This window comes from Pimephales promelas, chromosome 1 (genome assembly GCF_988280905.1).
Source record: "Pimephales promelas chromosome 1, fPimPro1.hap1.1, whole genome shotgun sequence".
NCBI lineage: Eukaryota > Metazoa > Chordata > Actinopteri > Cypriniformes > Leuciscidae > Pimephales > Pimephales promelas.
The window spans coordinates 39881832-39952261 of NC_142769.1; the positions used below are offsets into that span (position 1 = coordinate 39881832).

The following is a 70430-nucleotide window of genomic DNA, read 5'->3' on the forward strand; positions in this document are numbered from 1 at the left end:
GGCTAGAGCCTCCATTTTTGCACTCAGGTCTAAGTCTCATGGCCCTCTATCAGAATCCAGAGTTTTGGGAAGATTGGAGAAACTTAATTTTTCGCCGAAAAAAAAAAAAACGTAAGGGGTACCACTGTCGTTTTTTTTTCGGGCCGAATTTTTGAGTTTCGATATCTCATCTCTGGAAGGGGCTAGAGCCTCCATTTTTGCACTCAGGTCTAAGTCTCATGGCCCTCTATCAGAATCCAGAGTTTTGGGAAGTTTGGAGAAACTTAATTTTTCGCCCAAAAAAAAAAACGTAAGGGGTACCACTGTCGTTTTTTTTTTCGGGCCGAATTTTTGAGTTTCGATATCTCAGCTCTGGAAGGGGCTAGAGCCTCCATTTTTGCACTCAGGTCTAAGTCTCATGGCCCTCTATCAGAATCCAGAGTTTTGGGAAGATTGGAGAAACTTAATTTTTCGCCCAAAAAAAAAACGTAAGGGGTACCACTGTCGTTTTTTTTCGGGCCGAATTTTTGAGTTTCGATATCTCAGCTCTGGAAGGGGCTAGAGCCTCCATTTTTGCACTCAGGTCTAAGTCTCATGGCCCTCTATCAGAATCCAGAGTTTTGGGAAGATTGGAGAAACTTAATTTTTCGCCAAAAAAAAAAAACGTAAGGGGTACCACTGTCGTTTTTTTTTCGGGCCGAATTTTTGAGTTTCTATATCTCAGCTCTGGAATGGGCTAGAGCCTCCATTTTTGCACTCAGGTCTAAGTCTCATGGCCCTCTATCAGAATCCAGAGTTTTGGGAAGATTGGAGAAACTTAATTTTTCGCCCCAAAAAAAAAAAACCGTAAGGGGTACCACTGTCGTTTTTTTTTCGGGCTGAATTTTTGAGTTTCGATATCTCAGCTCTGGAAGGGGCTAGAGCCTCCATTTTTGCACTCAGGTCTAAGTCTCATGGCCCTCTATCAGAATCCAGAGTTTTGGGAAGATTGGAGAAACTTAATTTTTCGCTGAAAAAAAAAAAAAACGTAAGGGGTACCACTGTCGTTTTTTTTTTCGGGCCGAATTTTTGAGTTTCGATATCTCAGCTCTGGAAGGGGCTAGAGCCTCCATTTTTGCACTCAGGTCTAAGTCTCATGGCCCTCTATCAGAATCCAGAGTTTTGGGAAGATTGGAGAAACTTAATTTTTCGCCCAAAAAAAAAAAACGTAAGGGGTACCACTGTCGTTTTTTTTTCGGGCCGAATTTTTTGAGTTTCGATATCTCAGCTCTGGAAGGGGCTAGAACCTCCATTTTTGCACTCAGGTCTAAGTCTCATGGCCCTCTATCAGAATCCAGAGTTTTGGGAAGATTGGAGAAACTTAATTTTTCGCCCAAAAAAAAACCGTAAGGGGTACCACTGTCGTTTTTTTTTCGGGCCGAATTTTTGAGTTTCGATATCTCATCTCTGGAAGGGGCTAGAGCCTCCATTTTTGCACTCAGGTCTAAGTCTCATGGCCCTCTATCAGAATCCAGAGTTTTGGGAAGTTTGGAGAAACTTAATTTTTCGCCCAAAAAAAAAAAAACGTAAGGGGTACCACTGTCGTTTTTTTTTCGGGCCGAATTTTTGAGTTTCGATATCTCAGCTCTGGAAGGGGCTAGAGCCTCCATTTTTGGACTCAGGTCTAAGTCTCATGGTCCTCTATCAGAATCCAGAGTTTTGGGAAGATTGGAGAAACTTAATTTTTCGCCCAAAAAAAAAAACGTAAGGGGTACCACTGTCGTTTATTTTTCGGGCCGAATTTTTTGAGTTTCGATATCTCAGCTCTGGAAGGGGCTAGAGCCTCCATTTTTGCACTCAGGTCTAAGTCTCATGGCCCTCTATCAGAATCCAGAGTTTTGGGAAGATTGGAGAAACTTAATTTTTCGCCCAAAAAAAAAACCGTAAGGGGTACCACTGTCGTTTTTTTTTTCGGGCCGAATTTTTGAGTTTCGATATCTCAGCTCTGGAAGGGGCTAGAGCCTCCATTTTTGCACTCAGGTCTAAGTCTCATGGCCCTCTATCAGAATCCAGAGTTTTGGGAAGATTGGAGAAACTTAATTTTTCGCCCAAAAAAAAAAAACGTAAGGGGTACCACTGTCGTTTTTTTTTTCGGGCCGAATTTTTGAGTTTCGATATTTCAGCTCTGGAAGGGGCTAGAGCCTCCATTTTTGCACTCAGGTGTAAGTCTCATGGCCCTCTATCAGAATCCAGAGTTTTGGGAAGATTGGAGAAACTTAATTTTTCCCTCAAAAAAAAAAACGTAAGGGGTACCACTGTCGTTTATTTTTCGGGCCGAATTTTTTGAGTTTCGATATCTCAGCTCTGGAAGGGGCTAGAGCCTCCATTTTTGCACTCAGGTCTAATTCTGATGGTCCTCTATCAGAATCCAGAGTTTTGGGAAGATTGGAGAAACTTAATTTTTCGCCCAAAAAAAAAAAACGTAAGGGGTACCACTGTCGTTTTTTTTTCGGGCCGAATTTTTGAGTTTCGATATCTCAGCTCTGGAAGGGGCTAGAGCCTCCATTTTTGCACTCAGGTCTAAGTCTCATGGCCCTCTATCAGAATCCAGAGTTTTGGGAAGATTGGAGAAACTTAATTTTTCGCCCAAAAAAAAAAACGTAAGGGGTACCACTGTCGTTTTTTTTTCGGGCCGAATTTTTGAGTTTCGATATCTCAGCTCTGGAAGGGGCTAGAGCCTCCATTTTTGCACTCAGGTCTAAGTCTCATGGCCCTCTATCAGAATCCAGAGTTTTGGGAAGATTGGAGAAACTTAATTTTTCGCCCAAAAAAAAAAAACGTAAGGGGTACCACTGTCGTTTTTTTTTCGGGCCGAATTTTTGAGTTTCGATATCTCAGCTCTGGAAGGGGCTAGAGCCTCCATTTTTGCACTCAGGTCTAAGTCTCATGGCCCTCTATCAGAATCCAGAGTTTTGGGAAGATTGGAGAAACTTAATTTTTCGCCCAAAAAAAAAAACACGTAAGGGGTACCACTGTCGTTTTTTTTTCGGGCCGAATTTTTTGAGTTTCGATATCTCAGCTCTGGAAGGGGCTAGAGCCTCCATTTTTGCACTCAGGTCTAAGTCTCATGGCCCTCTATCAGAATCCAGAGTTTTGGGAAGATTGGAGAAACTTAATTTTTCGCCCAAAAAAAAAAAAACGTAAGGGGTACCACTGTCGTTTTTTTTTCGGGCTGAATTTTTGAGTTTCGATATCTCAGCTCTGGAAGGGGCTAGAGCCTCCATTTTTGCACTCAGGTCTAAGTCTCATGGCCCTCTATCAGAATCCAGAGTTTTGGGAAGATTGGAGAAACTTAATTTTTCGCCGAAAAAAAAAAAAACGTAAGGGGTACCACTGTCGTTTTTTTTTCGGGCCGAATTTTTGAGTTTCGATATCTCATCTCTGGAAGGGGCTAGAGCCTCCATTTTTGCACTCAGGTCTAAGTCTCATGGCCCTCTATCAGAATCCAGAGTTTTGGGAAGTTTGGAGAAACTTAATTTTTCGCCCAAAAAAAAAAACGTAAGGGGTACCACTGTTGTTTTTTTTTTCGGGCCGAATTTTTGAGTTTCGTTATCTCAGCTCTGGAAGGGGCTAGAGCCTCCATTTTTGCACTCAGGTCTAAGTCTCATGGCCCTCTATCAGAATCCAGAGTTTTGGGAAGATTGGAGAAACTTAATTTTTCGCCCAAAAAAAAAAACGTAAGGGGTACCACTGTCGTTTTTTTTCGGGCCGAATTTTTGAGTTTCGATATCTCAGCTCTGGAAGGGGCTAGAGCCTCCATTTTTGCACTCAGGTCTAAGTCTCATGGCCCTCTATCAGAATCCAGAGTTTTGGGAAGATTGGAGAAACTTAATTTTTCGCCAAAAAAAAAAAACGTAAGGGGTACCACTGTCGTTTTTTTTTCGGGCCGAATTTTTGAGTTTCTATATCTCAGCTCTGGAATGGGCTAGAGCCTCCATTTTTGCACTCAGGTCTAAGTCTCATGGCCCTCTATCAGAATCCAGAGTTTTGGGAAGATTGGAGAAACTTAATTTTTCGCCCAAAAAAAAAAAAACCGTAAGGGGTACCACTGTCGTTTTTTTTTCGGGCTGAATTTTTGAGTTTCGATATCTCAGCTCTGGAAGGGGCTAGAGCCTCCATTTTTGCACTCAGGTCTAAGTCTCATGGCCCTCTATCAGAATCCAGAGTTTTGGGAAGATTGGAGAAACTTAATTTTTCGCCGAAAAAAAAAAAAACGTAAGGGGTACCACTGTCGTTTTTTTTTCGGGCCGAATTTTTGAGTTTCGATATCTCATCTCTGGAAGGGGCTAGAGCCTCCATTTTTGCACTCAGGTCTAAGTCTCATGGCCCTCTATCAGAATCCAGAGTTTTGGGAAGTTTGGAGAAACTTAATTTTTCGCCCAAAAAAAAAAACGTAAGGGGTACCACTGTCGTTTTTTTTTTCGGGCCGAATTTTTGAGTTTCGATATCTCAGCTCTGGAAGGGGCTAGAGCCTCCATTTTTGCACTCAGGTCTAAGTCTCATGGCCCTCTATCAGAATCCAGAGTTTTGGGAAGATTGGAGAAACTTAATTTTTCGCCCAAAAAAAAAACGTAAGGGGTACCACTGTCGTTTTTTTTCGGGCCGAATTTTTGAGTTTCGATATCTCAGCTCTGGAAGGGGCTAGAGCCTCCATTTTTGCACTCAGGTCTAAGTCTCATGGCCCTCTATCAGAATCCAGAGTTTTGGGAAGATTGGAGAAACTTAATTTTTCGCCAAAAAAAAAAAACGTAAGGGGTACCACTGTCGTTTTTTTTTCGGGCCGAATTTTTGAGTTTCTATATCTCAGCTCTGGAATGGGCTAGAGCCTCCATTTTTGCACTCAGGTCTAAGTCTCATGGCCCTCTATCAGAATCCAGAGTTTTGGGAAGATTGGAGAAACTTAATTTTTCGCCCCAAAAAAAAAAAACCGTAAGGGGTACCACTGTCGTTTTTTTTTCGGGCTGAATTTTTGAGTTTCGATATCTCAGCTCTGGAAGGGGCTAGAGCCTCCATTTTTGCACTCAGGTCTAAGTCTCATGGCCCTCTATCAGAATCCAGAGTTTTGGGAAGATTGGAGAAACTTAATTTTTCGCTGAAAAAAAAAAAAACGTAAGGGGTACCACTGTCGTTTTTTTTTTCGGGCCGAATTTTTGAGTTTCGATATCTCAGCTCTGGAAGGGGCTAGAGCCTCCATTTTTGCACTCAGGTCTAAGTCTCATGGCCCTCTATCAGAATCCAGAGTTTTGGGAAGATTGGAGAAACTTAATTTTTCGCCCAAAAAAAAAAAACGTAAGGGGTACCACTGTCGTTTTTTTTTCGGGCCGAATTTTTTGAGTTTCGATATCTCAGCTCTGGAAGGGGCTAGAACCTCCATTTTTGCACTCAGGTCTAAGTCTCATGGCCCTCTATCAGAATCCAGAGTTTTGGGAAGATTGGAGAAACTTAATTTTTCGCCCAAAAAAAAACCGTAAGGGGTACCACTGTCGTTTTTTTTTCGGGCCGAATTTTTGAGTTTCGATATCTCATCTCTGGAAGGGGCTAGAGCCTCCATTTTTGCACTCAGGTCTAAGTCTCATGGCCCTCTATCAGAATCCAGAGTTTTGGGAAGTTTGGAGAAACTTAATTTTTCGCCCAAAAAAAAAAAAACGTAAGGGGTACCACTGTCGTTTTTTTTTCGGGCCGAATTTTTGAGTTTCGATATCTCAGCTCTGGAAGGGGCTAGAGCCTCCATTTTTGGACTCAGGTCTAAGTCTCATGGTCCTCTATCAGAATCCAGAGTTTTGGGAAGATTGGAGAAACTTAATTTTTCGCCCAAAAAAAAAAACGTAAGGGGTACCACTGTCGTTTATTTTTCGGGCCGAATTTTTTGAGTTTCGATATCTCAGCTCTGGAAGGGGCTAGAGCCTCCATTTTTGCACTCAGGTCTAAGTCTCATGGCCCTCTATCAGAATCCAGAGTTTTGGGAAGATTGGAGAAACTTAATTTTTCGCCCAAAAAAAAAACCGTAAGGGGTACCACTGTCGTTTTTTTTTTCGGGCCGAATTTTTGAGTTTCGATATCTCAGCTCTGGAAGGGGCTAGAGCCTCCATTTTTGCACTCAGGTCTAAGTCTCATGGCCCTCTATCAGAATCCAGAGTTTTGGGAAGATTGGAGAAACTTAATTTTTCGCCCAAAAAAAAAAAACGTAAGGGGTACCACTGTCGTTTTTTTTTTCGGGCCGAATTTTTGAGTTTCGATATTTCAGCTCTGGAAGGGGCTAGAGCCTCCATTTTTGCACTCAGGTGTAAGTCTCATGGCCCTCTATCAGAATCCAGAGTTTTGGGAAGATTGGAGAAACTTAATTTTTCCCTCAAAAAAAAAAACGTAAGGGGTACCACTGTCGTTTATTTTTCGGGCCGAATTTTTTGAGTTTCGATATCTCAGCTCTGGAAGGGGCTAGAGCCTCCATTTTTGCACTCAGGTCTAATTCTGATGGTCCTCTATCAGAATCCAGAGTTTTGGGAAGATTGGAGAAACTTAATTTTTCGCCCAAAAAAAAAAAACGTAAGGGGTACCACTGTCGTTTTTTTTTCGGGCCGAATTTTTGAGTTTCGATATCTCAGCTCTGGAAGGGGCTAGAGCCTCCATTTTTGCACTCAGGTCTAAGTCTCATGGCCCTCTATCAGAATCCAGAGTTTTGGGAAGATTGGAGAAACTTAATTTTTCGCCCAAAAAAAAAAACGTAAGGGGTACCACTGTCGTTTTTTTTTCGGGCCGAATTTTTGAGTTTCGATATCTCAGCTCTGGAAGGGGCTAGAGCCTCCATTTTTGCACTCAGGTCTAAGTCTCATGGCCCTCTATCAGAATCCAGAGTTTTGGGAAGATTGGAGAAACTTAATTTTTCGCCCAAAAAAAAAAAACGTAAGGGGTACCACTGTCGTTTTTTTTTCGGGCCGAATTTTTGAGTTTCGATATCTCAGCTCTGGAAGGGGCTAGAGCCTCCATTTTTGCACTCAGGTCTAAGTCTCATGGCCCTCTATCAGAATCCAGAGTTTTGGGAAGATTGGAGAAACTTAATTTTTCGCCCAAAAAAAAAAACACGTAAGGGGTACCACTGTCGTTTTTTTTTCGGGCCGAATTTTTTGAGTTTCGATATCTCAGCTCTGGAAGGGGCTAGAGCCTCCATTTTTGCACTCAGGTCTAAGTCTCATGGCCCTCTATCAGAATCCAGAGTTTTGGGAAGATTGGAGAAACTTAATTTTTCGCCCAAAAAAAAAAAAACGTAAGGGGTACCACTGTCGTTTTTTTTTCGGGCTGAATTTTTGAGTTTCGATATCTCAGCTCTGGAAGGGGCTAGAGCCTCCATTTTTGCACTCAGGTCTAAGTCTCATGGCCCTCTATCAGAATCCAGAGTTTTGGGAAGATTGGAGAAACTTAATTTTTCGCCGAAAAAAAAAAAACGTAAGGGGTACCACTGTCGTTTTTTTTTCGGGCCGAATTTTTGAGTTTCGATATCTCATCTCTGGAAGGGGCTAGAGCCTCCATTTTTGCACTCAGGTCTAAGTCTCATGGCCCTCTATCAGAATCCAGAGTTTTGGGAAGTTTGGAGAAACATAATTTTTCGCCCAAAAAAAAAAACGTAAGGGGTACCACTGTCGTTTTTTTTTCGGGCCGAATTTTTGAGTTTCGATATCTCAGCTCTGGAAGGGGCTAGAGCCTCCATTTTTGCACTCAGGTCTAAGTCTCATGGTCCTCTATCAGAATCCAGAGTTTTGGGAAGATTGGAGAAACTTAATTTTTCACCCAAAAAAAAAAACGTAAGGGGTACCACTGTCGTTTTTTTTTCGGGCCGAATTTTTTGAGTTTCGATATCTCAGCTCTGGAAGGGGCTAGAGCCTCCATTTTTGCACTCAGGTCTAAGTCTCATGGCCCTCTATCAGAATCCAGAGTTTTGGGAAGATTGGAGAAACTTAATTTTTCGCCCAAAAAAAAAAACGTAAGGGGTACCACTGTCGTTTTTTTTTCGGGCCGAATTTTTGAGTTTCGATATTTCAGCTCTGGAAGGGGCTAGAGCCTCCATTTTTGCACTCAGGTCTAAGTCTCATGGCCCTCTATCAGAATCCAGAGTTTTGGGAAGATTGGAGAAACTTAATTTTTCGCCCAAAAAAAAAAACGTAAGGGGTACCACTGTCGTTTTTTTTTCGGGCCGAATTTTTGAGTTTCGATATCTCAGCTCTGGAAGGGGCTAGAGCCTCCATTTTTGCACTCAGGTCTAAGTCTCATGGCCCTCTATCAGAATCCAGAGTTTTGGGAAGATTGGAGAAACTTAATTTTTCGCCCAAAAAAAAAAAACGTAAGGGGTACCACTGTCGTTTTTTTTTCGGGCCGAATTTTTGAGTTTCGATATCTCAGCTCTGGAAGGGGCTAGAGCCTCCATTTTTGCACTCAGGTCTAAGTCTCATGGCCCTCTATCAGAATCCAGAGTTTTGGGAAGTTTGGAGAAACTTAATTTTTCGCCCAAAAAAAAAAAACGTAAGGGGTACCACTGTCGTTTTTTTTTCGGGCCGAATTTTTGAGTTTCGATATCTCAGCTCTGGAAGGGGCTAGAGCCTCCATTTTTGGACTCAGGTCTAAGTCTCATGGTCCTCTATCAGAATCCAGAGTTTTGGGAAGATTGGAGAAACTTAATTTTTCGCCCAAAAAAAAAACGTAAGGGGTACCACTGTCGTTTTTTTTTCGGGCCGAATTTTTTGAGTTTCGATATCTCAGCTCTGGAAGGGGCTAGAACCTCCATTTTTGCACTCAGGTCTAAGTCTCATGGCCCTCTATCAGAATCCAGAGTTTTGGGAAGATTGGAGAAACTTAATTTTTCGCCCAAAAAAAAAAACGTAAGGGGTACCACTGTCGATTTTTTTCGGGTCCGAATTTTTGAGTTTCGATATCTCAGCTCTGGAAGGGGCTAGAGCCTCCATTTTTGCACTCAGGTCTAAGTCTCATGGCCCTCTATCAGAATCCAGAGTTTTGGGAAGATTGGAGAAACTTAATTTTTCGCCCAAAAAAAAAAAAACGTAAGGGGTACCACTGTCGTTTTTTTTTCGGGCCGAATTTTTTGAGTTTCGATATCTCAGCTCTGGAAGGGGCTAGAACCTCCATTTTTGCACTCAGGTCTAAGTCTCATGGCCCTCTATCAGAATCCAGAGTTTTGGGAAGATTGGAGAAACTTAATTTTTCGCCCAAAAAAAAAACCGTAAGGGGTACCACTGTCGTTTTTTTTTCGGGCCGAATTTTTGAGTTTCGATATCTCATCTCTGGAAGGGGCTAGAGCCTCCATTTTTGCACTCAGGTCTAAGTCTCATGGCCCTCTATCAGAATCCAGAGTTTTGGGAAGTTTGGAGAAACTTAATTTTTCGCCCAAAAAAAAAAAAAACGTAAGGGGTACCACTGTCGTTTTTTTTTCGGGCCGAATTTTTGAGTTTCGATATCTCAGCTCTGGAAGGGGCTAGAGCCTCCATTTTTGGACTCAGGTCTAAGTCTCATGGTCCTCTATCAGAATCCAGAGTTTTGGGAAGATTGGAGAAACTTAATTTTTCGCCCAAAAAAAAAAAACGTAAGGGGTACCACTGTCGTTTATTTTTCGGGCCGAATTTTTTGAGTTTCGATATCTCAGCTCTGGAAGGGGCTAGAGCCTCCATTTTTGCACTCAGGTCTAAGTCTCATGGCCCTCTATCAGAATCCAGAGTTTTGGGAAGATTGGAGAAACTTAATTTTTCGCCCAAAAAAAAAACCGTAAGGGGTACCACTGTCGTTTTTTTTTTCGGGCCGAATTTTTGAGTTTCGATATCTCAGCTCTGGAAGGGGCTAGAGCCTCCATTTTTGCACTCAGGTCTAAGTCTCATGGCCCTCTATCAGAATCCAGAGTTTTGGGAAGATTGGAGAAACTTAATTTTTCGCCCAAAAAAAAAAACGTAAGGGGTACCACTGTCGTTTTTTTTTTCGGGCCGAATTTTTGAGTTTCGATATTTCAGCTCTGGAAGGGGCTAGAGCCTCCATTTTTGCACTCAGGTGTAAGTCTCATGGCCCTCTATCAGAATCCAGAGTTTTGGGAAGATTGGAGAAACTTAATTTTTCCCTCAAAAAAAAAACGTAAGGGGTACCACTGTCGTTTATTTTTCGGGCCGAATTTTTTGAGTTTCGATATCTCAGCTCTGGAAGGGGCTAGAGCCTCCATTTTTGCACTCAGGTCTAATTCTGATGGTCCTCTATCAGAATCCAGAGTTTTGGGAAGATTGGAGAAACTTAATTTTTCGCCCAAAAAAAAAAAACGTAAGGGGTACCACTGTCGTTTTTTTTTCGGGCCGAATTTTTGAGTTTCGATATCTCAGCTCTGGAAGGGGCTAGAGCCTCCATTTTTGCACTCAGGTCTAAGTCTCATGGCCCTCTATCAGAATCCAGAGTTTTGGGAAGATTGGAGAAACTTAATTTTTCGCCCAAAAAAAAAAACGTAAGGGGTACCACTGTCGTTTTTTTTTCGGGCCGAATTTTTGAGTTTCGATATCTCAGCTCTGGAAGGGGCTAGAGCCTCCATTTTTGCACTCAGGTCTAAGTCTCATGGCCCTCTATCAGAATCCAGAGTTTTGGGAAGATTGGAGAAACTTAATTTTTCGCCCAAAAAAAAAAAACGTAAGGGGTACCACTGTCGGTTTTTTTTCGGGCTGAATTTTTGAGTTTCGATATCTCAGCTCTGGAAGGGGCTAGAGCCTCCATTTTTGCACTCAGGTCTAAGTCTCATGGCCCTCTATCAGAATCCAGAGTTTTGGGAAGATTGGAGAAACTTAATTTTTCGCCGAAAAAAAAAAAACGTAAGGGGTACCACTGTCGTTTTTTTTTCGGGCCGAATTTTTTGAGTTTCGATATCTCAGCTCTGGAAGGGGCTAGAGCCTCCATTTTTGCACTCAGGTCTAAGTCTCATGGCCCTCTATCAGAATCCAGAGTTTTGGGAAGATTGGAGAAACTTAATTTTTCGCCCAAAAAAAAAAAAACGTAAGGGGTACCACTGTCGGTTTTTTTTCGGGCTGAATTTTTGAGTTTCGATATCTCAGCTCTGGAAGGGGCTAGAGCCTCCATTTTTGCACTCAGGTCTAAGTCTCATGGCCCTCTATCAGAATCCAGAGTTTTGGGAAGATTGGAGAAACTTAATTTTTCGCCGAAAAAAAAAAAACGTAAGGGGTACCACTGTCGTTTTTTTTTCGGGCCGAATTTTTGAGTTTCGATATCTCATCTCTGGAAGGGGCTAGAGCCTCCATTTTTGCACTCAGGTCTAAGTCTCATGGCCCTCTATCAGAATCCAGAGTTTTGGGAAGTTTGGAGAAACGTAATTTTTCGCCCAAAAAAAAAAACGTAAGGGGTACCACTGTCGTTTTTTTTTCGGGCCGAATTTTTGAGTTTCGATATCTCAGCTCTGGAAGGGGCTAGAGCCTCCATTTTTGCACTCAGGTCTAAGTCTCATGGTCCTCTATCAGAATCCAGAGTTTTGGGAAGATTGGAGAAACTTAATTTTTCACCCAAAAAAAAAAACGTAAGGGGTACCACTGTCGTTTTTTTTTCGGGCCGAATTTTTTGAGTTTCGATATCTCAGCTCTGGAAGGGGCTAGAGCCTCCATTTTTGCACTCAGGTCTAAGTCTCATGGCCCTCTATCAGAATCCAGAGTTTTGGGAAGATTGGAGAAACTTAATTTTTCGCCCAAAAAAAAAAACGTAAGGGGTACCACTGTCGTTTTTTTTTCGGGCCGAATTTTTGAGTTTCGATATTTCAGCTCTGGAAGGGGCTAGAGCCTCCATTTTTGCACTCAGGTCTAAGTCTCATGGCCCTCTATCAGAATCCAGAGTTTTGGGAAGATTGGAGAAACTTAATTTTTCGCCGAAAAAAAAAAAACGTAAGGGGTACCACTGTCGTTTTTTTTTCGGGCCGAATTTTTGAGTTTCGATATCTCATCTCTGGAAGGGGCTAGAGCCTCCATTTTTGCACTCAGGTCTAAGTCTCATGGCCCTCTATCAGAATCCAGAGTTTTGGGAAGTTTGGAGAAACTTAATTTTTCGCCCAAAAAAAAAAAACGTAAGGGGTACCACTGTCGTTTTTTTTTCGGGCCGAATTTTTGAGTTTCGATATCTCAGCTCTGGAAGGGGCTAGAGCCTCCATTTTTGCACTCAGGTCTAAGTCTCATGGTCCTCTATCAGAATCCAGAGTTTTGGGAAGATTGGAGAAACTTAATTTTTCACCCAAAAAAAAAAACGTAAGGGGTACCACTGTCGTTTTTTTTTTCGGGCCGAATTTTTGAGTTTCGATATCTCAGCTCTGGAAGGGGCTATAGCCTCCATTTTTGCACTCAGGTCTAAGTCTCATGGCCCTCTATCAGAATCCAGAGTTTTGGGAAGATTGGAGAAACTTAATTTTTCGCCCAAAAAAAAAAACGTAAGGGGTACCACTGTCGTTTTTTTTTCGGGCCGAATTTTTGAGTTTCGATATTTCAGCTCTGGAAGGGGCTAGAGCCTCCATTTTTGCACTCAGGTGTAAGTCTCATGGCCCTCTATCAGAATCCAGAGTTTTGGGAAGATTGGAGAAACTTAATTTTTCGCCCAAAAAAAAAAACGTAAGGGGTACCACTGTCGTTTATTTTTCGGGCCGAATTTTTTGAGTTTCGATATCTCAGCTCTGGAAGGGGCTAGAGCCTCCATTTTTGCACTCAGGTCTAAGTCTCATGGTCCTCTATCAGAATCCAGAGTTTTGGGAAGATTGGAGAAACTTAATTTTTCACCCAAAAAAAAAAACGTAAGGGGTACCACTGTCGTTTTTTTTTCGGGCCGAATTTTTGAGTTTCGATATCTCAGCTCTGGAAGGGGCTAGAGCCTCCATTTTTGCACTCAGGTCTAAGTCTCATGGCCCTCTATCAGAATCCAGAGTTTTGGGAAGATTGGAGAAACTTAATTTTTCGCCCAAAAAAAAAAACGTAAGGGGTACCACTGTCGTTTTTTTTCGGGCCGAATTTTTGAGTTTCGATATCTCAGCTCTGGAAGGGGCTAGAGCCTCCATTTTTGCACTCAGGTCTAAGTCTCATGGCCCTCTATCAGAATCCAGAGTTTTGGGAAGATTGGAGAAACTTAATTTTTCGCCAAAAAAAAAAAAACGTAAGGGGTACCACTGTCGTTTTTTTTTCGGGCCGAATTTTTGAGTTTCTATATCTCAGCTCTGGAATGGGCTAGAGCCTCCATTTTTGCACTCAGGTCTAAGTCTCATGGCCCTCTATCAGAATCCAGAGTTTTGGGAAGATTGGAGAAACTTAATTTTTCGCCCAAAAAAAAAAAAACCGTAAGGGGTACCACTGTCGTTTTTTTTTCGGGCTGAATTTTTGAGTTTCGATATCTCAGCTCTGGAAGGGGCTAGAGCCTCCATTTTTGCACTCAGGTCTAAGTCTCATGGCCCTCTATCAGAATCCAGAGTTTTGGGAAGATTGGAGAAACTTAATTTTTCGCCGAAAAAAAAAAAAACGTAAGGGGTACCACTGTCGTTTTTTTTTCGGGCCGAATTTTTGAGTTTCGATATCTCATCTCTGGAAGGGGCTAGAGCCTCCATTTTTGCACTCAGGTCTAAGTCTCATGGCCCTCTATCAGAATCCAGAGTTTTGGGAAGTTTGGAGAAACTTAATTTTTCGCCCAAAAAAAAAAACGTAAGGGGTACCACTGTCGTTTTTTTTTTCGGGCCGAATTTTTGAGTTTCGATATCTCAGCTCTGGAAGGGGCTAGAGCCTCCATTTTTGCACTCAGGTCTAAGTCTCATGGCCCTCTATCAGAATCCAGAGTTTTGGGAAGATTGGAGAAACTTAATTTTTCGCCCAAAAAAAAAAACGTAAGGGGTACCACTGTCGTTTTTTTTCGGGCCGAATTTTTGAGTTTCGATATCTCAGCTCTGGAAGGGGCTAGAGCCTCCATTTTTGCACTCAGGTCTAAGTCTCATGGCCCTCTATCAGAATCCAGAGTTTTGGGAAGATTGGAGAAACTTAATTTTTCGCCAAAAAAAAAAAACGTAAGGGGTACCACTGTCGTTTTTTTTTCGGGCCGAATTTTTGAGTTTCTATATCTCAGCTCTGGAATGGGCTAGAGCCTCCATTTTTGCACTCAGGTCTAAGTCTCATGGCCCTCTATCAGAATCCAGAGTTTTGGGAAGATTGGAGAAACTTAATTTTTCGCCCAAAAAAAAAAAAACCGTAAGGGGTACCACTGTCGTTTTTTTTTTCGGGCTGAATTTTTGAGTTTCGATATCTCAGCTCTGGAAGGGGCTAGAGCCTCCATTTTTGCACTCAGGTCTAAGTCTCATGGCCCTCTATCAGAATCCAGAGTTTTGGGAAGATTGGAGAAACTTAATTTTTCGCTGAAAAAAAAAAAAACGTAAGGGGTACCACTGTCGTTTTTTTTTTCGGGCCGAATTTTTGAGTTTCGATATCTCAGCTCTGGAAGGGGCTAGAGCCTCCATTTTTGCACTCAGGTCTAAGTCTCATGGCCCTCTATCAGAATCCAGAGTTTTGGGAAGATTGGAGAAACTTAATTTTTCGCCCAAAAAAAAAAACGTAAGGGGTACCACTGTCGTTTTTTTTTCGGGCCGAATTTTTGAGTTTCGATATCTCAGCTCTGGAAGGGGCTAGAGCCTCCATTTTTGCACTCAGGTCTAAGTCTCATGGCCCTCTATCAGAATCCAGAGTTTTGGGAAGATTGGAGAAACTTAATTTTTCGCCCAAAAAAAAAAACGTAAGGGGTACCACTGTCGTTTTTTTTCGGGCCGAATTTTTGAGTTTCGATATCTCAGCTCTGGAAGGGGCTAGAGCCTCCATTTTTGCACTCAGGTCTAAGTCTCATGGCCCTCTATCAGAATCCAGAGTTTTGGGAAGATTGGAGAAACTTAATTTTTCGCCAAAAAAAAAAAAACGTAAGGGGTACCACTGTCGTTTTTTTTTCGGGCCGAATTTTTGAGTTTCTATATCTCAGCTCTGGAATGGGCTAGAGCCTCCATTTTTGCACTCAGGTCTAAGTCTCATGGCCCTCTATCAGAATCCAGAGTTTTGGGAAGATTGGAGAAACTTAATTTTTCGCCCAAAAAAAAAAAAACCGTAAGGGGTACCACTGTCGTTTTTTTTTCGGGCTGAATTTTTGAGTTTCGATATCTCAGCTCTGGAAGGGGCTAGAGCCTCCATTTTTGCACTCAGGTCTAAGTCTCATGGCCCTCTATCAGAATCCAGAGTTTTGGGAAGATTGGAGAAACTTAATTTTTCGCCGAAAAAAAAAAAAACGTAAGGGGTACCACTGTCGTTTTTTTTTCGGGCCGAATTTTTGAGTTTCGATATCTCATCTCTGGAAGGGGCTAGAGCCTCCATTTTTGCACTCAGGTCTAAGTCTCATGGCCCTCTATCAGAATCCAGAGTTTTGGGAAGTTTGGAGAAACTTAATTTTTCGCCCAAAAAAAAAAACGTAAGGGGTACCACTGTTGTTTTTTTTTTCGGGCCGAATTTTTGAGTTTCGTTATCTCAGCTCTGGAAGGGGCTAGAGCCTCCATTTTTGCACTCAGGTCTAAGTCTCATGGCCCTCTATCAGAATCCAGAGTTTTGGGAAGATTGGAGAAACTTAATTTTTCGCCCAAAAAAAAAAACGTAAGGGGTACCACTGTCGTTTTTTTTCGGGCCGAATTTTTGAGTTTCGATATCTCAGCTCTGGAAGGGGCTAGAGCCTCCATTTTTGCACTCAGGTCTAAGTCTCATGGCCCTCTATCAGAATCCAGAGTTTTGGGAAGATTGGAGAAACTTAATTTTTCGCCAAAAAAAAAAAACGTAAGGGGTACCACTGTCGTTTTTTTTTCGGGCCGAATTTTTGAGTTTCTATATCTCAGCTCTGGAATGGGCTAGAGCCTCCATTTTTGCACTCAGGTCTAAGTCTCATGGCCCTCTATCAGAATCCAGAGTTTTGGGAAGATTGGAGAAACTTAATTTTTCGCCCAAAAAAAAAAAACCGTAAGGGGTACCACTGTCGTTTTTTTTTCGGGCTGAATTTTTGAGTTTCGATATCTCAGCTCTGGAAGGGGCTAGAGCCTCCATTTTTGCACTCAGGTCTAAGTCTCATGGCCCTCTATCAGAATCCAGAGTTTTGGGAAGATTGGAGAAACTTAATTTTTCGCTGAAAAAAAAAAAAAAACGTAAGGGGTACCACTGTCGTTTTTTTTTCGGGCCGAATTTTTGAGTTTCGATATCTCATCTCTGGAAGGGGCTAGAGCCTCCATTTTTGCACTCAGGTCTAAGTCTCATGGCCCTCTATCAGAATCCAGAGTTTTGGGAAGTTTGGAGAAACTTAATTTTTCGCCCAAAAAAAAAAACGTAAGGGGTACCACTGTCGTTTTTTTTTCGGGCCGAATTTTTGAGTTTCGATATCTCAGCTCTGGAAGGGGCTAGAGCCTCCATTTTTGCACTCAGGTCTAAGTCTCATGGCCCTCTATCAGAATCCAGAGTTTTGGGAAGATTGGAGAAACTTAATTTTTCGCCCAAAAAAAAAAACACGTAAGGGGTACCACTGTCGTTTTTTTTTCGGGCCGAATTTTTTGAGTTTCGATATCTCAGCTCTGGAAGGGGCTAGAGCCTCCATTTTTGCACTCAGGTCTAAGTCTCATGGCCCTCTATCAGAATCCAGAGTTTTGGGAAGATTGGAGAAACTTAATTTTTCGCCCAAAAAAAAAAAACGTAAGGGGTACCACTGTCGTTTTTTTTTCGGGCTGAATTTTTGAGTTTCGATATCTCAGCTCTGGAAGGGGCTAGAGCCTCCATTTTTGCACTCAGGTCTAAGTCTCATGGCCCTCTATCAGAATCCAGAGTTTTGGGAAGATTGGAGAAACTTAATTTTTCGCCGAAAAAAAAAAAACGTAAGGGGTACCACTGTCGTTTTTTTTTCGGGCCGAATTTTTGAGTTTCGATATCTCATCTCTGGAAGGGGCTAGAGCCTCCATTTTTGCACTCAGGTCTAAGTCTCATGGCCCTCTATCAGAATCCAGAGTTTTGGGAAGTTTGGAGAAACATAATTTTTCGCCCAAAAAAAAAAACGTAAGGGGTACCACTGTCGTTTTTTTTTCGGGCCGAATTTTTGAGTTTCGATATCTCAGCTCTGGAAGGGGCTAGAGCCTCCATTTTTGCACTCAGGTCTAAGTCTCATGGTCCTCTATCAGAATCCAGAGTTTTGGGAAGATTGGAGAAACTTAATTTTTCACCCAAAAAAAAAAACGTAAGGGGTACCACTGTCGTTTTTTTTTCGGGCCGAATTTTTTGAGTTTCGATATCTCAGCTCTGGAAGGGGCTAGAGCCTCCATTTTTGCACTCAGGTCTAAGTCTCATGGCCCTCTATCAGAATCCAGAGTTTTGGGAAGATGGGAGAAACTTAATTTTTCGCCCAAAAAAAAAAACGTAAGGGGTACCACTGTCGTTTTTTTTTTCGGGCCGAATTTTTGAGTTTCGATATTTCAGCTCTGGAAGGGGCTAGAGCCTCCATTTTTGCACTCAGGTCTAAGTCTCATGGCCCTCTATCAGAATCCAGAGTTTTGGGAAGATTGGAGAAACTTAATTTTTCGCCCAAAAAAAAAAACGTAAGGGGTACCACTGTCGTTTTTTTTTCGGGACGAATTTTTGAGTTTCGATATCTCAGCTCTGGAAGGGGCTAGAGCCTCCATTTTTGCACTCAGGTCTAAGTCTCATGGCCCTCTATCAGAATCCAGAGTTTTGGGAAGATTGGAGAAACTTAATTTTTCGCCCAAAAAAAAAAAACGTAAGGGGTACCACTGTCGTTTTTTTTTCGGGCCGAATTTTTGAGTTTCGATATCTCAGCTCTGGAAGGGGCTAGAGCCTCCATTTTTGCACTCAGGTCTAAGTCTCATGGCCCTCTATCAGAATCCAGAGTTTTGGGAAGTTTGGAGAAACTTAATTTTTCGCCCAAAAAAAAAAAAACGTAAGGGGTACCACTGTCGTTTTTTTTTCGGGCCGAATTTTTGAGTTTCGATATCTCAGCTCTGGAAGGGGCTAGAGCCTCCATTTTTGGACTCAGGTCTAAGTCTCATGGTCCTCTATCAGAATCCAGAGTTTTGGGAAGATTGGAGAAACTTAATTTTTCGCCCAAAAAAAAAAACGTAAGGGGTACCACTGTCGTTTATTTTTCGGGCCGAATTTTTTGAGTTTCGATATCTCAGCTCTGGAAGGGGCTAGAGCCTCCATTTTTGCACTCAGGTCTAAGTCTCATGGCCCTCTATCAGAATCCAGAGTTTTGGGAAGATTGGAGAAACGTAATTTTTCGCCCAAAAAAAAAAAACGTAAGGGGTACCACTGTCATTTTTTTTTCGGGCCGAATTTTTGAGTTTCGATATCTCATCTCTGGAAGGGGCTAGAGCCTCCATTTTTGCACTCAGGTCTAAGTCTCATGGCCCTCTATCAGAATCCAGAGTTTTGGGAAGATTGGAGAAACTTAATTTTTCGCCCAAAAAAAAACAAAACGTAAGGGGTACCACTGTCGTTTTTTTTTCGGGCCGAATTTTTGAGTTTCGATATCTCAGCTCTGGAAGGGGCTAGAGCCTCCATTTTTGCACTCAGGTCTAAGTCTCATGGCCCTCTATCAGAATCCAGAGTTTTGGGAAGATTGGAGAAACTTAATTTTTCGCCCAAAAAAAAAAACGTAAGGGGTACCACTGTCGTTTTTTTTTCGGGCCGAATTTTTTGAGTTTCGATATCTCAGCTCTGGAAGGGGCTAGAGTCTCCATTTTTGCACTCAGGTCTAAGTCTCATGGCCCTCTATCAGAATCCAGAGTTTTGGGAAGATTGGAGAAACTTAATTTTTCGCCCCAAAAAAAAAAACGTAAGGGGTACCACTGTCGTTTTAATTTCGGGCCGAATTTTTGAGTTTCGATATCTCATCTCTGGAAGGGGCTAGAGCCTCCATTTTTGCACTCAGGTCTAAGTCTCATGGCCCTCTATCAGAATCCAGAGTTTTGGGAAGATTGGAGAAACTTAATTTTTCGCCCAAAAAAAAAAAACGTAAGGGGTACCACTGTCGTTTTTTTTTCGGGCCGAATTTTTTGAGTTTCGATATCTCAGCTCTGGAAGGGGCTAGAACCTCCATTTTTGCACTCAGGTCTAAGTCTCATGGCCCTCTATCAGAATCCAGAGTTTTGGGAAGATTGGAGAAACTTAATTTTTCGCCCAAAAAAAAAAACGTAAGGGGTACCACTGTCGATTTTTTTCGGGTCCGAATTTTTGAGTTTCGATATCTCAGCTCTGGAAGGGGCTAGAGCCTCCATTTTTGCACTCAGGTCTAAGTCTCATGGCCCTCTATCAGAATCCAGAGTTTTGGGAAGATTGGAGAAACTTAATTTTTCGCCCAAAAAAAATAAACGTAAGGGGTACCACTGTCGTTTTTTTTTTCGGGCCGAATTTTTGAGTTTCGATATTTCAGCTCTGGAAGGGGCTAGAGCCTCCATTTTTGCACTCAGGTGTAAGTCTCATGGCCCTCTATCAGAATCCAGAGTTTTGGGAAGATTGGAGAAACTTAATTTTTCCCTCAAAAAAAAAACGTAAGGGGTACCACTGTCGTTTATTTTTCGGGCCGAATTTTTTGAGTTTCGATATCTCAGCTCTGGAAGGGGCTAGAGCCTCCATTTTTGCACTCAGGTCTAATTCTGATGGTCCTCTATCAGAATCCAGAGTTTTGGGAAGATTGGAGAAACTTAATTTTTCGCCCAAAAAAAAAAAACGTAAGGGGTACCACTGTCGTTTTTTTTTCGGGCCGAATTTTTGAGTTTCGATATCTCAGCTCTGGAAGGGGCTAGAGCCTCCATTTTTGCACTCAGGTCTAAGTCTCATGGCCCTCTATCAGAATCCAGAGTTTTGGGAAGATTGGAGAAACTTAATTTTTCGCCCAAAAAAAAAAACGTAAGGGGTACCACTGTCGTTTTTTTTTCGGGCCGAATTTTTGAGTTTCGATATCTCAGCTCTGGAAGGGGCTAGAGCCTCCATTTTTGCACTCAGGTCTAAGTCTCATGGCCCTCTATCAGAATCCAGAGTTTTGGGAAGATTGGAGAAACTTAATTTTTCGCCCAAAAAAAAAAAACGTAAGGGGTACCACTGTCGTTTTTTTTTCGGGCCGAATTTTTGAGTTTCGATATCTCAGCTCTGGAAGGGGCTAGAGCCTCCATTTTTGCACTCAGGTCTAAGTCTCATGGCCCTCTATCAGAATCCAGAGTTTTGGGAAGATTGGAGAAACTTAATTTTTCGCCGAAAAAAAAAAAACGTAAGGGGTACCACTGTCGTTTTTTTTTCGGGCCGAATTTTTGAGTTTCGATATCTCATCTCTGGAAGGGGCTAGAGCCTCCATTTTTGCACTCAGGTCTAAGTCTCATGGCCCTCTATCAGAATCCAGAGTTTTGGGAAGTTTGGAGAAACTTAATTTTTCGCCCAAAAAAAAAAAACGTAAGGGGTACCACTGTCGTTTTTTTTTCGGGCCGAATTTTTGAGTTTCGATATCTCAGCTCTGGAAGGGGCTAGAGCCTCCATTTTTGCACTCAGGTCTAAGTCTCATGGTCCTCTATCAGAATCCAGAGTTTTGGGAAGATTGGAGAAACTTAATTTTTCACCCAAAAAAAAAAACGTAAGGGGTACCACTGTCGTTTTTTTTTTCGGGCCGAATTTTTGAGTTTCGATATCTCAGCTCTGGAAGGGGCTATAGCCTCCATTTTTGCACTCAGGTCTAAGTCTCATGGCCCTCTATCAGAATCCAGAGTTTTGGGAAGATTGGAGAAACTTAATTTTTCGCCCAAAAAAAAAAACGTAAGGGGTACCACTGTCGTTTTTTTTTCGGGCCGAATTTTTGAGTTTCGATATTTCAGCTCTGGAAGGGGCTAGAGCCTCCATTTTTGCACTCAGGTGTAAGTCTCATGGCCCTCTATCAGAATCCAGAGTTTTGGGAAGATTGGAGAAACTTAATTTTTCGCCCAAAAAAAAAAACGTAAGGGGTACCACTGTCGTTTATTTTTCGGGCCGAATTTTTTGAGTTTCGATATCTCAGCTCTGGAAGGGGCTAGAGCCTCCATTTTTGCACTCAGGTCTAAGTCTCATGGTCCTCTATCAGAATCCAGAGTTTTGGGAAGATTGGAGAAACTTAATTTTTCACCCAAAAAAAAAAACGTAAGGGGTACCACTGTCGTTTTTTTTTCGGGCCGAATTTTTGAGTTTCGATATCTCAGCTCTGGAAGGGGCTAGAGCCTCCATTTTTGCACTCAGGTCTAAGTCTCATGGCCCTCTATCAGAATCCAGAGTTTTGGGAAGATTGGAGAAACTTAATTTTTCGCCCAAAAAAAAAAACGTAAGGGGTACCACTGTCGTTTTTTTTCGGGCCGAATTTTTGAGTTTCGATATCTCAGCTCTGGAAGGGGCTAGAGCCTCCATTTTTGCACTCAGGTCTAAGTCTCATGGCCCTCTATCAGAATCCAGAGTTTTGGGAAGATTGGAGAAACTTAATTTTTCGCCAAAAAAAAAAAACGTAAGGGGTACCACTGTCGTTTTTTTTTCGGGCCGAATTTTTGAGTTTCTATATCTCAGCTCTGGAATGGGCTAGAGCCTCCATTTTTGCACTCAGGTCTAAGTCTCATGGCCCTCTATCAGAATCCAGAGTTTTGGGAAGATTGGAGAAACTTAATTTTTCGCCCAAAAAAAAAAAAACCGTAAGGGGTACCACTGTCGTTTTTTTTTCGGGCTGAATTTTTGAGTTTCGATATCTCAGCTCTGGAAGGGGCTAGAGCCTCCATTTTTGCACTCAGGTCTAAGTCTCATGGCCCTCTATCAGAATCCAGAGTTTTGGGAAGATTGGAGAAACTTAATTTTTCGCCGAAAAAAAAAAAAAACGTAAGGGGTACCACTGTCGTTTTTTTTTCGGGCCGAATTTTTGAGTTTCGATATCTCATCTCTGGAAGGGGCTAGAGCCTCCATTTTTGCACTCAGGTCTAAGTCTCATGGCCCTCTATCAGAATCCAGAGTTTTGGGAAGTTTGGAGAAACTTAATTTTTCGCCCAAAAAAAAAAACGTAAGGGGTACCACTGTCGTTTTTTTTTTCGGGCCGAATTTTTGAGTTTCGATATCTCAGCTCTGGAAGGGGCTAGAGCCTCCATTTTTGCACTCAGGTCTAAGTCTCATGGCCCTCTATCAGAATCCAGAGTTTTGGGAAGATTGGAGAAACTTAATTTTTCGCCCAAAAAAAAAAACGTAAGGGGTACCACTGTCGTTTTTTTTCGGGCCGAATTTTTGAGTTTCGATATCTCAGCTCTGGAAGGGGCTAGAGCCTCCATTTTTGCACTCAGGTCTAAGTCTCATGGCCCTCTATCAGAATCCAGAGTTTTGGGAAGATTGGAGAAACTTAATTTTTCGCCAAAAAAAAAAAACGTAAGGGGTACCACTGTCGTTTTTTTTTCGGGCCGAATTTTTGAGTTTCTATATCTCAGCTCTGGAATGGGCTAGAGCCTCCATTTTTGCACTCAGGTCTAAGTCTCATGGCCCTCTATCAGAATCCAGAGTTTTGGGAAGATTGGAGAAACTTAATTTTTCGCCCCAAAAAAAAAAAACCGTAAGGGGTACCACTGTCGTTTTTTTTTCGGGCTGAATTTTTGAGTTTCGATATCTCAGCTCTGGAAGGGGCTAGAGCCTCCATTTTTGCACTCAGGTCTAAGTCTCATGGCCCTCTATCAGAATCCAGAGTTTTGGGAAGATTGGAGAAACTTAATTTTTCGCTGAAAAAAAAAAAAACGTAAGGGGTACCACTGTCGTTTTTTTTTTCGGGCCGAATTTTTGAGTTTCGATATCTCAGCTCTGGAAGGGGCTAGAGCCTCCATTTTTGCACTCAGGTCTAAGTCTCATGGCCCTCTATCAGAATCCAGAGTTTTGGGAAGATTGGAGAAACTTAATTTTTCGCCCAAAAAAAAAAACGTAAGGGGTACCACTGTCGTTTTTTTTTCGGGCCGAATTTTTGAGTTTCGATATCTCAGCTCTGGAAGGGGCTAGAGCCTCCATTTTTGCACTCAGGTCTAAGTCTCATGGCCCTCTATCAGAATCCAGAGTTTTGGGAAGATTGGAGAAACTTAATTTTTCGCCCAAAAAAAAAAACGTAAGGGGTACCACTGTCGTTTTTTTTCGGGCCGAATTTTTGAGTTTCGATATCTCAGCTCTGGAAGGGGCTAGAGCCTCCATTTTTGCACTCAGGTCTAAGTCTCATGGCCCTCTATCAGAATCCAGAGTTTTGGGAAGATTGGAGAAACTTAATTTTTCGCCAAAAAAAAAAAAACGTAAGGGGTACCACTGTCGTTTTTTTTTCGGGCCGAATTTTTGAGTTTCTATATCTCAGCTCTGGAATGGGCTAGAGCCTCCATTTTTGCACTCAGGTCTAAGTCTCATGGCCCTCTATCAGAATCCAGAGTTTTGGGAAGATTGGAGAAACTTAATTTTTCGCCCAAAAAAAAAAAAACCGTAAGGGGTACCACTGTCGTTTTTTTTTCGGGCTGAATTTTTGAGTTTCGATATCTCAGCTCTGGAAGGGGCTAGAGCCTCCATTTTTGCACTCAGGTCTAAGTCTCATGGCCCTCTATCAGAATCCAGAGTTTTGGGAAGATTGGAGAAACTTAATTTTTCGCCGAAAAAAAAAAAAACGTAAGGGGTACCACTGTCGTTTTTTTTTCGGGCCGAATTTTTGAGTTTCGATATCTCATCTCTGGAAGGGGCTAGAGCCTCCATTTTTGCACTCAGGTCTAAGTCTCATGGCCCTCTATCAGAATCCAGAGTTTTGGGAAGTTTGGAGAAACTTAATTTTTCGCCCAAAAAAAAAAACGTAAGGGGTACCACTGTCGTTTTTTTTTTCGGGCCGAATTTTTGAGTTTCGATATCTCAGCTCTGGAAGGGGCTAGAGCCTCCATTTTTGCACTCAGGTCTAAGTCTCATGGCCCTCTATCAGAATCCAGAGTTTTGGGAAGATTGGAGAAACTTAATTTTTCGCCCAAAAAAAAAAACGTAAGGGGTACCACTGTCGTTTTTTTTCGGGCCGAATTTTTGAGTTTCGATATCTCAGCTCTGGAAGGGGCTAGAGCCTCCATTTTTGCACTCAGGTCTAAGTCTCATGGCCCTCTATCAGAATCCAGAGTTTTGGGAAGATTGGAGAAACTTAATTTTTCGCCAAAAAAAAAAAACGTAAGGGGTACCACTGTCGTTTTTTTTTCGGGCCGAATTTTTGAGTTTCTATATCTCAGCTCTGGAATGGGCTAGAGCCTCCATTTTTGCACTCAGGTCTAAGTCTCATGGCCCTCTATCAGAATCCAGAGTTTTGGGAAGATTGGAGAAACTTAATTTTTCGCCCAAAAAAAAAAAAACCGTAAGGGGTACCACTGTCGTTTTTTTTTCGGGCTGAATTTTTGAGTTTCGATATCTCAGCTCTGGAAGGGGCTAGAGCCTCCATTTTTGCACTCAGGTCTAAGTCTCATGGCCCTCTATCAGAATCCAGAGTTTTGGGAAGATTGGAGAAACTTAATTTTTCGCTGAAAAAAAAAAAAACGTAAGGGGTACCACTGTCGTTTTTTTTTCGGGCCGAATTTTTGAGTTTCGATATCTCATCTCTGGAAGGGGCTAGAGCCTCCATTTTTGCACTCAGGTCTAAGTCTCATGGCCCTCTATCAGAATCCAGAGTTTTGGGAAGTTTGGAGAAACTTAATTTTTCGCCCAAAAAAAAAAACGTAAGGGGTACCACTGTCGTTTTTTTTTCGGGCCGAATTTTTGAGTTTCGATATCTCAGCTCTGGAAGGGGCTAGAGCCTCCATTTTTGCACTCAGGTCTAAGTCTCATGGCCCTCTATCAGAATCCAGAGTTTTGGGAAGATTGGAGAAACTTAATTTTTCGCCCAAAAAAAAAAACGTAAGGGGTACCACTGTCGTTTTTTTTCGGGCCGAATTTTTGAGTTTCGATATCTCAGCTCTGGAAGGGGCTAGAGCCTCCATTTTTGCACTCAGGTCTAAGTCTCATGGCCCTCTATCAGAATCCAGAGTTTTGGGAAGATTGGAGAAACTTAATTTTTCGCCAAAAAAAAAAAAACGTAAGGGGTACCACTGTCGTTTTTTTTTCGGGCCGAATTTTTGAGTTTCGATATCTCAGCTCTGGAAGGGGCTAGAGCCTCCATTTTTGCACTCAGGTCTAAGTCTCATGGCCCTCTATCAGAATCCAGAGTTTTGGGAAGATTGGAGAAACTTAATTTTTCGCCCAAAAAAAAAAAAACGTAAGGGGTACCACTGTCGTTTTTTTTTCGGGCTGAATTTTTGAGTTTCGATATCTCAGCTCTGGAAGGGGCTAGAGCCTCCATTTTTGCACTCAGGTCTAAGTCTCATGGCCCTCTATCAGAATCCAGAGTTTTGGGAAGATTGGAGAAACTTAATTTTTCGCCAAAAAAAAAAAAACGTAAGGGGTACCACTGTCGTTTTTTTTTCGGGCCGAATTTTTGAGTTTCGATATTTCAGCTCTGGAAGGGGCTAGAGCCTCCATTTTTGCACTCAGGTGTAAGTCTCATGGCCCTCTATCAGAATCCAGAGTTTTGGGAAGATTGGAGAAACTTAATTTTTCGCCCAAAAAAAAAAACGTAAGGGGTACCACTGTCGTTTATTTTTCGGGCCGAATTTTTTGAGTTTCGATATCTCAGCTCTGGAAGGGGCTAGAGCCTCCATTTTTGCACTCAGGTCTAATTCTGATGGTCCTCTATCAGAATCCAGAGTTTTGGGAAGATTGGAGAAACTTAATTTTTCGCCCAAAAAAAAAAACGTAAGGGGTACCACTGTCGTTTTTTTTTCGGGCCGAATTTTTGAGTTTCGATATCTCAGCTCTGGAAGGGGCTAGAGCCTCCATTTTTGCACTCAGGTCTAAGTCTCATGGCCCTCTATCAGAATCCAGAGTTTTGGGAAGATTGGAGAAACTTAATTTTTCGCCCAAAAAAAAAAACGTAAGGGGTACCACTGTCGTTTTTTTTTCGGGCCGAATTTTTGAGTTTCGATATCTCAGCTCTGGAAGGGGCTAGAGCCTCCATTTTTGCACTCAGGTCTAAGTCTCATGGCCCTCTATCAGAATCCAGAGTTTTGGGAAGATTGGAGAAACTTAATTTTTTGCCAAAAAAAAAAAACGTAAGGGGTACCACTGTCGTTTTTTTTTCGGGCCGAATTTTTTAGTTTCGATATCTCAGCTCTGGAAGGGGCTAGAGCCTCCATTTTTGCACTCAGGTCTAAGTCTCATGGCCCTCTATCAGAATCCAGAGTTTTGGGAAGATTGGAGAAACTTAATTTTTCGCCAAAAAAAAAAAACGTAAGGGGTACCACTGTCGTTTTTTTTTCGGGCCGAATTTTTTGAGTTTCGATATCTCAGCTCTGGAAGGGGCTAGAGCCTCCATTTTTGCACTCAGGTCTAAGTCTCATGGCCCTCTATCAGAATCCAGAGTTTTGGGAAGATTGGAGAAACTTAATTTTTCGCCCAAAAAAAAAAAACGTAAGGGGTACCACTGTCGTTTTTTTTTCGGGCCGAATTTTTGAGTTTCGATATTTCAGCTCTGGAAGGGGCTAGAGCCTCCATTTTTGCACTCAGGTGTAAGTCTCATGGCCCTCTATCAGAATCCAGAGTTTTGGGAAGATTGGAGAAACTTAATTTTTCGCCCAAAAAAAAAAACATAAGGGGTACCACTGTCGTTTATTTTTCGGGCCGAATTTTTTGAGTTTCGATATCTCAGCTCTGGAAGGGGCTAGAGCCTCCATTTTTGCACTCAGGTCTAATTCTGATGGTCCTCTATCAGAATCCAGAGTTTTGGGAAGATTGGAGAAACTTAATTTTTCGCCCAAAAAAAAAAAACGTAAGGGGTACCACTGTCGTTTTTTTTTCGGGCCGAATTTTTGAGTTTCGATATCTCAGCTCTGGAAGGGGCTAGAGCCTCCATTTTTGCACTCAGGTCTAAGTCTCATGGCCCTCTATCAGAATCCAGAGTTTTGGGAAGATTGGAGAAACTTAATTTTTCGCCCAAAAAAAAAAACGTAAGGGGTACCACTGTCGTTTTTTTTTCGGGCCGAATTTTTGAGTTTCGATATCTCAGCTCTGGAAGGGGCTAGAGCCTCCATTTTTGCACTCAGGTCTAAGTCTCATGGCCCTCTATCAGAATCCAGAGTTTTGGGAAGATTGGAGAAACTTAATTTTTCGCCCAAAAAAAAAAAACGTAAGGGGTACCACTGTCGTTTTTTTTTCGGGCCGAATTTTTGAGTTTCGATATCTCAGCTCTGGAAGGGGCTAGAGCCTCCATTTTTGCACTCAGGTCTAAGTCTCATGGCCCTCTATCAGAATCCAGAGTTTTGGGAAGATTGGAGAAACTTAATTTTTCGCCGAAAAAAAAAAAACGTAAGGGGTACCACTGTCGTTTTTTTTTCGGGCCGAATTTTTGAGTTTCGATATCTCATCTCTGGAAGGGGCTAGAGCCTCCATTTTTGCACTCAGGTCTAAGTCTCATGGCCCTCTATCAGAATCCAGAGTTTTGGGAAGTTTGGAGAAACGTAATTTTTCGCCCAAAAAAAAAAAACGTAAGGGGTACCACTGTCGTTTTTTTTTTCGGGCCGAATTTTTGAGTTTCGATATCTCAGCTCTGGAAGGGGCTAGAGCCTCCATTTTTGCACTCAGGTCTAAGTCTCATGGTCCTCTATCAGAATCCAGAGTTTTGGGAAGATTGGAGAAACTTAATTTTTCACCCAAAAAAAAAAACGTAAGGGGTACCACTGTCGTTTTTTTTTTCGGGCCGAATTTTTTGAGTTTCGATATCTCAGCTCTGGAAGGGGCTAGAGCCTCCATTTTTGCACTCAGGTCTAAGTCTCATGGCCCTCTATCAGAATCCAGAGTTTTGGGAAGATTGGAGAAACTTAATTTTTCGCCCAAAAAAAAAAACGTAAGGGGTACCACTGTCGTTTTTTTTTCGGGCCGAATTTTTGAGTTTCGATATCTCAGCTCTGGAAGGGGCTAGAGCCTCCATTTTTGCACTCAGGTCTAAGTCTCATGGCCCTCTATCAGAATCCAGAGTTTTGGGAAGATTGGAGAAACTTAATTTTTCGCCAAAAAAAAAAAAACGTAAGGGGTACCACTGTCGTTTTTTTTTCGGGCCGAATTTTTGAGTTTCGATATCTCAGCTCTGGAAGGGGCTAGAGCCTCCATTTTTGCACTCAGGTCTAAGTCTCATGTCCCTCTATCAGAATCCAGAGTTTTGGGAAGATTGGAGAAACTTAATTTTTCGCCAAAAAAAAAAAAAACGTAAGGGGTACCACTGTCGTTTTTTTTTCGGGCCGAATTTTTTGAGTTTCGATATCTCAGCTCTGGAAGGGGCTAGAGCATCCATTTTTGCACTCAGGTCTAAGTCTCATGGCCCTCTATCAGAATCCAGAGTTTTGGGAAGATTGGAGAAACTTAATTTTTCGCCAAAAAAAAAAAAACGTAAGGGGTACCACTGTCGTTTTTTTTTCGGGCCGAATTTTTGAGTTTCGATATCTCAGCTCTGGAAGGGGCTAGAGCCTCCATTTTTGCACTCAGGTCTAAGTCTCATGTCCCTCTATCAGAATCCAGAGTTTTGGGAAGATTGGAGAAACTTAATTTTTCGCCAAAAAAAAAAAAACGTAAGGGGTACCACTGTCGTTTTTTTTTCGGGCCGAATTTTTTGAGTTTCGATATCTCAGCTCTGGAAGGGGCTAGAGCCTCCATTTTTGCACTCAGGTCTAAGTCTCATGGCCCTCTATCAGAATCCAGAGTTTTGGGAAGATTGGAGAAACTTAATTTTTCGCCCAAAAAAAAAAACGTAAGGGGTACCACTGTCGTTTTTTTTTTCGGGCCGAATTTTTGAGTTTCGATATCTCAGCTCTGGAAGGGGCTAGAGCCTCCATTTTTGCACTCAGGTCTAAGTCTCATGGCCCTCTATCAGAATCCAGAGTTTTGGGAAGATTGGAGAAACTTAATTTTTCGCCCAAAAAAAAAAAACGTAAGGGGTACCACTGTCGTTTTTTTTTCGGGCCGAATTTTTGAGTTTCGATATTTCAGCTCTGGAAGGGGCTAGAGCCTCCATTTTTGCACTCAGGTGTAAGTCTCATGGCCCTCTATCAGAATCCAGAGTTTTGGGAAGATTGGAGAAACTTAATTTTTCGCCCAAAAAAAAAAACGTAAGGGGTACCACTGTCGTTTATTTTTCGGGCCGAATTTTTTGAGTTTCGATATCTCAGCTCTGGAAGGGGCTAGAGCCTCCATTTTTGCACTCAGGTCTAATTCTGATGGTCCTCTATCAGAATCCAGAGTTTTGGGAAGATTGGAGAAACTTAATTTTTCGCCCAAAAAAAAAAAACGTAAGGGGTACCACTGTCGTTTTTGTTTCGGGCCGAATTTTTGAGTTTCGATATCTCAGCTCTGGAAGGGGCTAGAGCCTCCATTTTTGCACTCAGGTCTAAGTCTCATGGCCCTCTATCAGAATCCAGAGTTTTGGGAAGTTTGGAGAAACTTAATTTTTCGCCCAAAAAAAAAAAACGTAAGGGGTACCACTGTCGTTTTTTTTTTCGGGCCGAATTTTTGAGTTTCGATATCTCAGCTCTGGAAGGGGCTAGAGCCTCCATTTTTGCACTCAGGTCTAAGTCTCATGGTCCTCTATCAGAATCCAGAGTTTTGGGAAGATTGGAGAAACTTAATTTTTCACCCAAAAAAAAAAAACGTAAGGGGTACCACTGTCGTTTTTTTTTCGGGCCGAATTTTTGAGTTTCGATATCTCAGCTCTGGAAGGGGCTAGAGCCTCCATTTTTGCACTCAGGTCTAAGTCTCATGGCCCTCTATCAGAATCCAGAGTTTTGGGAAGATTGGAGAAACTTAATTTTTCGCCCAAAAAAAAAAAACGTAAGGGGTACCACTGTCGTTTTTTTTTCGGGCCGAATTTTTTGAGTTTCGATATCTCAGCTCTGGAAGGGGCTAGAGCCTCCATTTTTGCACTCAGGTGTAAGTCTCATGGCCCTCTATCAGAATCCAGAGTTTTGGGAAGATTGGAGAAACTTAATTTTTCGCCCAAAAAAAAAAACGTAAGGGGTACCACTGTCGTTTATTTTTCGGGCCGAATTTTTTGAGTTTCGATATCTCAGCTCTGGAAGGGGCTAGAGCCTCCATTTTTGCACTCAGGTCTAATTCTGATGGTCCTCTATCAGAATCCAGAGTTTTGGGAAGTTTGGAGAAACTTAATTTTTCGCCCAAAAAAAAAAAACGTAAGGGGTACCACTGTCGTTTTTTTTTCGGGCCGAATTTTTGAGTTTCGATATCTCAGCTCTGGAAGGGGCTAGAGCCTCCATTTTTGCACTCAGGTCTAAGTCTCATGGTCCTCTATCAGAATCCAGAGTTTTGGGAAGATTGGAGAAACTTAATTTTTCACCCAAAAAAAAAAAACGTAAGGGGTACCACTGTCGGTTTTTTTTCGGGCCGAATTTTTGAGTTTCGATATCTCAGCTCTGGAAGGGGCTAGAGCCTCCATTTTTGCACTCAGGTCTAAGTCTCATGGCCCTCTATCAGAATCCAGAGTTTTGGGAAGATTGGAGAAACTTAATTTTTCGCCCAAAAAAAAAAACGTAAGGGGTACCACTGTCGTTTTTTTTTTCGGGCCGAATTTTTTGAGTTTCGATATCTCAGCTCTGGAAGGGGCTAGAGCCTCCATTTTTGCACTCAGGTGTAAGTCTCATGGCCCTCTATCAGAATCCAGAGTTTTGGGAAGATTGGAGAAACTTAATTTTTCGCCCAAAAAAAAAACCGTAAGGGGTACCACTGTCGTTTATTTTTCGGGCCGAATTTTTTGAGTTTCGATATCTCAGCTCTGGAAGGGGCTAGAGCCTCCATTTTTGCACTCAGGTCTAATTCTGATGGTCCTCTATCAGAATCCAGAGTTTTGGGAAGATTGGAGAAACTTAATTTTTCGCCCAAAAAAAAAAAACGTAAGGGGTACCACTGTCGTTTTTTTTTCGGGCCGAATTTTTGAGTTTCGATATCTCAGCTCTGGAAGGGGCTAGAGCCTCCATTTTTGCACTCAGGTCTAAGTCTCATGGCCCTCTATCAGAATCCAGAGTTTTGGGAAGATTGGAGAAACTTAATTTTTCGCCCAAAAAAAAAAACGTAAGGGGTACCACTGTCGTTTTTTTTTCGGGCCGAATTTTTGAGTTTCGATATCTCAGCTCTGGAAGGGGCTAGAGCCTCCATTTTTGCACTCAGGTCTAAGTCTCATGGCCCTCTATCAGAATCCAGAGTTTTGGGAAGATTGGAGAAACTTAATTTTTCGCCCAAAAAAAAAAAACGTAAGGGGTACCACTGTCGTTTTTTTTTTCGGGCCGAATTTTTGAGTTTCGATATCTCAGCTCTGGAAGGGGCTAGAGCTTCCATTTTTGCACTCAGGTCTAAGTCTCATGGCCCTCTATCAGAATCCAGAGTTTTGGGAAGATTGGAGAAACTTAATTTTTCGCCCCAAAAAAAAAAAAACGTAAGGGGTACCACTGTCGTTTTTTTTTCGGGCTGAATTTTTGAGTTTCGATATCTCAGCTCTGGAAGGGGCTAGAGCCTCCATTTTTGCACTCAGGTCTAAGTCTCATGGCCCTCTATCAGAATCCAGAGTTTTGGGAAGATTGGAGAAACTTAATTTTTCGCCGAAAAAAAAAAAAAACGTAAGGGGTACCACTGTCGTTTTTTTTTTTCGGGCCGAATTTTTGAGTTTCGATATCTCATCTCTGGAAGGGGCTAGAGCCTCCATTTTTGCACTCAGGTCTAAGTCTCATGGCCCTCTATCAGAATCCAGAGTTTTGGGAAGTTTGGAGAAACTTAATTTTTCGCCCAAAAAAAAAAAACGTAAGGGGTACCACTGTCGTTTTTTTTTCGGGCCGAATTTTTGAGTTTCGATATCTCAGCTCTGGAAGGGGCTAGAGCCTCCATTTTTGCACTCAGGTCTAAGTCTCATGGTCCTCTATCAGAATCCAGAGTTTTGGGAAGATTGGAGAAACTTAATTTTTCACCCAAAAAAAAAAAACGTAAGGGGTACCACTGTCGTTTTTTTTTCGGGCCGAATTTTTGAGTTTCGATATCTCAGCTCTGGAAGGGGCTAGAGCCTCCATTTTTGCACTCAGGTCTAAGTCTCATGGCCCTCTATCAGAATCCAGAGTTTTGGGAAGATTGGAGAAACTTAATTTTTCGCCCAAAAAAAAAAAACGTAAGGGGTACCACTGTCGTTTTTTTTTTCGGGCCGAATTTTTGAGTTTCGATATCTCAGCTCTGGAAGGGGCTAGAGCCTCCATTTTTGCACTCAGGTGTAAGTCTCATGGCCCTCTATCAGAATCCAGAGTTTTGGGAAGATTGGAGAAACTTAATTTTTCGCCCAAAAAAAAAAACGTAAGGGGTACCACTGTCGTTTTTTTTCGGGCCGAATTTTTGAGTTTCGATATCTCAGCTCTGGAAGGGGCTAGAGCCTCCATTTTTGCACTCAGGTCTAAGTCTCATGGCCCTCTATCAGAATCCAGAGTTTTGGGAAGATTGGAGAAACTTAATTTTTCGCCCAAAAAAAAAAAACGTAAGGGGTACCACTGTCGTTTTTTTCGGGCCAAATTTTTGAGTTTCAATATCTCAGCTCTGGAAGGGGCTAGAGCCTCCATTTTTGCACTCAGGTCTAAGTCTCATGGCCTTCTATCAGAATCCAGAGTTTTGGGAAAATTGGAGAAACTTAATTTTTCGCCAAAAAAAAAAAACGTAAGGGGTACCACTGTCGTTTTTTTTTTCGGGCCGAATTTTTGAGTTTCGAAATCTCAGCTCTGGAAGGGGCTAGAGCCTCCATTTTTGCACTCAGGTCTAAGTCTCATGGCCCTCTATCAGAATCCAGAGTTTTGGGAAGATTGGAGAAACTTAATTTTTCGCCCAAAAAAAAAAAACGTAAGGGGTACCACTGTCGTTTTTTTTTTCGGGCCGAATTTTTGAGTTTCGATATCTCAGCTCTGGAAGGGGCTAGAGCCTCCATTTTTGCACTCAGGTCTAAGTCTCATGGCCCTCTATCAGAATCCAGAGTTTTGGGAAGTTTGGAGAAACTTAATTTTTCGCCCAAAAAAAAAACCGTAAGGGGTACCACTGTCGTTTTTTTTTCGGGCCGAATTTTTGAGTTTCGATATCTCAGCTCTGGAAGGGGCTAGAGCCTCCATTTTTGCACTCAGGTCTAAGTCTCATGGCAGTACCACTGATGAAGCAAGATACTACATAAATACAAACCAAAAAAATACTATAAAGTGATGATCTTTGGTTAGAAAGTCAGTGCAGGTTTATTGTGCATTTCTTGATATTTCTGTTAGGATATGATGAACATGCGTTTTGTTTTTCAGGCTTGTGGGCTGTGGTTTATTAAAGCTGAACTTGAACGCATGCAAACTTTTTTCCACTGTGGTACATTTGGTCAACAAGAAACTTGACATTTAAAACTCGAGTCAACTGTTGAGTGAAATGGCAATGAACATCTGCTTTTCGAAATCAGTTTATATTTATATCAGGTATATTTGTCACGTGATTATGGCTTCGGGAAAAGTCAAACAGCAAATTTTTAACAAAATGCTGTATAAACTATTTCCCTTCACTGTTACAGTACGAAATTTAACATAATTGTACATGTCGACTCCACATACTTGTACACGTTCTCAAAAAGGAGAAAATAAGAAAAACATGAAAAATTCTATAGGCCTACAACACAACATAAGCTTAGCTACATGCTATATTTTCCAGAACCTAGAGAGTCACACTCGGTTCCTGGGAGCGTTTGTAGTAATGTTCCAGAGAAACGGCAACATCAGCAGAAATTGTGCATCTTAGCGTGGTTAGCTGTGAGACACGGTCCGAAGAAAATGAGAGACAAAATGGGGCAACTGAGTCAGAAGTGAAAAATGAAAACATTGAATCGAGCCATACAGAAACCATACCGCACTCACAGTAACCCGGACAGAATAAGGATTTATAGCGCTCTGCTGATTTGAGTGAGTCACTGAATTGTGTGTTGGCAATAATAAAGACTGCCAGATTCAGGTCAGCGACATTTGACCATGATAAACGTGCAAGAAGTGACACATTTCACTCTGCAGTAAAGGCATACTTACAGTTATGTAAGTTATGTGTAACAGTGTGCTTAACACACTGTTAAAGTGTGCTTACAGTTATGTAAGTTATGTGTAACAGTGTGCTTAACTCCATTTGACCTAACCATTAGAGGCCATCTAGATTAAAATGGAGAACACGATACTATTAATGATACTAGTTAGCATGGAATTATAGTTCAAATGAGGCTATTATAACTATATAAATGCATGTTATAGATCTTGTAGATGATTCATCCATGTAGCTACGTTTCCTTTATTTACATTTTCTTTTTTAAAAAAAAATAAAAAAAAATTAATTGAAATTCTTACTGGGTTGTCAAGAGAAGCAAAACTTATCCAATCGCCCAAGACTTCTCCAATAATTTAGTCAGTATAACACTCACCCCTGCAAGCTCACCTTCATTGGCCTCCATTTTTGAGTGCATGCAATGTCCACATGCCAAAATCCAACCAGCAACCGATGCATAGAAGAAAAGCTGTAGCTCTTCAAGCTAAATGTATTCAGTCTTTTGAGAACAACCATCAGTAGTTCGAATTAGCTCGGACCCATGTTTATTGGTCTCATATTCAGTTTTAAACATCTCAACATCTCCATACAGCTCTGGGTCTTCAGTTGACATCTCGTCCTGTTGAGTGTATTTCACTTGCACCGAGCTCAGAGGAATATTCGGTGTCTCCTCACCCTGCACGTTTGCTTCTAGAAACGGATGAAATGGAAACGAATGGAACTTGTGGGTTTGGACTTCTACGCCCAAATCTCCAGACTCCACAGATCCCTCAATACAGTCTGGATCGCGCAGGACGGGGCTTGTGTAATACTCAATGCAATCTGGATCGTGCAGGACGTGGCTTGTGTAATACTCATTGTTCTGGTAAGATGACTGGTTGTTTGTGAGTGTGAAGTCACAGATGGATACAACAGAAACGTGGTCCCCCTCAAAGCTCTCGTCGTGTGGTGCTTCCTTATAGGAGTCAATGAATGTCTCTTTCTGAAGTTCCAGGTCTCGAAGTAAAGCCTGGAAACAATAATGGTTTGTACTTTATGCATTGAATGCTGGTTTGTGACAGATTAAACAAACAACAATTAATGCAAAGCATATTGTCTGCATTAGAAGGTTTTGGAGTGTTCCTATGAGTAACTGGTTTTATTGTCAAAGTCTAATTTGATTGGATGGCTAGGGTTCCATAAGTGCTGATTTTGTGCTGAAGCCCTTATTACAGACTGACACATTTCAGCACTATATAACACTGTAATCTGTTAAAAAAAATATATAATGCACATTTATATCACTACTTTGTCTACAAGAAAAGTATTAATACACTTCTAATACACAAAACTCCAGTACCAAAGATCTGGGCAAGGGACGTTCAGAAGATGCACAGTGTCTCCAGAGCAGAAATATCATTAGGCCAAGAGCAATGAGAACAGCAGACACAATCATGGCGATGGCGATGAGGCTTTCTGAAGAACGAACACACACACACACACACACATTAGTGCCGACAAACATATCTGCAAATAAATGTGTAACCTACTGCATCCAGTGCTGGGTAGTAACTGATTACATGTAAAAAATGAAGTACTTTTTTTAAAGACACAATTACATGTTATTCTCACAATAGCAGTCAATTATTTAAAATGCATTAAGTCTCTCAACTACTTTTTTTTTATATTAGCTTAAACGTGTAAATGTAATGGATTTTCGTTACCAACTACAATTTTTGTCATGTAATTAGACTTAGTAACCAATTACAATGTGCAAGTAATTTACCCAGCACTTACTGTACCTTTACACCACAAAATAAGTACAAACACTTAAAAATGATGCACACCAGTGTTTGCTGGTATGTAAACACACTGCGGGAGGCTCGCGGGAGAGGAGGCCAGTACACCTTCAGCTGTGAAGTTGGCCACAGCACAGTACACTCGCCCTGGTAGAAGAAAACCAAATTCCACCTTGTGTGTGCCTTCCCTCATTACCTCACCAGTGCGTGTCTTCAAGAAAAATAAAACAACTGAACTCTCCATTAAAACAAAAACAGTAAATGGGGTTAAAGGGATGTAAAGATGAGAGTTGTGCACCTGTCTATCTGAGAGGTTCTGTTTGTCGTATAGAGTGACTGTGGCCAAGAGTTTTTTAAACTCATTGATGGGGCAAGCCATCTCCTCTTCCTCATCATAATCAGAACAGATTTTGGATGGAAGACGGGGAAAATTTACCGTCACCTGCAAACTTCCATTGTCCATGGAGATATTAATGTTGGGGGGGCTGAATGTGGCAGAAGCTATCAAAAAAAAAGAACGCATTTGTTATCTTAACACTTTAAGAGGAATTACAAGATATTGTAATTATCTAATTCTTGTCTAATTATGTAAATTAGTTAGACAGATAGCCATCATGTGTTTCGACACACTCACACTGTGATCTAATATTAGTGAATATATTTCTGTAGCTCTTTTTTTAAACAATGTTTATTAAATGCAATGTTTTTTAAGCTTCAAGCTTTGCACAATTTTCCTAATTGTTGGTGAGGTTCAATACTGACAGTCATTCAAAGGGTCACAGAGCAGAGTTTGATTCAACCCAGGAAAATCTTCTGATGTCAGCCTGATGAAGTTGTAGGCGTGTATGTAAGGAAAGACGCGTGACAGATCACAGCTTTGCTGGGAAATCTGGATGCAGTCTGAAACATTTTCCCATGGACTGCAACACAAACACACAATAAAATCAAGAGAACTTAATGAAGATGCCAAAAATGTCTTTATGGTGATCATCCGGCCATTCAAAACTGTGTGAAACAAACAAAGCTAGCACTTCACTTGAAGGGGTGTGCATAAGGCTAACATGACACCTTCATAATCATGACATGACATATGTTATGAATATGAAGGAAGTTTTATGCATGTTTGTGACAACTGTCATTAAGTGTCATTCGCTCAGTTATGACATTTTTAATGCAAATATGACATTCTTTGAGATATCTTTGTTATGACACCTTGACATAAACCAATACATCATAACCTGTCAGTGTCTTTGTCATGACAACTTGACATTACTAAGAAAAACACAACCTGTCATAAACATGACATAAACTTAAGATACCACCTAGCTTTATTGGTTAACATTACATTAAACTGTCATGTGGTTGGTTTTGACATTGGCTGTCATGAAGCCATTATAACTTTTTAATGACAAATTCAATTAGTTCCACTGTAGTTGAGGAAGAATATTCATGACAGTTATAATGGCCTCATGGCAGCCAATGTTAAAATGACAATTTAACTTAATTTTATTGTCAAGTTTTCAAGACAGGTTATGGTTATGATGTTATGGTTTATGTGAAGATGTCGTAAAGACATCTTAAAAAATGTCATATTTGCATTCAAAATGTCATTATTGAGCGAAAGACATTTAATGACACTTGTCATAAACATGCATAAACCCTACTTCATATTCAAGACATATGTCATGTCATGGTTATGAAGGCGTCATGTCAGTCTTATGCATACCCATTTAAGTAAAGTGTTACCCAAACAAATATTCTGACTTCCATTTTCTTAAAAACGCAACTCTTCCACTGGGCATGTTGGTTTTTTTTAAGTAACGAGTAAAATTAAGCTTGATCGCTTGTGAGTCATTTTCTTTTTCAATACTAATTCAGAGGAAACCAACAGCATGCCTGAGGCGATAACATTAGCCCGCCTGCTTTGGGGCAATAAGCCCGGATTGTGTTTGACTGTGGTTTTCTGCTAAACCACACACAGTTTCACCTATCAGTCAAGCGCTCTACTGCTCTCTGCTTCTCACTCTCATTTCTCCTATAAACAAAATCGTCCACGTCATTCAGTTACTCATGTGTTTCTAAACCTATTCTTTGTGTGGAGATGAGACTCACCCGAATGTCTTGGTCTGGACAGTATAAGTCGTCTTAGGGTTGGCATCAGGGCAATGCCACTCAAGATAGCATCCCAAATCGATTGTACGGACCCTGACATCACAGACAGAGAGCACAGTCTCTATAAAAAAAAAAAAAAAAAAAAAAAAAAACACATGAAAACAAGAACATGTTGCACCTGTGTAACCTATATCACAGATGTGAAAGCATAAACATCCATACAGAATACAAGAGAAACAAAAAATATAAACTCACCTGCATTAAACATCAGAAAAAAATAAAAAATATATTCCAACAAGTTCAGGGTAGTGACAGGCATCCCCGCACCTGCACGTTATTTTAAGGGGAAAAAATTATGCATTTATCAAAGTACCATGTCCGACAACATGTTTATATTATGATATTAATATTACAAATTTAAAATGAGATAAAAAACAAAACAAAACCTCAACACAGAAAGATTTACCTTAAACAGAAGAATGGGAGAGATTTTCATTAGCTCTTTCTTTCAGTGGATGAACAGATAAAGTGAGAGAAGGACAGATGTCACAGCTTCACTTAGGCTATGCCACAAAACCACACAGGGACTAAACCCACGTGCAGAGAGGAAACAGGAGGACGAGAACAAAAGCACTCTCTGGTGAAAATGACAATCAGAAATTGTAACAATTTATAAATGTTTTAATTAAGAATTGTTTTATAGCCTACTTATAGGTAAAAATCATTATTTTATGCTCACCAAGGCTGCATTTATTCAATTCATTTATGAAAAAAAAAAGAAGTTCTATTTTAAAGTATTGTATTTAGCTAGATTAGCTCATTTTTAAATGTAAAATATTTAGCCATTTCCTGCAATTCTTCAGAAATCATTCTCATATGGACTTGGTGCATTTAAGAAACATTTCTTATTATCAATGATGCGCAGTTTAGTATTTTTGTGGAAACAATGATGCACTTTTTCAGGATTCTTTGACGAACAGAAAGTTTAAAAAAGCATTAATTTGAAAGAAATCTACAGTGATAAAGTCCTTAGGCAGTCACTTTTGATCAATAAATGCATCCTTTCTGAATAAAAGTGTTAATTCCTTCAAATAAATCTTACTGACCCCAAAATTTACTGATATAGAGTGCGTTTAAAACACCCTGTAATAAATGGTATGTTAACCTATTGCAGGTACATACCCTCTTGTAGATACAGTGCATAGAATAAGCATATCATGTATACTTTCTCCATATAGACTCATATAACGCTATGTAGACTTGGTAGCCATTTTACCATGTGACTCATATAACATGTAAAGTAACAATGTGATTCACATCCTCCAAAGACAACACAGCCTGTTAGCTCATGTCATTTAATGTCATTAATAAAATAATACATATTTTTCTCCACTCAATATTTTCAGAACCTTTCAAATAATAGTAAAAATAACAAAAAATATTAACAACATGTCATTAGAAAGGCATTAAAACCTATGGGAGTGTTCAAGTTTGGAGGACTAGGACATTCGATCAGAATACTAAATTATCTACCTAGTCTAAACAATAATACAGAGTTGTCTCCCTCCAGAAAGACATTTCTGAGCAGTACAGGCGCATTAAGCAGTAGCATCTTTTTTAAATATAGTGCTTCACCTATATAACATGCAGTTATAATTTATGTCCGTGTGCCAGGCAGAGCAATGTTCGGCTCTGTGGGCGAGGGCGGCAACGCCTTGCACAGGAGCCTTTTCCCTGCCGCATCGCCATTCAAGTTCTTATAGGGGTTCTGTCGAGGTCCACGTGCGCAAATAGAGGGGAAACTCATCCCTGCTAGGCAGCAACCCAGACAGGATATGACCTCATCCTGTTCCGGAGGCGTAAGAGGGGTAGTGGCACCGTTGGAGTTGTTAGCCCCCCATCCCAGAGATTGGTTTATAGGGATGGTGGTGCTGTTGTTGTTGTCCGGGTCTAGTAACGGCGGTACAGAGGGCAGACCGTTGGAGCCATTGGAGAAGGTTTTTGTTGAAGTAACGCTGGCGCCATCTAGTGTATCAGGAGAGCTGGTGCAGTCCATAGGCTCCTCAAACATCGATTTGTTTGGAGATATCAACTCAACATCTAACAGGAGACCAGAGTCATCGGCTACAGCTTTTTGACTTCTCATTTTAAGACTCTCCTCCATGTCATCCTCAACAGGTGCATCAACAAGCTCGCTAATATTAGACAGGTCAGCAATACTCTCATTGCTCATGGTCAACAGACTGTCCCTTCCCATGTCCAACATATTTACATTGGCTGGATTTAAATATGCGTCCTTAACACTTTTATTATTCTTGCAGTTCTCATTGCCACGCAGAGCCTGGATGTCTTCTGGCGTGCAGGGCAGTGATTGGCTGCGTCTGTGAAAATGGGGCGGGCCCTTGTCACCGGAGACAGGGCTGCTGGGGTCAGGTGGTGGAGGGAGGGCAAAGGTGAGGGAAATAACAGACTTGCTGGGGGTGTCAAAGAGCTTGATGCGACCGCCGTTGAGGTCCAGGCGCTGGGAGAAAGGGTTGACACGCATCGGTGTGGTCTGAGTCAGGAGAGGGGATGGAGGGAGAAGCACGTCTGACTTGCTACGGCAGAGACGCTGGTAAGCAGGAATGTCTAGAGAATGCTTTTGACTCTTTTGACTGTTTGTGGACAACCGGTCTGAAAGGGAAGAGAAAAACAAATTTAAGGCTCAGTTTTTACCACTACGATAATAGTTATTCAATGAGGGTCCTATGATTTTCATGATGCGGAAAAAGGGTACTGAATTAAATTAACAAATTATTAAAGCTGCAGTACGAAGTTTTTCCTCTTTGTCGCCATCTCTGTTCGGAATCTACAATTGCAGTTATTCGCGGAATTATCAACTTTACGCGAGTTGTAGTTCGACACGGCACAGCGCGTATGAACTCCGTGTTTGAGGAGAGTGTGTGGCTGTCAGCCAGTGTGGATAGTGGCATTCAGAATCACATATTATTCTTTTTAGAAGTATGAACAACATAATTTTCACTCGGGAAATGTGATCTGAACAAGTAACATCCACTTTAGTTCTGATTCTGACATTGCAGTAAATCGCGCTGATTAAATCCAACGATCGCTTATAAGTTATATCATGCAAATATCATGCAAATTACACTTTGTTCTCAATTTGTTAATGTTAATAACGTCAGCATTGCGTGATTACAGTAATGTCCTTCGATATGTATCCTTGTTTTGGCATGGGTCCGGTCTTTTTTTCTGTAGCCACACAAGTCTTTTGCATTTTACAGCGGGTGAATCTGTTGTCACTGGTGATTGAACCTTTCTGGATCCACCGTCAAATTGATAAGTTTAATTATATCAAGTGCAATGAGAAAAGGCTATAAATCTCCACCTCCAACATCCTCACACACAATATAGCCTACTAGCCGAGACTCCATTTTTATGTGTACAGATGTGACGTAATGACGCACAGACATGCTCGAATCTTCCGTGGACATCCACAGTATCACCGGAATTAAAAACATTATCACAAGCTTACCGCTTTGAATCGAGCTAAGGCAAGCAGAGAGTTTTGAACTCTGGCTGGTTATGTATTTTCTCAAATATGGATTTAGGATAATTTGTAACCCCAAAAAAGCTACGGACTGCAGCTTTAAATTGTTTAAGTTTAATTAAATTGATTAGACATACTTTTTGATCGTTAAAATTTTGGGGAGAATGTGGGGAAAAATAAAAAACAATTTTATAGGGCACTAAAAATAAACATGTTAATCTTTTAATAAATTGTTTTTGAATTGTAGTTTCATGATTTCAGTTAATTAGACATCCTTTTTGACTACATTTTAAAATGTAACCATTAAAATAGAATCCAGAATTGCTTTTTTTAATAAATAAATAAATAAACCTGATTTTATAGAGCACTATTAAAATAGAAATGATTATACCAAAAGATATTTAATTTTTTTTAAATTTAATTTTGTAAATATTCTAAAACTAAATTATGACTGTTGCATAATTTTATTGACATGAACTTGCATTATGTATGTGAATAATTTACATAAGTGTGAACAGAAAAATAAAAGAAGCCTTCTGACAACACATTCTCTGTGCTATGTTTTTTTTTGCAGACTCACCCTGTACATCAGGCTCTATACATTCACTCTGCTCTCCATCACTCACTCTCTTCTCCAGCTCTGCCACCAGCTCTGTGAATGAGGGTCGACTCTCTGGGTTCATCTGGGAGAGAAGAAAGAGACGGACGGATATAATTTGTAATAATGTAAAAACTTTTGGCTGATTAAAATTGGCCATATATTTGAGAAATCAGACTAACAGACTTGAATAATATATTTGTATCTTGGCTTAGACCAGAGCTTAGTAAGGTGAGCCTTCAAGATTAGTGGAGAAAAAAAAAAAAAGTAGTGGTAAACTGGCAAAGGGACAATAGTTTTTTTTTTTTTATGGATGTCAATAAGGAGAAGCTTCAGTATGCTTATAGCTTAATGAACTGACAGCCTTTCTAGTAATCTTAAATGTGTTTGCTATTGAATATTTATTATTTCAGAGCTAGAGCTATATTTGGAGTTTTCAACAACAAGACATGCTCTTTTATAGGAGAAGACAATTTTGCGACAGGGACTATTTCGTTTACGGCACTACACAATCATTTTTATGGTATTCTCAAACAGTGACTGACAGGTGTAAAACTCAAAGCGATTCAATGAATGACATTAAAGCTACAACGTGATTAGTTTGCAAGGGAGACATGATCCAAGTAGACGGTTACGCTTTTCCAATGGTAGCGGAGGTTGGCATTTCATGTAATATGGTTAGACTACAATTTGCCCAGGCATTGTGCACTTGCTCCTAAAAGAAGTAAATTTAATCTTTGAAATATCCGATTACGCATTATGTCGTGTATACTTGGACAGGCAGAAGAAGACTGTTGCTCGACTAAGCACAAACCCACTGTAAACGCGTGTAAACGTAAGATTTGCAGGGGAGGATGATGGATGATCAGTCATGACAGTAGATAAGAGGTCTTACACTGCAGCAGATTACTGTGAGGTTGAAGAAATGAGGAGGACAGTCTCCCACCATCTGCCGAAAGGCCTCCACATCCAGACCGAAGTCCTGAAACATACAATCACCACCTGATTTCAGTCTAATTTCAAAAAAGGTACAAAGTTGATACACAGCAGTATATTACCACCGCATGGAGTACAAGCTGTACTGTAGAAATAAATCACCCTGACAAAGATTGGTTTAGTGTTTGGTTGTAAAAAGTAAATCAAATAATGATTAATATATAATCATGTATTCAGTAATAAAAAATAAAAAAAACTAATGAAATTGCTTAAATACAACAAATGATTAAATTTTTTACTCAGCATAACACTGCTCCACTGCCAGTGCTGTTATCTCACACTGAGTAAACTATGATCCACATTCATAAATCGAGTGAGTACATGAGACTGGTGACAGGAGTTAACTAGGTGGAAGGGTGAACCAAACCGATATAGACCAATAAAATACTTTATCTGTAAATCCAGAATAAAAGCACTCAGCAATAAAGAGAAAATATAAGTATAACATACATGTCTTATTATGTCCTATTACCCGACTAAAAAGATTCTAAATTGCAAAAGCATTTGATCTGAGTATATAAGATGCTGCATGTTCAGTTTTTCACCTCTGTCCGTGGGAGGAAGTCAGGATCCGCCTGTATCCGGCCAATAATCTCACAGAGAATGATACCGAAGGCAAACACATCCACCTGTATAAAACAGTGTTTTAAATCTCTAAAAACCTATACAATACAATGAACTTAATAGTTATGAATCTATTCTTAATCGAAGAGGATTAAAGTGTAACTGTGCATTTAAAGGGATAGTTCACTTTAAAATGAATTTGATATGTTTTAGCTTACCTCAAGGGCATCCAAGATGTAGGCGTCTTTGTTTCCACAGTATTTTCAATTTTGACATTTTTCAGTCAAACCGTTGTTGCCTGTCAGTCATACACTGGAGGCTTGGGCGGTCCACCAAAAAGTATGCACAGAGAAGTCAAAATTAAACATGATTTAATGACTCGCCAATGTAAGTACACATTGATGGCCTAAGACACGAAACGAGCGGTTTGTGTGAGAAAACGAACAGTATTTATATCGTTTTTACCTCTTGTAATCATAGCCATGACAAAATGATCTGACGGCACGGGCGCTTCAGTCTGCGCATGCGCCGGAAGTGATCGCTTGCAAAATCTTTGTTTATACAGCGATTTCGGAAGTTTTACCTTTCACTAAACATATTTAGATATACGGGAAACCGCAATGGAAGACGATTTCAGTATATCTAAATATGTTTAGTAAAAGGTAAAACTTCCAAAATCTCTGTGTAAATATTGAGTGACGTCACACGCAAGCGATCACTTCCGGCGTAACATTGAACTGATTCAGTTCGGTTCAGTTGGACATTGCACAACTGATTCAGATCATTTGGACGTCACTGTGATTACACGAGGTAAAAACTATATAAATACTGTTCGTTTTCTCACAAAAACTGCTCGTTTCATGTCTTAGGCCATCAATGTGTACTTACATTTACGAATGTCATTAAATCATGTTTAATTTTGACTTCTCTGTGCATGCTTTTTGGTGGACGCCCTTAGCCTCCAGTGTATGACTGATTGACAACAACGGTTTGACTGAAAAATGTCAAAATTGAAAATACTGTGGAAACAAAGACACCTACATCTTGGATGCCCTTGAGGTAAGCTAAAACATATCAAAAATTAATTTCAAAGTGAACTATCCCTTTAATATTGTGAAATACCAGTAATCTAATAATTAATGTGGGTGAAAGAGTCATTTAAAAGGACTCTGGCCTGTATGTGGGTAATCAATCATACAGTGTTTTACCTTTTCATTGTAGTGCTCTCCTCGGAGCACCTCCGGAGCCATCCAGTAGGGGGAGCCGACGACAGACAAGCTCTCTTTCCCTGCCTCATCACTGTAAACAGACAAAGTGAAAACAAACTTAAAGGGAACCTACAAGTTGTTCATCTTTTTTATAATTACTCCATTTCCACATTTAACACCCACAAACCCCCAGTCCGTTAACCCAGAGCATGATTATGTGTGCGTGCATGTATAAAAATAAAACAAAACAAGGCCTTGTAAGACCTTAATTATAGCTGGCACACTCATACACTGCTGAGAGACACTTCCTCGGTTTTATTTTGGTCTGGAACTGTGTGCTGGCATAAATAGACAGAGGGGAAGAGTGGAGACAAGGGAAGACAGAGAGATAAATGGAGTAATGTACCACAGTGTAAACACCATTTGGGGATTTGGGTTAGTCAGAGTGAGGGAATCTACCGCAGCAAAATGCTGAAATACTTTGTCCTTTTTAGGAGAGCTTTCCAAAAAGCCTTCATTTAGCAATGTGCTCGGACTTTTTCAGATATACAAACACTTGTGGTTTTACCTTACAGTCTACGGGGTTTACACGTAAACATTGAGCACTTGCAAGCACACTAAAATATGAATTACATAACACTTAAATACCAAAACTGAAAGAAAAAAAAATAGGGTTTAAGCTCAACTGTCAGTTTGCTTGCAGTCTCTCTCTCTCTCTTTCCCTCTCACTCACACACACACCATTAAAATAAACAGGAATGCAGGGGCGGAAACACGTCCCTGATGACTGACATCACATGTACACACACACACTGGATATGTTCAGAATGGAGCACTGGCTTACTACTACTACTATATACGATTTGAATTAGTAAGCAAAACAGAAGGTATTATTCCACAATACACATTTAAATTAGTGTTTAACTAAGAAAGTTGCATCTAATTAATTAATTGTTTACTTTTTTAAATAAAATTTTAGTAAAAAAAAAAAAGTTAAACATTTGTTTTTTTTAATAGAAACGTCAAGAAAACGGAATTCTAGTTTATTCAACATACTGGAAAGAGAAGGTCAAGTCAATCCCATTACATTGTGGGCCAGTACCGTATGCAGTAAACTGTTCAAGTGTGGGGTCAAGAAGATTTTTTTTTTTCAGGTATAAATTAATACTTTTATTCATTAAGAATACATTAAACTGATAAAAGGTGACAGTAAAGACATTTAATGTTACAAAAGATTTAAATTTAAAAACAAATGCTGTTATTATTGAACTTTCTATTCATCAAAGAAATCTGAAACATTATCCATCAATTTCCACAAAAATATTAAGTAGCACAACTGTTTATCACTGATAATAATAAGAAATGTGTCTTGAGCAGCAACACAGCATATTAGAATGATTTCTGAATGATCATGTGACACTGAAGACTGCTTCTGAAAATTCAGCTTTGAAGGCATAAGATTAAATTAATATAAATTAAATTAGAAAACACTTATTTGAAATTGTAATGATATTTCACAATATTACAGTTTTACTCTATTTTTGAACAAATAAATGCAGCCTTGGTGAGCATAAGAGACGTTTCAAAAACTTTTTTCCTTTTTAAAACTTACTGACTTCAAACTTTTAAACGGTAGTGTAATTGCATACTACGCACAGTAAATACTAAGATTTTAAAACACTAAGATGGCCAAGGCAGAACAGAAATAGCTCTCTGATGGGACAGACATCACACACACACACCATATTCTTGTGGTACACATTAGCAAGCAGAGACTGTGTATTAAAGGAAAGCTGAGCCGAGACTTACAGTACAGACCTCTGCTCTCAAATATAAGTTTAGACAGAGGCCATATGCTGAGGAATAGATTACACAAGCAGCAAATCACTGTGTCGCAGCATGAGTGCTTCACTAAAAGCAACGTTAATCCACAGGATACAAGGATTAACGGTTACATACGGTGGTCTGCACTGGCCAAACAGTTTCAGGTCAAATATAAAAATCGCTGGAATATCATTAAAAGTAATCCCTTGCTAAAAGGTGCAGGCAGTTATTTTGGTCATTCAATCTATTGTTTTTTAAACCGATACACTTTGAAGCCCCCCTTGCATTGTGTATAAAAGGCCTCAAACATAACTGATGCACTGGTAAGGGCCAAGTTACCTCGTTGAAAGTTGAACAGTTGACAGGAGCAAATTTTTATCTGCACAATTAAAGCCTTCAGCCATCCTCACACTAGGAAATATCATGGGAGTGATTTCTTGAAAAAATTATTTATATCATTTATATGCTTCCGTGCCCTTGTGGACGGTCATATATTGGCTTCAATATATGGACAATCAGATTTCTCAAAAATATGATTTCTGAATATTGAAGTGCTCTTTGTAGGTAGACTACAGTTCAAAAGTTTAGGGTTGGAAAGACTTTAATAAGTCTCTTATACTCACCAAGACTAATTTATTTATTCAAAATTACTATCAAAACAGTAATATTGTAAAATATTATTACAAGTTAAAAATTACATTTATATTTGAATACATTGTTAAAATGTAATTTATTCCTGTGACGCAAAGCTGAATTTTCAGCATAATTTGTCCAGTGTTCAGTGTCACATGATCCTTCAGTAATCTTTCTAATATGTTGATATTCCTACTCAACACATTTTTAATCTATTATTATCAATGTTGAAAATAATATTTATGTGGAAACCAAGATTAATTTTTTATAGGGATTCTTTGATAAACCGAATGTTAGAAAGAACAGTATTTCTTTCAAAAATGTATTTTGTATAGCATAATGAATGTCTTTACGATCACTTTAATATGTCCTTGCTGAATAAAAGTATTTTCTTCTTATTACCTTTTTTAACAGCAGTGTGTTTGGTATTTGATAATCTTTTTTTTTACATTTTTTAAAATTTAAATACTATAAAGTATGCATGCATTAATTTTTTATTATGTAGAAATTTTTATTTGTACTTCAGTGTCTGTCATGAGTTCAAAACCTTATTTGGGTTTAATGTGCGTTTTTTTCCCACATTGTTATTCTAGCTGAACGTCTAGATGAACTGATTGTGCGTTCCTGCATTAACTATACAAGCTTCATATCATGTGTGAACAGATACTTACATCATTAAGGGTAAAAGTCAACATCATAACTCAAGCATATCTTAGGTATTTAACATCTATTTAATTTACACGTGTAGCTTTGTGTACACATCTACTGAAACAACAACAGGACATGACTGGGCTGGATGTGTAGAGGCAGCACAAACCCGAAGATGTGCTGACTACATCACATGCTCTTAATCATTTACTCTCCACCTATAGATACAAGTGCTTCATGGGAAAATGGAAGCTCATCAATCAGTCTTTGCCTGCCTCCATCTCCCTCTCTGTGGTATTCATCTAATCTTATCTCTTGAGTTATGAAGATGCAATTTACTGACCTGTGATCAGGAATTTTCTCTGCCAGGCCAAAGTCCCCCACCACAGCACTGCACTGCCCATTCTCCCAGCGTACCAGGCAGTTCTACAAAACGCGTTCAGAGCGAAAGATAAACATTAATGAGTCTTTAATGTGTATTTGCGTTTATTATTTTACAAAAACATTTGCTTAAATTGGCTGTGTTGTGAACAGTACGAATCCAGTGTGAAATGTTCGATATACATACACTTGTGTACACGACTGCACGTGCACCTTTGAGACAAAGTCTCTGGAATAAACACCCTTACAGTGCGTGTACCTTTGATGTAAGATCTCTGTGAAATATGCCCTTGCTGTGGAGGTACTGCAGTCCTCTGGCAATGTCCAGACTGAGGTTTATTCTCATAGACCAGGAAAGGGACACGTCACTGTTCAGAAGCTGCTCCAGGTTACCGCCATTAATGTACTACAATACACACAGAGGTCAAACATTTCTTTACAGGAGCATCTTCTATATAGAATTATCTGAACGATAAATGTGAAATATGTCATTTTTGAGCAATAAGAGGCAAAAAATAAACACCTACAAGTAAATCTTATCCCATTAAACTATACGTGGGATATTAGTACATCGATAAGAAGAATAACAATGCTATCAATTGATTAGCAGGTGCTACAAACTGAAAGTTTATTATCAACTATGTTCGTCATGTTCATGTTACATCATACACTTCAGCTAAGATTGTTTTAGAAGTTATACAGTAGTGGCCAAAAGTGAAAATGATTATCTTCACACTTTATTCAAATATTATTAAAAATGTAAGATCTTGCAAGCACAGTGTAGTTTTGCTAGGAGTCAATAGTGTGGACATCATTTTTGGCCAGACTTTCATACAAACAAACCTATTTTTGTAAATAAAGTAAACCTGTAGCTGAAGTTTTCCATTTTTGCCAAATAATTTTTATTTTGGAATTCTAAAACAAAATCACATTTTTGCAATATATGAAGTATATAAAGCAAAAGAAACGCTTCCAATATTACATAAATAATCTATATTTTAAAATGTATTGAAATGCATTTAAATAACACACTTTCCAAACTTTTGAACGGTATCTGTAATGTATATCATTCAATTTTGAAAACTACAGATAACCATAACTTCAGTGATAAAAGCAGATGTTTTTTCACTCAACAATTTTGTGCTGTTTATTATGCTTATTAGATATTGCTGCATTAGCTTTGACAAATTGGGCTCAAGTGGATCTGTGTGTATCATAACTCTGACTGCTTTACCTCTGTCAGGGCATGAAGGTGTCCCTCATGTACACATACTCCCACAAACCTGATGGGACACACACAGAGAAACAGGGTAAGGGTGTTGAGGGGGGGAAACAGGAGAAAGTGCGAACAAGTTCCTTCAGGAGTGACCCATCTCAAGAATGTGAGCTGGAACACCTGCATTTTGAAGGCAATCTTAAGCATGCATGTAAACACACACTCTCTCTCACACACACATGCATTTAATTCAAACACTCAGGACCACACAAGCTGCAGGTTAAGCAGACAAACGAACCAAGACTTTTTGCCCAGGCACATGTAAATAAACACAACATTGATGTGGGGCTTAGTTTAAGCGTAAAATATTTGTATTTCATAGGTGATAGCAATAGCTGTGTGTTGTTCCCTCCTCATACAGAGTCAAACATTTACTCATCAGCTTCCAATTCAATATCTTACTCTATATAAACAGTGGCTGCCATTATGGAGGCATGACCAAGACAAAAGCCACCATCCGGTGACATTAATATTAATGTTCTCATACAATGCAGTGTTTGTTGCCCAACAGCACAGACTTTGTCCTCCAGGTAAGCTGGACTTAAAACAAAAAATGTTTTCTATTTTAGTGGCAAGAATGGATAAAACTTCTACATGAGAACTAAATTAATTAATTATTCAAAAAAACACTTGGAAATTCATAAAAATATACAAACATCTATTTGGAAACTCTCTTTCCGCTCTGACTTTGGGCTATGTTAGTACATATGAGATCCATTAGGCCTGACACTGGTGATTTTATTTACCAATGGTTATAATGGTAATGACAATGTGCTTGAAGTGATGGGGTTCAATTTAACTCCGTGGCCAACCTGTCAAAAATGATCAAAATGGCTGAAATTGATTACAGTAGTTTTAATAATAATATACTTAATATTTTGCATTTTCACAACTAAAAGAACTGACAAAATTGAGAGATATGTATAAGGGTTTGCGTTTTATTAATTTATTTGATCAAAAATACAGATAATGAGAAATATTACAACTACAGAAATAAATTACACTTATAATATATTAATGGACAAGCTGAATTTTCATCAGCCATAACTCCAGTCTTCAGTGTCACATGATCCTTCAGAAGCCATTCTTAGATGCTGATTTGGTGCAAGAATAACTTCTTATTATTATCAATGTTGAAAACAGTTGTGCTGCTTAATAATTTCGAGGAAACCGTGATAAAGGATCACAGTTTTAGAATACTTTGATGAATAGAAAGTCCAAAAGAGCAGCATATATTTGAAATTCTATTTAAAATCAAGTCTTTACTATTATTTTGCGGCGTCCTCGCTAAATAAAATATATGTATGCATTTTCTGTAAAGTTTCTTTTCCAATCAGAGAAACCCTCATTTAAATATCTATTTTGGCAAGTTTAATGCAATAAATACAGAAAACCCGAGACATTTTACCACAAAATGAACATTTTAGTAACACATTATTAAATATAATCGCCAAATCACCACTGCATGTATATTGTGAACATTCAGTGTCAACTAGCCCTGTTGTCAGTGAATGTAGATGTAGGTGTTGCAGACCTGAGTATGTTGGGATGTCTGAGGCGGTTCATCAGCTGTACCTCCTTCAGCATGTTGGCTCTGTTACTGGCCATGGTGTTCATCTTCAGAGCCATCACCTGCCCGGTGATACGATGCTGAACCTTCAGAGAAAGAGAGCGAGAGGAAACACTTGTGTCACAGACAGACTTTAGAGGTCCATTCATGTCTGGAGCAGCTGGACAGACATCTCTGGCCCTTTTCTCTCTCTATTCCTCACACACATCCTTCTGATTCATCCCACACTTCAAAGTCCCTGGCTGCAGGAGACGTTCTCTGCACTCAAGAAGACAGTCAGTTGAGTCGATACAGACTCAACTCTATGTCTTAGAGAACTCTACATACTGAGTCTTTATGTATTTCAAATGTAGAAATACAAGTTGATTTTTTTTTTTAAAACAAAGAAAAATTAAACATGAAATAGATTTTGTAGTATTTGTACGTTACTAATCAAATATAGGCAAATTTGTGACCGTGACCACACGAACTCCTTTGTACAAAAAGGTCAAGAAGACATTAAAGGGACAGTTCACCCAAAAATGTAAATGCTGTCATGAAATAAAAATTCTATACTATGGAAGTCAATGGGGTTCACCAACTCTTTAGTTACCCATATTCTTAAAAAATAACTTTCATTTAAACAGGTTTGGAACAACTTGAGGTTGAGTAAATTACAGATTTATTTATTTTGGGGTTAACTATCCCTTTAAGGAACACCATCACAAGTCAGAATGTATTCATTATCTTTCCTTTTTGAAGCCATCACATCAGCTCATCAGGTCACATCTCAAAGGAAATACGAAACATACCCACAACACACTGCTTGATTTCAAGCTGCAGATTTGCATACTCAAGCTGTATGGTCCATATCTGGACTAAGTAGCAGCCCCAAAAATGCACATACAGTTAGAACTGAGAACCATTATGGCAACCATTAAAACAAACAAAAAATTATGGGGAAGAAATGATAAAGTGTCTTGTTTCATCACTATAAATTAAAAAAGTATGCTATTGAAGTCTAATGTTGTTTGAACATGTTCCCTCAATGACAGATGACAGACATTCCCTCCCCCGCCAAAAAAAGTAACCCAGAGCAAGATTTTTCCTCAAGGACTGAAACTCTCTGCATCAAGTGTGTTCTTCATCTTTGAATGTCCACAAAAGCAATATGACAATCTAATAAAGCAAAGGCAGAAACCCATCCCTGTTTGACACCCAAACCTGTGCCGTGCCGTCTGGCTGGCTGAACTTGCCTGCAGCGCCAAAGCGTGCAAGCTAAGATATCATGATAACAATGAGCCCCATTATCTGCTTTTGCGAGTCTCAAGAAGATCAATAGCTGGAAACTTGAAAACCCATAAATTATCTGATAAAACTCAGCCCTGCAGCTTGAATGATGGAGAGTGAACGATTGCTCGCACATCTGAGGGTGTGTGTCCAATACAGTGCTTTTATCAAAAGGTAAACAGTGCCTTCTCAGGGATGGATACAGAAGACGCCTTAAACACACACAATATGCATTTTGGCATCCAGTGATAAAAATATCTGTGCATTGAGATTTGAGGTCCTTGAGGCAACTGAGAGAAAGTCTTCTTTTCCTAAGTAACAACACTATAGAATCTGAGTGCTTTCACATTTTACGTTGTTAACTTCATAAACTAAAAATGTAAATAAAAACTGTTGATGATTTTGAATACAAACCTTTGACTCAACAAGAGTAGAATTTGTTGGAAAGCAGAAATGATAATTTCTTCTTTTATTTCAAGTATTTATTCAGCTCTATATGGGATGGATTCATTTAGTAAGACATTTTAAATGAAGCTAAGGTAACTTCATTTTTTAAACAAGCAAACAAGGGGTTGTATAGAGCTTTGTAAAATGACAGCTGTTCAAATTCTGTGGAGCTTTCCATGGAATTCTATGAGGACAGAATCCATGCATATTAAATTAGCCGTACAGAATTTGTTTTTGGGAGGAAGAAGTGTGCGTGGGATTAGGGGGAAAAAAGTGACACAATTTTAACTGGGGTTGCCCACACAATTGTCACTGCCTCAGACTCCGAGCATGTGGACTGCCAGGTCGCGTCTCCATGGACCCTCCACATGACCCTACACGAACACACACTCTTGCCCTGTACCTGACAAGGCAAACAGTTGCTGAATGCACATTGAGGTTGATTTATATGCTGTTGAGTGCATGAAAAACTGAGACATAAGAGTTTGTATGAGTGTGCATGTACAGTATGCAATGAATATAATATATATCGGCATACTTCTAATATTGCAGTTAGACAGGTGGTCTGAGACAGCACTTAACAGAGCATCATTACCACCCACTCACACACTACAGCACACTGTCAGAGAGACATAGAGCACTTAACAGGCCCTAAAACATTATCAGACACACACATTTTCCTTCTTCACAGATGATCCTGTACTTTGTTTTCTTTATACAAACGTTATTTGAATGTTAAACACTGGCATTGACACCCAGTTTACCTCTGTTAACTATGTGGCATTAACGATGCACTAGTATTTAACTTCTGTCCAACACATAAGCCAATTTTTTTAATGCTATGGCAGATAACCAAATACCAGATATTTAAATTCTTTACTTTTGTCTAAATAAATAAAACTTTAATTTAAAAAAAAAACATAGGATCAATAGATTTAAATGTGTAAATTTCATAAAGCACTAAGATTTTTTTTCTTTTCATTTTGAGATTACATTTCAGTGTTTAAAAAAAAATAATTAAGGTTTTAAAGGTTAATGTTTCTTTTGATTGACTCATCCAACACTCTGCTAATATAAATGTAAATTAGCATTCACAATGAAATTTTTAATTATATATAGGTATATATATGAGAAAGAGAGAGAGAAAGAAAGAGTAGCACTAAACTTGGTTCACAATTAAAACATTTCATGTAAGCACAAAGTTACAATGGCAACACAAGAGATAAGCTTCTACCTAAAACTTTTGGGTTATGAGCAGAAATCTTTAACAACCCCCCAACCAAAGCTTAATATCACAAACACACACCTGCAAAATCGAAAATGCATTCACAACTCCTTTCTAAAAACCGACTTCATATTGTTCAGACTGCGCTGATATTTAAAACATACGCAAACTCAAACAAACGTGCAGGAGCTCTAAGGCAGCAATAGAGCTTGACATTCATGCATGCCCCGACTAGTAAGAGACACCGAAGAACAAGAATAGAACGAGAAAATAGGAGAGAGAGAATGCAAAAGGAAAGCACCAAAGGGGGACTTTGTGTTGTAAATTCAGGCTTTCGAAATCATGTCAAAACTAGCTCGCAAATTGTTTACAACCTCAAACTGTCTGACCAATGAGAACATGTCTTTAATGATCATTTCACAAATCCCACGCCACTGAAAACCACATTGCCAGTGTGTACTTTTAACCACACTACACATATCTATATTTAATGGAAGAGAGCCCATTTTTAAAACGCGTGACACCAAGAGGGAACTAGATCCCATCGATGAGCATCTTTTCTAATTTGCGGAACCCAAGACGCGCTACCGTGACATCACCCCCTTTGTCAAACGCAGATCAGCGTGCAGTCACCAGACTCATTACTGTATTTCGGGAACACACGGACACTTAATGAGCACACTCGATACAGGGACCTCAACACAATGCTCAAATGTAAAGGTATTAAAAAGAGACCCAAAAAAATATACAAAATTGGTGTGCACATCCCAAACACCCAAATTGGGCTCAGGTGCAGGACAACTGAATGAAGTAAACAAAAATAAAGAAGTGTGAAGTCCACACACTGAAAAGGTACTGCTCCAAAAATTTATTAAAAAAGCAACGTTTCGACCCTCAGGTCTTCATCAGGCACGACGTGCTTTTTTAATACATTTTTGGAGCAGTACCTTTTCAGTGTGCGGACTTCACACTTCTTTATTAAAAAGAGAACCCCAATATCCATTGAGAACTCAGACTACAGAGGCTTTCAAAAATTCTTAGCAATTTATAAACAAATGGCACTTGGATATATTCTTATCTAATGCATTGACATTCATGTATCCAAATACTTTCAGGAGCCTTCATGTATTTTCCATACAGGGGTTTTAAAGCAATTAAACCATGCTGAATGATTCTTTTTTGCGAGTTAGAAGGCATACAGAAAAAAACCTCTTGCTCTCTTGAATTAATTCTTGCTCTCCAGCTCCATCAGATTTGTGTAGAGGAATGTAGATCTCACATAAATAGCTACTTTGTGTTGGGATAAAATGAGAAAACCTGCTGATCCCACAATGAGGCAAGCATCAAACCAAGAGAAATAAGAAATTATCTAATCTTTCATCACTTGTTTTGGTTTTATCAAGCCATTTGAGCAATATTTTTTCCCCTGTAGAACTGATGAAATAGCAAGCCATTATCTGAACCAATGCAAGAAAGGATTTTCTGATCAAACAATTAGAAGAGCAAAATAAACATTTTTTTTTAAAGTCAAGTTCTTACTGTTGACAGACACCGTCTGCATTGCAAAGTCTTTAAAAAAATCAGCACCTGAAGGATCTGTCACGACAGGTATAGACACTGCAAGATTGCTCAATAGTATTGTTGTAGGTAGGCCATTATGTAAAAAAAAAATCGGTTGAAAACAAACTAAAATTATTCTTAGAACTGTGGTCTATCTATTTGCTGTGGTTGTACATAATTTAACATGCCATATTTACATCTTTCATAACCCTTGCACTACAAACAGAAATAAAAAGCAATGACCACATATTTGCATATATATTGACCTAATCAGCAGTGACATTCGCAGGCAATAACCGGCAGGAAGTTAATGCCATATTTGGAGTCAGGTCAGTAAATTGGCCTTCAGGCTGAACTATGAGGGATGCTAATTAGGTCTCTTCTCTCTCTGTCAGTCTCTGTCTCACATGCACACACACAAACACAGGAGTAGAGTTTCCAGCACACCTGCGCACCTTGTCAACGGGGATCCACTTTCACACCAACACAGACCTACTGTCCTTACACAGGTCACAACCTCTTTTCTCTAGCAGGAAGAGGACAGCAAGAATGTGAAGAGTGTTATCTGAATTTTGCAAAAAGGTTCATAAATTGGTTGTCTGTCCAATCAGTCATTTTGAGAATGTGAAAGGGACCATAACTGAACAGGGCTACAAAACCTGGAGGCACAATCATGAAGTCAGTTTGAAGTGAAAAGATGGTTATAGTTGCCAAGTCATTTTGTAACAGGATCATTTCTGTTATGTAAAACCTTTTCAAGTCAAGTCAAGTATATTTATATGGCGCTTTTCACAATATAGATTGCATAAAAGCAGCTTCACAGTATCAATCAAAACATAATAACAATGTTCATTTCTTAGTGGAAAAAATATCCGCGTTTGGTAGAGCTAATCAAGGGTATTAGTGATTGGTTAATTAATTTGAAACCCCAACTGAGCAAGCCAAAGGAAACAGTGGCAAGGAACCGAAAAACTCCATCAAGTCATCTAATGGTGTCCTAAAACTCCATCAGGTGACCCGATGGAGAAAAAAAAAACCTTGGGAGAGCCTTTATACAGAACAGGTATATATACCACAAATATGATATGCTCAAGCTTAACCCTACTATTATATTTCTTTCCTGTTTACACTAATTGCATTTTGGGGTCTATATGACCCCAAAGATGCACAGAGCTTTTGTACAAAAAATATACATTTTAATAATACAAATTATATATCATTTTTTTCAGTTACTTCTCATCTATATTTTTATGCTGTGTTTTGGGGGATATGAAGTACTTTTGTACCTATTTACTGCAGAATTCCTCAACTACAGCATTAGCATAAATATGAAATATTACATTTTTATGAAAAAAAACACATTAATGATGATCAAATTTAAATATGAGTTGTTTCTGGATATTGATCTAGGTGTCTGATGCATAATTCTGCCATCTGCTGGTAAGATGTTTTTTTGTAGATAATATAGTTTTAGCCAGAAAGTGTAATTACCATATACTTCCAGCAGAGGCCCCATTGAAATCCATTCATTTTTCTAAATGTGACTTACTGCTCTTATAACAGCTTTTGTTATGAATATATATATTTAAACATTTAAAACACATTAAATCAGTATTTTGTCAAAGTTTACAATTATTTTTGTTGTTGTTCGGGGTATTTTTAAGTATCTTGTTATTGCAATAATGTTTTATAAATTTGCAGTAATCCCAAATAAATTTGCAATAATGCCACATTAGTTGCCACTAAAAGAAAATACTTAATTGCAATTACATATTATTTCAATAATCAAAATGCATCAAATGATTAACTTTAGAATAAGAAATTAATTTTTAAAAGGTAAATAAAAACAAAAAAACAAACAGCTATAGGCGGATAGGAATAGTAAAGAGTAAAGAGTAAACACACCTGTGTGTCTGTGTGTGTTTGTGTGCGCACGCATGCATGTGTGTGTGTAATCATGATCATTCCACATTGTTTTTTTGCTCCAATGCCAGGCCTTCATTTTTATGTGAACATTTTTAGATTTATGCTGGAATTACTATTTTTTTTTTTTTGGGCCAATTTCAATAAAAATGGTCTCTTTTGCAGTCACACCTGTATGTTTGTGTGTGTCTCTGTGTGTGTGTGATATGTGTGTAGTCATGTTCTTTTCATTTCATTTTCATTGCATTTGTGCTCTCATACCATACCTTCATTTGAGTGTGATTTTTTTTAGATTTATGCAGAAATTATTGATTTTATTTCCCAATTTCTATAAAAATGCTCCCTATTGCAGTCAAACCGCTATCTCTGTGTGTATTTGTGTCTGTGTGTGTGCACATGAGTGTGTGATAATGTTCATTCCACATTGTATTAGTGATCTACTACCAGACCTTCATTTATGTGTGAGAATTTTCAGATTTATGCTGGAATTATTGATTTTATTTGCCAGTTTCTATAAAACTGCTTTCTATTGTAGTCACACCAGTGTGTGTGTTTATGTGTGTGTACACGTGTGTGTGCATGTTATCATGTTCGTTCCACATTGAATTTGTGCTCTAGTACCAGTACTTCATTGCGGTATAGAAATTTTCTGATCTATTCTGGATTAAGTGATTTTTTTTTACAAATGAAAAATAAAAAACACATTTTTTTCGATTTTCCCATTTATTTCAATTGGGGTCATATTGACCCCAAAATGCAATGAGTGTGACTTTTTTTTTTACATACCTTTAGAACAACCGAATCAAGCCCAGTTTTTTTGTGTGTGTATAGATAGATAATGTAGAAAAAGTCACAAAATTTTATGCATCTGAGATCAAGGGAACCATGTTTATTTACTTCGGAAAAGTCGATTGGGGTCATATTGACCCCAAGTATAAAATGAGGGTTAAGAACTTATTTTTATATGTGAATGAACAGGATTGAACATAACAGAATGGAAATAAAGAGCAGAATTGCATAGGGATTAGGTTGACCTAAGGTTATCAATAAAATACTTTTGCTTTATTAACACTTTTTAAATAATACAATACAGATATCAGTAATTTTATCAGACAATATTACAGTAGAAAAGCCAACTAATACTACAATTTTTTTTATAAATGCATTTAATTTAAATCCTGGCTTTTGCTATTGGAAAATATTAGTGATATTAATATTAGTAGCATTCTATATACAAGACTAACAGGGTGGGAAGTGAAAACTGGCATCCGTTCAATATACTAAGTCTAAGGCTAACACACACTGTATGATAAAAACAAATATACTGCATAACAAAAACATTCATTTATAAGTCTGTGATGGGAATGCAGCATGTGCAATGTGCAAAAAAAGCATCATCAACCAAATAGCATGACAAATACCTTGAAAACCTCTGAGAAGAAACCTGAGCCGATCTTCTCGCAGATAAAGTCATCTATTCGCGCCAGGCTGGACACGGCGCTGCGGAGAGCCCGGTAAGAGGACGGCCTGGCCCGGTGCGCTCCGTGAATCCCGTGCATAAGAGAATCTGAAGCCTCCGGGTCCAAGTCATCTTGGTCCATAACGAAGGTCCCGAATGACATTCTGTCGCGCACTTTGAATTCTACCACGAGCGTTTACATATCTCTGACGGTCAGCCAACACTCCAGTAACGAGGTCACTGTAATTTTTGCCGATAAAAAGTATCCCGCCTTTCGATCAAGTTAAGAAGAGCTACACGCAAATCCCCGTTGCGCGTCCGGCGCGTGACCGATCTTCAGGTCTCGAGCATCGCTTCCTCCATACTGATGTCTGCCCTCTTTTTCAGTAATGCATCACATTCCTGTTTCAGATAAGAAATGAGAATCGATGTCAACGACACATATATTTATATCATCTGATCACAGTCCGCTTAAAGTGTGTTGCAAGAGCAAGTCTTGCGGTCAGTAGCTATGTTTGGTGAAGTTGAACTAGAGTAGCCTAAATGATAGTGCACATCTTCCGCTACAGTCGGACTGCGGATAGCCTAATGCATTTCACATAGAAAAGTGAGCTCCTTCGCTCTGTCGCTACAAACCTAAAACTATATTTATACCGCTATTTATCATTTTACAGTAACCTTGTTAGAATCAATTTCATACATTTACCAACATGTCGTGTATCGTGATTCAACTCGGCTTACCTGCGCTGCTCTACAGGTTTTAACTTATCGAGTCTTCGCTTCACCACTTTCCAGTTTTCTGTCTTTTGTAAATATCCTAAAATTCTCGGATGCGACTGCTCAACTCCCCTCGTGTTTTCATGAAAAAAGCGACTAAACGGGGAACCCCTACTGGCATTTGTGCATGTAACGTTAAAGTCGCAGGAAATGTGTGCAGAGTGACTTTGAGCTCTTATTGGAAGCGACACACCTGGGCGGGTCCAGCAGCAGCGGCGGCAGATCACCTGCAGGGGCGCGCGCACGCCTACTGTAGTGATGAAACGGGGTACCACGCCCCCACACTTTTAGTATATTATTAATATTTACAATATACAATATTTTTTTTATTTAGGCAGTAATTCGCTAGTTTTAGAACTTATTTTATGTCAAACAAGTGTGCGAATTACACAATATTATTTTTTTAAATAATTTTTTCAACTACTTCATTATTAAATGAATCTAGCTCAGTCTGTCGAGAACTATGGTCGAGAATGCCAATTTGCCAAATTGCCACTAACACAATTAGCCATAAACGTCAATAACAATTAGGCTAAGGTCTTATTATATAGGCATATTTGTGATATGCAAATGTAATACATAACGGCATTGGTTATTATTTAATTAAGTCATTGAATGCACTATTTACAAGTACAGTTGGTGAATAATTCTATAGCCAATTATTTCTGATCGTGCTTTGAGAAACTTTATACGAAGACAACAACATGCTAAATCTATGATGTATGAATTATTGAGTAACACTAACGTCAGTGTTGACTTATTTATGAACTTAAAAGTGTTTTGACGACAGCATTGGACACCCTTCAGTTCTTTTAAGTTTATTACATATATATAATTCACGAAATATATAATACAAATCTATTTAAAAAAAACGTTTACGGCTTTGTTTTAGACACCCTTTAGCTTACTTCGGATCTATCACCTTTTGACTGATGAATTTCACAGTGCAAGAGCACATCTCACGGTAAATAAAGAACACATCTGGCCTCTTGAATAAATGAGTCATGCTTGAGCGCACAGAGCTTATTAAATTGCTCTTCTTGCTGTTGTTAATTGGTATAGAATTGTTATTGCATGCAGCAGAACATGAAGGAGTGTGTGTCGTGCGCTGCTCATTCTACTACTCTATACTGCTGCCATCTAGTGGCATGAGACTAAACACAAAATAATGTGAAAGATTAAGGGGTCCACACTTTTTAAATCATGCATATATACTTAAAATATGAAAACATGTTTTATACACTATAGGAATTATTGTTGCAGTTAGCTATCATCACAACTTAATAATGTATGTATTAATTTAATAATGTATTAACAATGTTGGGAAACCTGTTTAAATAAATGAAAGATATTTTATGGATAAACGTCAGATATTTTATTATTCCAGGCACTAATTGAAAAGGTATGATTACAGAAATAAGGTCATCATCGCATCATTACAGTTTGACAAGCATAAAATAATTTTACACAAAAATGAAAAGTACCATTACTGCATTATGTATATTTGTACAGTTCATAATCAAAATCTCTGAGCAAAAGCATATACATGTTTCTTGATTCAGATTCATGATTATATATATATATATATATATATATATATATATATATATATATTTAAATCATCTTCATCAAAGACCTCTTATTTTAGTTTTGTTTATTTTTTGTAACTGACAGGTGAGATGATCAGTAATGCTGAATGTGTACCTTTATCATAAGACCAATGGCTTAAATATGGATAGAGTTTCTCAGTAAAAGACTGATCGGTAAAAGAGTAGATATGAGACCTGGCCAGGCCAGGATTATGAGGAGGGTCTGGACTCATTTTATGATGTGGAGGCCTCCACATCATAAAATGAGTCCAGACCCTCCTCATAATCCACAAACACACCCACCTTCTGGGGCTTTTTATTCAGGGAGAGAGACACAGGGGAAGAATCACCAGCTTTATACATGTTTCCATTACTTTGCCACAAACACCAATTTCCATTCCCAGGACACGGGTACAGATCCCACTTCCTGGTAATGGATTGACTTGCCACACCTAAACACCACTGTGTTATTCCCTGTACCTGCACCTCAAAATAAAACCTCCCAGAGGAAAAACCCTCCTTTCCCAGCACAATACATTTATCAAACCTCTTGTAATTGTGTGGGTAGTCATGCTTTATGTTTCCAAGTCGCACTCTTCATCACTGTGACACACATGATAGCAAAAGATGATGAGATCTTTAGTTACATATAGACATTTATGAATTGAATTCTTGTTTAATACTATAGGGCAAATGATACACAGCAGACTGATGCATGTGATTAAATGCACATGCTTATTTATGAATAAAACATCTTTGAAAGAATGCAATGACCTTATTTGTATCTGTGCTGTATTTGTGTTGTATTTGTTTGTGATGAGAATGTGTGGTATATATGTGTGGCATGGCTGTGGGGCCAGTGTGTTGTTGTAAATTAAGTGGTATATGTGGGCATACCAAGACACATTCCTATCAATTGTATTGTTGAAATGGCTAAATTAATTGACTTGACTTGACATTAGCAACCTGGCCTTTTTGAAAAGTGACTGTTTGCAAAAGTTTAATTCTGTAATTGCTGAATTGAGATAAGACAATTACTGTGACATGGAAATCTGTGCAACCACAAGTTTGACTGAGTTTCTTAACTAGAGTGTCCTGCAGCTGAGCCAGAGCACTCCTCAAAGTCTCCACACTCTCGCAAGTGTAAATACTGATCCCAGTCCAGATCTTGGTGTCTAACGGGCTGCACAGGGATGGATAAATCTACAGCGAGAGAAGAGAGAAGTATGTTGAGTGTTGTCCTGTGATGTGCAGCGAGCAGAGAGACAGACACTGACCTGGAGGAGGTGCAGGTGATCTTCAGTGTGTGAGAGCTGCTCCAGCTCAGTGTTTCTTCTCTTCAGCTCCGTAATCTCCTACTCCAGCTCTTTAATGAGCTCTTCAGCCTGTTTCTCTTCTGCTTTCTGCTTCTGCTCCATCACCTCCAGCAGCTCAGACTGACAGCTCTCAATGGAGCGGATCAGATCCGTGAACAGCTCAACACAGTCCGCTTTCTCTTTTTCTGTGTTCTTCTGATTAGTCAGAATCATGGGAAAACATCCTTTATTTTTCAAAACTTTTAAAAAATGTATCTAACAAATAAATTTAAAAAATATATGTATTTTTTTATAAATATTATAATAAATTATACATATAATATAAACTGTATATATGAACAAACTTGCTTTTCTCAGCTTTATCGAGTGTTGGATATCTTTAGTTTTCATTATTCTGTCTTAGATCATTTGCAGCCCCTCTGTCTTCTGTGACTTCATTAGCAGAGTCTATAGACAGAACAACAGCAACACAAAAAATAATAATGATAATAATAGTGCCTTAACCCTAAAACCGTATTCTGGACAAATGTGAGCAAAATAGTTTTGATTTATTTAAAAAAAAAAAAAATACTTCCCTTGATCTGAGCGGTACATGACTTTTCCTTCTACAAGTTTGGTACAAGTTTGCCTCCTGAACACACACAATTTTTTTTGACTCAATTGTACAATGTTAAGTGGGTGAAAAAAAACTTGTTAATCTTGTATTTGGGTTAAAAATGGGCACCCATAGAAATGAATGGGAAAAACTGTAATTAGAGCATTCTATATAAGACATCAGGTGAAAGCAAAGTCACTACATCTTTAGGTTTTAGCTCTAAGAACTTATTGGAATGATATTTTAATGTAGTTAAAAAAAATAAAACATAAAATAAAGCATCATTTACATAGAAAATATGGTACTTTTTGAAGTAAATAAATTCAAAAATACCCCCCCCCCCCAAAAAAAAAAAACAAAAAAACAAAAACAAATAGATAGACAAAACTTAATCGAAGACAGTGATATAACATTTATAATAAATAAAAATTAGAATCACACCTGAGTCCTCTGTGCCCATATCACTGGCATGGCATCTTACAAACAGAAGTCATTGGCACATGCGGTTTTCAATGGCACAAGCGAACAGAATAAATGCGCCCAGACATACTGAATAAGAACATGCCCTATGGCAAGCCGTATTGTTCAATTGTTGATTTCATACATATATATATATATACAGTATATATATACACTCACCGGCCACTTTATTAGGTACCCCATGCTAGTAACGGGTTGGACCCCCTTTTGCCTTCAGAACTGCCTCAATTCTTCGTGGCATAGATTCAACAAGGTGCTGGAAGCATTCCTCAGGGAGTTTGGTTCATATTGACATGATGGCATCACACAGTTGCCGCAGATTTGTCGGCTGCACATCCATGATGCGAATCTCCCGTTCCACCACATCCCAAAGATGCTCTATTGGATTGAGATCTGGTGACTGTGGAGGCCATTTGAGTACAGCGAACTCATTGTCATGTTCAAGAAACCAGTCTGAGATGATTCCAGCTTTATGACATGGCGCATTATCCTGCTGAAAGTAGCCATCAGAAGTTGGGTACATTATGGTCATAAAGGGATGGACATGGTCAGCAACAATACTCAGGTAGGCTGTGATGTTGCAACGATGCTCAATTGGTACCAAGGGGCCCAAAGAGTGCCAAGAAAATATTCCCCACACCATGACACCACCACCACCAGCCTGAACCGTTGATACAAGGCAGGATGGATCCATGCTTTCATGTTGTAGACGCCAAATTCTGACCCTACCATCCGAATGTCGCAGCAGAAATCGAGACTCATCAGACCATGCAGGCAACGTTTTTCCAATCTTCTATTGTCCAATTTCGATGAGCTTGTGCAAATTGTAGCCTCAGTTTCCTGTTCTTAGCTGAAAGGAGTGGCACCCGGTGTGGTCTTCTGCTGCTGTAGCCCATCTGCCTCAAAGTTCGACGTACTGTGCGTTCAGAGATGCTCTTCTGCCCACCTTGGTTGTAACGGGTGGTTATTTGAGTCACTGTTGCCCTTCTATCAGCTCGAACCAATCTGGCCATTCTCCTCTGACCTCTGGCATCAACAAGGCATTTCCGCCCACAGAACTGCCGCTCACTGGATGTTTTTTCTTTTTCGGACCATTCTCTGTAAACCCTAGAGATGGTTGTGCGTGAAAATCCCAGTAGATTAGCAGTTTCTGAAATACTCAGACCAGCCCTTCTGGCACCAACAATCATGCCACGTTCAAAGTCACTCAAATCACCTTTCTTCCCCATACTGATGCTCGGTTTGAACTGCAGGAGATTGTCTTGACCATGTCAACATGCCTAAATGCACTGAGTTGCCGCCATGTGATTGGCTGCTTAGAAATTAAGTGTTAACGAGCAGTTGGACAGGTGTACCTAATAAAGTGGCCGGTGAGTGTATATATATATATATATATACAGTATATATATATATACAGTATATATATATATATATATATATATAATATAAGCATAAATATAAGTTTACAGGACAGTTTTTTTGTATTGTACAAGAATGGGACCCTCCTTAGATCAAAGTATTAACCTGGATTTTTCCTTAATTTTCTCACCCCATTGTCCCTTATTGGCCCGAGTGTTGCATTTGCACCTACAAAACCTTCTCATTTATAAATGGACTGTCTCATACCTGTGATATACCATATCACAGCTGAATCACACAGAGTTTGATCGTTGGCCAGAGGAGAACTCTCCCCCCGACTGAGCCTGCTGGTTTCTCCCAAAGTTTTTCTCCTAAGACCCGTCACCTGATGAAATTACAACGGAACTGAATCAACACTGAACTGACTTCACCTGAACAGCAGACGAAATGCATAATTTACTGTGATCACTGTAAAACTACTTAGAAACAATCTGTATTGTATAAAGCGTTTTATAAATAACGGTGACTTGATAAATAAGTGTGGTGACTCTACAAGTATTGTGATTGACACACGAGATAAATAAGGTCAAAGTTCACCGTCTACAGGGCTGAAATGCTAGGGGTGTGGCATATGCACTGCATACTGCCCTTTTCTTCTTCTGTTGCTGCATGATCTCTGCTCTTCCCACAATGGCTTTGACAATCGGAGAGCATGTGCAGCACTGCCTCCTGGTCCTTGTGCCTAGGCTGTTCTTGGCTCTCTTTAGGCTGGTCTCACCCGGCTCAAAACAACCAAAACATCTCCCTCCTATCAGAAACCCACTGCTTACTTTCTCTGCAGTGCAACTAGCTGAGAAGATACGCAGAAGAGAGGTTTGGGCTTTCATTTGCATTGAATTAGTTCTGTCATGGTTGAGCATTAGCGAATGTATAAAGGCTACTTGTGAACTTAATAAATGAAAAGAAAATCAATATAATCAATTATTTTATCTTGGTTTCTTGGTGGTTTTTTTTTCACTATTATGCAAGACAACCATGTCTGTAGTGTGCACTAAAAGAATGACAGCTCAGCACCAAACTTGAATGTAACTTTTTGCTGTAACAGTGTCTCTGTTCCAAAGGTATAAATCAGGCTTGCTTTATTGCATACATCTATATAGACTGGACTGTAATCTTGAGTTATCTTGTTGACTTGATTTGACAAAAGAAAGTCATATAGATTTGGAACGACATATATTACGCGGGGGACGTTTTATAAATTTTATAAAATGTAAATTTGTCCCCCGCACTTTTTCATAGGGGAAGTGTTCACGACATGTTGAGGTTTTCGCAAGCCAATGTGTATTTATAGATACAGATTTAAAATGCAAAGAAAAAAGATCGTCTATCTGCTGTATCTACACGTGACTTTCACGTTGCCATGGTAATCAGTCACTCGCGCATCACCACACGCCCGTGCTCGCACCCGCACTGAATCCATCGTCGAAGGTCGAAATGAATTCAAAACGGCAAAAAACACTTCACACTTTTTTCGCAAAAAAGTCAAGAACTGTAAGTTGTAATGTGGTATCTGAATTTGGTTGCTCATTGTCATTGATGAATAACTTTGCCTATTTTCTGCCATTATCTAACTTATTTGCTTGAATCATGCAGCGTTGCACTTGACTTGTAACATGTGTACATGATGTTTACCATATAATAAGGTAACACTTTACAATTAGATTAAAAACGTTTGTAGACAAACGTTAAGTTTTCTTTAAAAAGCCTAACCAGAAAGTTTGAAGAAGTTTTAAAAGCATGAAGTTTGAATGTTTTCAATATGAAAGACAGTTTTGGTTAAGTAAGACAGACATACAGACAGACAGACAGACTGTTAACTAATGAAACCTTATTGTAAAGTGTTACCATTCAATAAAAATGCAGTATTCAATTGTAAAAAAAAAAAAAAGGTATAATGCTTGACATTCTGTCCCCCTCACTTTTGAAATGATTGCTACGCCCCTGTATCAATGGAGAACATTTTTACATTTCGCTTTTTCTTTTTTTTAAACTGATTTAAGAAAAAATAACTTTTTTACACTACAGGCACTGCAAAGTATGATAAACAATGTTTACAGGATCCTCTGATAATCTCTGTGAGTGATTATGTACGCAAGTAAAAGAAGTCCTAAAACAACATCACTTCACTTAGATATTCACCACTGTAGATAGAGCTCGACTAAAACAACCACAGCTTGCCATGGTCTTTTGTAATTTACTGAAGATTAACCTTTTTGATTTGTAAATTCAGGTTACTAGTGTGGAGGTTGTGCAGGCCTACATTGACAGAATACAGGAAGTAAACCCACTGCTCAACGCTTTGGTCAAAGACAGGTGAGCACTCTCTTTATAGAGGTAATAACAACATTTACAGGCATTTCACTATAAATGTCCACTATCCTCCCTTTCAGGTTCTCATCCGCCCTTCAGGAAGCCGCTCATGCAGATAAACTAATAGAGGAGGAGAATGGAGGAGAGGAGGTTCTGAGGAGCCGATTTCCACTGCTCGGTGTTCCACTGTCTGTCAAAGAGGCATTCGCACTACAGGGTACACTTCCCAGAATCCTCTTTGCTCTCCATTCATCCACACAGCATCACCCTGACTAAGTTTATTTTAAGATAAAGTCTATTTGACTGTAATTCTCGCTATTCAAATAGCTATTAGCCAGCAAATATGACGTGGACATAAAATACTTAAACTTTATTTTGATAGTCCACTTTAGACATTCTACTAACTCCAGTTAGGGTTAGTAGAATAAGTTGACATTCATAGTTACTTGTAGACAGTCGCTAGAACGTCTGTTGGGGGACCATCAAAATAAGTTACTTCTAGTTAGATGAATGTCTAAAGTGGACCATTGAAACAACGCAATACCAAATATTGATTTGAATTGTTAGAATTCAATTGTTGTTCAATTGTTACTACTTGTACATTCTCTTAAAGCTTCTGCTAATAAAAAAGTCCATTCATTGCAATGTACAAGTGATTGTACTAAAATCACTTTGGTGTGGACAATGTACGGTTTTGGACTAGTGCTGAAGAAAATATTGCTTCAGAATAAATTATATTTACACTTTTTTGTTTTTGCATTTTGATTTTTTTTTTTACGAACAAGCAACATTTTTACTCTGACAAATGAATGACCGAGCATATGACAAGGCTTAATGTCGATCCCTGCTTTATAGGATAGTAGAAATTATTCATTTTTATGCTATCTGCTCCACAGGTATGCCCAATTCTGGCGGTTTGAAATCCCGGGGTAGAGTACTTGCCAGTGTGGATGCTCCTCCTGTGGCTCTGTTGAAGAGAGCTGGAGCCATTCCTCTAGGGGTCACAAACACCAGTGAGCTTTGCATGTGGATGGAGTCCAACAACCACCTCTATGGGATCACCAGTAACCCCTATGACCTCGAGAGGATGTGTGGAGGAAGCTCAGGTCTTGCAAAAAAAAAAAGAAAAAAAATTATAAACCTTATATAAATATTAAACTCATTAAGACTATACACAAATTAAAATTCTATGTTTTTTGCACTGATGTTCAGCTTAACATAACATTAAAAAGTTGATAATTAGCCATCAACTATTAACCACCGATTCTATCTTGGTAGGTGGAGAGGGAAGTATCATCGGTGGTGGTGCATCTGTGATAGGTATCGGTTCTGACATTGGAGGAAGTATCCGCATGCCTTGTTTTTTCAATGGTATATTTGGCCACAAACCTTCAAAAGGTATTCATTTTTCCATAAGGACAATCAGAAAAACATCTATGTTAATAGGAAAAATGGGATGTATTTTATCATATAAAAGGAGGTTTTTAATTAATTTCAGATGTGGTTTTAAATGACGATCAGTTTCCCCCATGTTCTGGTCTCCAAAATGACTACCTGAGTTCTGGTCCAATGTGTCGCTACGCTGAAGACCTGCTACCTCTTCTGAAGATAATGGCTGGGCCCACTGCAGACAAGTACATCTCACATAAATATAAACCAGATATTGCATATATCATTTGTCTTTTGTTTTTTTACAAATTAGTATGAACACCAAGTATTATTTTCTAGGCTCTTCCTCTCAAAAGAGGTGGATCTGAAAAATCTAAGGTTCTTCACTGTAGTAGATGATGGTGGATCTCCATTGACATCTCCAGTAGACAAACAGCTTGTTGAAGCTCAAAAGAGGGTGAGAAGCAAACCAAAGCAACTACTACATTCTTTGCATTTTACATTTACACACATTCACAATACCTCTTTAATCAACTGTATTGGTGAATATATGCAGAATACTAATATGAGCCTTATCTGAAAAAATGTTGTTTCTGTTTGCAGGTGGCTGCACGTTTAGAAGCAGATCTGGGAGTTACAGTTAAAGAAGTTAGTTTTCCTCAGCTCAAAAACTCTTTTCAGATTTGGGACACATTCTTGGCTCTACCTGACAAAGATGGAAAGGTGTGTAGTACAATAAGTTATTTAATATTCAGTATTATAAACTATTTGACAGGATCGAAATTGTTTCATGATCATCGACACTGTTTTTGAACTGAACTGAATCAACATTGAACTGACTTATCGTTTTTATAATTGATGAACTTTACATATTGAACCAAACTAATATTGAACTCACTTTTTTTTAGAGCTACTTTACAGCAGAATGTAAATTTGTCACTAAAATAAAGTTGACTTGAGTACTTCATGAAAGACTGAGTTGCTTTAAGTCTATTGTTTACTTGCTTTCAACAAAGGACTGTAGCAACCACAACAAACATGGTACATGCAGAGAATTAGAGCAAGTTTGAGTGCGTGTTTGTGTTTACTCCAGCCTCCACAGTCTTTTGTTGAGCTAATGGCAGATGGAGGCTCCGTGTGGCCTATTTGGGAGCTAATAAAGAGGACATTTGGAAGATCTGAACACACTGTGGCTGCTATTGGTAAACTCTAACACTGATCTAAATAGTCATGTTTTAACTGTGGTTGTTCAGGGTTGAATACTTGGGG

The 70430-nt window shown here is 39.3% G+C and overlaps 4 protein-coding genes and 1 long non-coding RNA gene across 5 annotated transcripts in view; 1 reads left to right on the forward strand and 4 right to left on the reverse strand.

Annotated features, from left to right (window-relative positions):
• Positions 1 to 33375: 33375 nt before the first annotated feature.
• Positions 33376 to 38679, reverse strand: LOC120487633 (uncharacterized). Its single transcript, XM_039683869.2, has 8 exons — positions 38625 to 38679; positions 38414 to 38485; positions 38159 to 38279; positions 36809 to 36966; positions 36345 to 36547; positions 36095 to 36257; positions 35608 to 35723; positions 33376 to 35277 (listed from the first exon to the last, which is right to left on the reverse strand). The coding sequence occupies exons 2-8, from the start codon at positions 38475 to 38477 to the stop codon at positions 34753 to 34755; spliced, it is 1350 nt and encodes a 449-aa protein (XP_039539803.2). The 5' UTR covers positions 38478 to 38485; positions 38625 to 38679; the 3' UTR covers positions 33376 to 34752.
• Positions 38680 to 39499: 820 nt separating this feature from the next.
• On the reverse strand, positions 39500 to 60197 carry tesk1b (testis associated actin remodelling kinase 1b). The gene is made up of 11 exons (XM_039684203.2): positions 60028 to 60197; positions 59249 to 59688; positions 51368 to 51489; positions 49792 to 49840; positions 48817 to 48963; positions 48520 to 48602; positions 45072 to 45162; positions 43845 to 43928; positions 43199 to 43285; positions 42286 to 42388; positions 39500 to 40831 (listed from the first exon to the last, which is right to left on the reverse strand). Exons 2-11 carry the CDS (start codon positions 59447 to 59449, stop codon positions 39816 to 39818), a joined length of 1983 nt encoding a protein of 660 aa, XP_039540137.2. The 5' UTR covers positions 59450 to 59688; positions 60028 to 60197; the 3' UTR covers positions 39500 to 39815.
• Positions 60198 to 61689: 1492 nt separating this feature from the next.
• Positions 61690 to 63804, reverse strand: btr09 (bloodthirsty-related gene family, member 9). Its single transcript, XM_089117683.1, is given in 5 exon segments — positions 61690 to 61847; positions 61882 to 62386; positions 62591 to 62855; positions 62930 to 63163; positions 63317 to 63804. Coding segments are annotated over 5 exon segments (1224 nt in total). The 5' UTR covers positions 63407 to 63804; the 3' UTR covers positions 61690 to 61717.
• Positions 63805 to 66071: 2267 nt separating this feature from the next.
• Positions 66072 to 70430, forward strand: part of faah2b (fatty acid amide hydrolase 2b) — a 10775-nt gene continuing 6416 nt past the window's right edge. Inside the window, exons 1-9 of the mRNA XM_039684002.2 lie at positions 66072 to 66275; positions 67693 to 67775; positions 67853 to 67989; positions 68669 to 68878; positions 69051 to 69170; positions 69271 to 69406; positions 69501 to 69618; positions 69765 to 69884; positions 70255 to 70363. Coding sequence (XP_039539936.2) covers positions 66072 to 66275; positions 67693 to 67775; positions 67853 to 67989; positions 68669 to 68878; positions 69051 to 69170; positions 69271 to 69406; positions 69501 to 69618; positions 69765 to 69884; positions 70255 to 70363 — 1237 coding nt within the window. The remainder of the gene's footprint in view (positions 66276 to 67692; positions 67776 to 67852; positions 67990 to 68668; positions 68879 to 69050; positions 69171 to 69270; positions 69407 to 69500; positions 69619 to 69764; positions 69885 to 70254; positions 70364 to 70430) is intronic.
• Positions 67984 to 70430, reverse strand: part of LOC148998478 (uncharacterized) — a 6790-nt gene continuing 4343 nt past the window's right edge. The window contains exons 2-3 of the long non-coding RNA XR_016167026.1: positions 69327 to 69396; positions 67984 to 68880 (exon numbers count right to left, since the gene is read on the reverse strand). This is a non-coding gene — a long non-coding RNA (uncharacterized LOC148998478). The remainder of the gene's footprint in view (positions 68881 to 69326; positions 69397 to 70430) is intronic.

Bases quoted from the DNA above. Each gene is read 5' to 3' on its own strand.
- LOC120487633 (XM_039683869.2), bottom strand. From the start codon at position 38,477: ATGCCTGTCACTACCCTGAACTTGTTGGAATATATTTTTTATTTTTTT. The intron at 36,967-38,158 runs GTGAGTCTCATC...TTTGTGTTGCAG, and splicing joins GTCCAGACCAAGACATTCGG to TCCATGGGAAAATGTTTCAG. The intron at 35,724-36,094 runs GTGTGCATCATT...TTCGTTCTTCAG, and splicing joins TTACATACCAGCAAACACTG to AAAGCCTCATCGCCATCGCC.
- tesk1b (XM_039684203.2), bottom strand. From the start codon at position 59,449: ATGTCATTCGGGACCTTCGTTATGGACCAAGATGACTTGGACCCGGAG. The intron at 48,964-49,791 runs GTAAAGCAGTCA...TGTGTATTGTAG, and splicing joins ACCTTCATGCCCTGACAGAG to TACATTAATGGCGGTAACCT. The intron at 43,929-45,071 runs GTAAAACACTGT...TGTTTTATACAG, and splicing joins GAGAGCACTACAATGAAAAG to GTGGATGTGTTTGCCTTCGG.